At 39.8% G+C, this 72,089-nt stretch overlaps 1 protein-coding gene and 3 long non-coding RNA genes across 9 annotated transcripts; 2 read left to right on the top strand and 2 right to left on the bottom strand.

The window, feature by feature from the left end:
• Positions 1–1,525: 1,525 nt before the first annotated feature.
• LOC145422847 (uncharacterized) lies at positions 1,526–2,180 on the bottom strand. Its single transcript, XR_013904057.1, has 2 exons — positions 2,059–2,180; positions 1,526–1,731 (listed from the first exon to the last, which is right to left on the bottom strand). It is a non-coding gene; the product is annotated as an uncharacterized LOC145422847 (long non-coding RNA).
• A 32,425-nt stretch (positions 2,181–34,605) lies between these two features.
• On the bottom strand, positions 34,606–37,468 carry LOC145422693 (uncharacterized). The gene is made up of 2 exons (XR_013903984.1): positions 36,911–37,468; positions 34,606–36,783 (listed from the first exon to the last, which is right to left on the bottom strand). It is a non-coding gene; the product is annotated as an uncharacterized LOC145422693 (long non-coding RNA).
• A 1,245-nt stretch (positions 37,469–38,713) lies between these two features.
• On the top strand, positions 38,714–47,616 carry LOC113013720 (uncharacterized). Its single transcript, XR_003270855.2, has 3 exons — positions 38,714–38,858; positions 46,600–46,694; positions 47,212–47,616. It is a non-coding gene; the product is annotated as an uncharacterized LOC113013720 (long non-coding RNA).
• Positions 47,617–53,059: 5,443 nt separating this feature from the next.
• Positions 53,060–68,427, top strand: gata5 (GATA binding protein 5). Of its 6 annotated transcripts, none has more exons than XM_080294335.1 (7): positions 53,060–54,019; positions 54,500–55,160; positions 57,934–58,103; positions 60,312–60,437; positions 60,653–60,737; positions 60,975–61,131; positions 61,871–62,036. In XM_080294335.1, exons 2-7 carry the CDS (start codon positions 54,641–54,643, stop codon positions 62,022–62,024), a joined length of 1,212 nt encoding a protein of 403 aa, XP_080150461.1. In that variant the 5' UTR covers positions 53,060–54,019; positions 54,500–54,640; the 3' UTR covers positions 62,025–62,036. The 6 variants fall into 6 exon arrangements, with proteins under 6 accessions (XP_080150461.1, XP_080150459.1, XP_080150462.1 ...); XM_080294333.1 differs by having other exon boundaries at positions 53,068–54,019; positions 60,309–60,437; XM_080294336.1 differs by lacking the exon at positions 61,871–62,036 and adding an exon at positions 66,912–68,427 and having other exon boundaries at positions 53,077–54,019; positions 60,309–60,437.
• Positions 68,428–72,089: the final 3,662 nt, after the last annotated feature.

Raw genomic sequence — 72,089 nt, 5'->3', positions numbered from 1 at the left:
GAGTATGGACAATGAAGGACAATGAAGGAGTCATAAATATCCCCCTCACAGGACGAAGGCCTGAAGTGAGGTAATGGGAGGCCATAAAACTAGAGTGCTGAGAGGTCTGCAGCTTTGGAAATAGCTGAGACCCATGTTGACGAACCACAAAACCAACTGGTATGTTTGAATGTTTATTCTACATACATTTGGACTCTGGTCCTATGGACAACGATGGAAACAACTAGAAGAGACATTCATGACGCCCTGCAGAACTCAAACCACTCTGCAGAGAGACATGTGATTTGCACACCTGGAGGAAGCATTACCAAGCTGAGATGTTTTTGAAAATGTTACTTTTTTATTTTCACTTTTAAATTAACAATTTCTTTGTTTGCTCGTAAGATGCAGTTTGCCATGAGATGAGCTCAATGAATGGGATAACTGCTAATACATTTGTTAAACTGTGTATCTTTACAGTACTTTAGGGTGATTTGACATATGCTGAATATAACAATGTTTGCATTAAAACTGTCAGACATGAGGTATTCATAATTGGGAACTTTTCTAGCATAAAGGCCAAAAAATGGGGGAATGTTAGAGTTTGTATTGTTGATTGTCATTTATGCTTAGAAACATTTACTCACATATGCTTAGAAGTATATAATCATTTGTAGATTGAAAGAATGTCTCATCCTAAGAGGTCTGTAACAACTCTGTGTAGCATGAAGAGAGGAGAGATCGTATCTTCCCTTGCTGATTTATGGTGGGATTAACGTAGCTATGTCTGTTCTAGTCTGAGTGCTTTTCTGTTTAGATGACCTGCTGGACTTCCTTACCGGGGGGGGTCTAGTCTACCTTCTTCCTGACCAAGGATGTTTGACCCTTTGATCAGCAGTCCACACACACACACGCACACACACACGGTACTCTTTGTGTATGTAGACGTTATATGTTAATGAACCTATGCATATTCATGTAACCTCAATAAAAGGACAGTGTATGGGAGGACGGACGAGACCAACTGGAGTCAAGCGGTTGTCCGGTTCTCTCCCGTGCACGAGTACCATGAAGAAGTTTGCCTACTTGCGTCTTGCTTGCAGTGTAATTATATTGTCTTAACGTTCCAGCGAATAGGTTTATGCTACAAACCTAACAACATTAGCCAGCCCAGCTTTCATCTGGTCATGCGACTGCTGGAACAGGAACCTTTCACGTTGTATATCTTCTAATTCTGCTCTCAGTGGTGTGACATGACCGTGTGAGCGGTCATCAGAGGGGTCAGACGGAGGATGGTGGGAAGAACGGGTGTCGCCTCCTGTCTCACTTTCCTCCTGGTAACCTGCACCAAGCCCGGGAAAGTCAGTCTCATAAGCTTCATAGCGGAGGGGACGCCGTACATTACGCCGTGGGCGCGCACCGAGAGCTGAGAAGTTCTGAATATCATCCATCTTGTTAGGGTAGAAGCAGCTTACATCCGGCTCGAAGGACCATTAATGTTGGGTAGATAGCTTGTACTGGAAGGACTGTAAGGTGCTAGTTCAGGTTTGCAGCTACCACTCCCCGGAGTGTCGGCCAGAACACTGCTCAAGGCCCGGATGAATGTTCAGAAGGGAGACAATGAAGACACCGAGGATAGTGCAGACTCTTGTATTGACTTCACACAGTTGAAGGTAACAGAGGTTGTCAGAGGAGCAGGTATTGCATACAGGTTTAGGTGCGTGGGCATGGATGTGTGTGTGTGTGTGGTCTCTGAACGGAACAGAAAGAAAATGCTACATTACTAAAGTGTTCACAACAATATCTCCAGAGTACATCAACATAAACACAGGCAGGAAATAAACCAACATCCCCTTTAATACCATAGGCCATATATTACCCACGACTCACACGTAGACCCCCTGAGAGAGCTAACCAGGTACACAGCTATACCCAACCACACGGCAGGAAAGTTAGCTTAGCTTAGCTTAGCTTAGCACCCGCTAGCGGCACAGACAGAAACATAATCATTTCCCCCCTAACCTTGGTTACAGTCCCAAACACATCTTATTATCACATCCTCACACATCACCAACTTACGTTGCTCATTAACGCACACTTCTCACGGGATAACCAATTCTCTGCCAGTAATCTGGAGCAGAAAAGCTCAGGTGCTTTGCCCACGTCTCTCCCTGGACATAGTCTCTCATACAAAGCGGTGGGGTGACCTCTACTGGCCACTCTAAAAACTACAGGTGAACTAACAACTGAACAGAATAAACCCATAACTACGGGGCCTTTTGTACAACCACATCATCCGCGAAAAGCAGAGATGAGATTCTGAGGCCACCGAAGAGAAAGCCCTCCACCACTTGGCTGCGCCTAGAAATCCTGTCCATAAAAATTATGAACAGAATCGGTGACAAAGGGCAGCCCTGGCGGAGCCAATCACCCACCCGTAACGAGTCTGATCGAATGGCCCGTAGCCATACTCCCGTAGCATCTCCCACGGGACACCCCGAGGGACATGGTCGAATGCCTTCTCCAAGTCCACAAAACACATGTAGTCTGGCTGGGCAAACTCCCATGTGCCCTCAAGTATCTTTGAGAGGATAAAGAGCTGGTCCAGTGTTCCGTGACCAGGACGAAAACCGCATTGTTCCTCCTGTATCTGAGGATCAACTAGCAGATGAACTCTCCTTTCCAGCACCCTGGGAGGCTGAGGAGTGTAATCCCCCTGTAGTTGGAACACACCTTCCGGTCCCCCTTCTTAAAGATGGTGACCACCACCCCAGTCTGCCAGTCCAGGGGTACTGCCCCTGATCTCCACGCAACATTGTAGAGGCGTGTCAACCAGGACAGCCCTACAATGTCCAGAGCCTTCAGGAACATGGGGCGGGCCTCATCCACACCAGGGGCTCTGCCACCAAGGAGTTGTTTAACTGCCTCAGTGACCTCGCCCCCGGAAATTGGTGGGTCCTCAAGTCCTCGAAACCAAACCACTGTACCAGGCACAGACAAGGACAGCTGTAGCAGAGGAGATTGATGAGATCATGGAGGAGTATGGTATTAAAGACAAGGTTGTGGCAGCCACTGTTGATAATGTGGCCAACATGGATATAGCTGTCAAAAAGCTACAAATTCTCAAGTTTCAATGCTTTGTGTGGTGAACACCAAATGTGCTACCACATTCTGGTAAATTTTATTATTTTTAAGAAGAAGAAGAAGAAAGTGTGTACATTATTGTACTTTATTGAGCCCCGTGGGGAAATTGCTCTCTGCATTTAACCCATTCACTCAGTGAAGAAGTGGGCAGCCATTGGGCGCCCAGGGAGCAGTGTGTAGGGACGGTACCTTGCTCAGGGGTACCTCAGGGTAGCTGTTAAGGGGAATCGAACCCCCGACCTTCCGATCATGGGGCATTATTTTACATTCATTACGTGTAGTCCATAACAATTGAGGAGAGTAAAAGTGAGAAATAATAAGCGGAACTGTTGACACTGTAGTCGTTCGCCCGCGGTTGCCTAGAGTGGACCAACTTCCTGTCCTCTCAGATGCAATTCGGGAAAAGACACGAGTGCTCCTGTGATTCTTTCTCTGAGACTCTACCTTTATTTTTACAGGTCAGTATCGTCTTAAAAATACAGTGTATGAGGGTTTTGTGCCTTGTTCTACTTCGGTGTTTACTGAGAGTTATGTTGACACCGCCGATGTAACCTTAAGTGGGGTTTAGTTGAAAAGTACTGAAGCGCGGCACCGCAGCGGTGATAAAGCCGAGCCGCGCAGCCCCAGGTCTCGCGAGAGTTACCGCGAGTTATCGCGAGAGTTACCGCGAGAGTTCGCCAGCCCGCGGGATGTATTTAAACTTGGTAAACTCCATTTAACAATCAAATATGTGTGTGTGGTGCTCCAATTTAACTGTAAAGGCCCTGACATCAGATTATTCGAGATTAAAATACCTTATATATACTTTAAGTGTCAAGTGATGTGGAAATGTTAAGAATAAGCTAAGAATGAATGTACATTTATGTTGTTACATTGCAAAGTAATACATTCAGGTGTGTTTTGTCTAATCTAGTAAGATTTATGCACTTATATCAGATTTGTGGATAAGCTATTTTGAGTTTGCCCTATATGTGAGAAAGAGCAATAAGACGTTTAAGGCATTATATGCTATCTGCACTGCTGATGTAAATGAGTGAAGGAATAGTGTGATTAACAGTGTAAACTGGAGAAATGTAATGACCATAGATGCATATATTTGCCAAATGCCTTTTATTTACCTTTTACAGTTATTGAGCATATCTGACAAGAGAAAGCACTGGATGTAATAATCCTTTCTGTCATCGTTGTATTTTTACTCAGTTGTATATAGTATTTGTATTTGTATTCTATTTTTATCTTATTGTATATTTATTTTATTTTATTCTACTGTATATAGTATTTTATTTTATTCTATTCTGTACAGTTGTGTACTGTATTTATTCTTATTGTATTCTAATTTTTGCCTCATAACTTTTGCACTGTCCACTTCCTGCTGTGACAAAACAAATTTCCCACGTGTGGGACTAATAAAGGTTATCTTATCTTATCTTATCTTATCTTATCTTATCTTATCTTATGTAAATTATATTTGTTGATCTGAAATAAGAGATGCAATTCGGGAAAAGACACGAGTGCTCCTGTGATTCTTTCTCTGAGACTCTACCTTTATTTTTACAGATTTGTATTATTTTTGTTATTGTGGTCTTCACATCTGGGACTCGTAACATTTGCACACACCTAAGCTAAAGCAACACTACACTGTACAAGAAGACAGTTATAAATAGTTAAGGATGGTCATGATGTCACGTTTTCCTCCCTTTTAAAAAATTTAAGGACACTGATATCCTGAGATTCCTAGAGGAGGCCAACATCTTCGACCCCCAATTTAAATCCAAAGTGGATAAGGATGAAGTCTGGGACAGGATCAGGGAAGCAGCAATTGCAGCAGACACAGAGGCAGGTGAAGATGAGGTATTTCAATATGACAGTGTCTTTCATTGTGAGAGTGAGACCTTTCATCTGTGAATTTGTGGTACTTAGTTTGATTTGTTTGTTTGTCAGCGCCCTGACCCACTGGTGTCAAGACAACCATCTCACCCTCAACGTCGCAAAGACAAAGGAGTTGATAGTGGACTTCCGGAGGTGCAGAGAAGTACACACCCCCATCACCATCAACGGCGCTGCTGTGGAGAGAGTGAGCAGCTTCCGGTTCCTTGGAGTACATCTGGCTGAGGATCTTACGTGGTCAGTACACACAAACAAAACAGTGAAGAAGGCGCAGCAGCGCCTCTTCTTTCTCAGGAGACTGAAAAGATTCGGCATGAGCCCCCGCATCCTCAGGACCTTCTATCACTGTGCCATTGAGAGCATCCTCACTGGATGCATCACCACCTGGTATGGCAACAGCACCGCCTACAACTGCAAAGCTCTCCAGCGAGTAGTGCGGTGCTCTGAACGGATAATTGGAGGTGAGCTTCCCTCCCTCCAAGACATCTACAGGAAGCGCTGCCTGAGGAAAGCGGGGAGGATCATCAAGGACTCCAGTCACCCCAGCCATAAACTGTTCAGACTGCTTCCATCAGGAAGGAGGTTCTGCAGCATCCGGTCCCGTACCAGCAGACTGAGAGACAGCTTTTTCCATCAGGCCATCAGACTGCTGAACACGTCATAGACACCTCAGCTTCACTACTGGAACTTCAACATTATGCACTCCACACTGTATATAAATGCCACTTGTTTTGCACATATTCAACTCTGTATATTTTATATATTTTATTATTATTATTATTATTATTATTTATTTATTTTTTTTACTATTTAATTTGTAAAAATGTGTATACACACACACACACACACACACACACACACACACGTAGGAAAATATTTAGTATACACATCCAGAAATGCATACACTATTATATATTGTACATATATTTATTAGTTTCAGGTTGGCCATTCTTGTATTTTGCTCGTTTGTGTTGTTGTATTTGCACATCTCTGTTGCTTGTGGGGCTCACACACAAGAATTTCACTCGCATGTGCTGTGCCAGTGTGCCTGCACATGTGATGTGACAATAAAAGTGATTTGATTTGATTTGATTTGATTTGTTTGTCACTTTCTACTCAAGCACCTGGAGCAAGGAGACACAGAAGGAGACTTGTTTGAAGATGAAGTTGAGGATGAAGAAGACTATGTAAATTTCGTTCATTGTGATGATAATTTAGATGTCACGGATTGTTCATTTTATGCTTAATTTTTTATTATGTCCATTTAATTTCAGGCGCCACCAGTAAAGAACAAAATGGTGGTGAACAATGACGGACAATGAGCTGCAGTCATTCCAACAACAGCAGCCCGTTCTTTCCCTCGATGCCCCACACCTGGGTCCTGGAATGCCTAGAACTGTACAAGATCAACAGGACACTAAGAGCTTTCATCGGGAACTCAGTGTGGATCTAGCATACAACAGTAGAGGCCAACTTCAAGCCAATAGCACAAATCATGGTCAAGTGCAGGATCTACCAAGGAAATGCTCTGTCCCCACTCCTGTTTTGCATGGGCCTGAACCCCCTTAGCGAGATCATTGGCAAGACTAGCTACGGATACCAACTACTGGTGCAGTCATCAGCCACCTCCTCTACATGGATGACATCAAGCTGTATGCCCAGAGTGAATGGGAAATCAATTCCCTGATCCACACCACAAGTATATACAGCAACGACATCAGAAAGTCATTCTGACTAGAGAAGTGTAGTCAGATGGTAACAAAGAGAGAGAAGGTAGTCAGAACCAGTATCACTCTACCAGAAGGCAACATTGCAGGTACCACAAGTACCTGGGAATCCCACAGGCAAATGGGAACCACAAAAAGGCAGATAGGAAAGCTGCAACTACCAAGTACCTGCAAAGGGTCAGGCGAGTCCCGATGAGTCAGCTGAATGGTAAGATCAAGATCCGGGCTAACAACACGTACCCTGCCCATGATCAGGTACCCTGCTAGTGAGTGACAGAACCACAGTCCAGGATGAGACAGCAAACATCAACGAGTACTTCAGGAAGATGGCCACGATCAACGACATGCTCAGTGAATACCTTAGTGAAAACCTCAGGCAGCAGAAACCTAAGAAATACGAGCAAAAGGAGGAACCATCATGGAAGGACAGCCCTGTGCACGATATGTACCACCAGCAGATAGATGAAGTGGCTGACATCCAGAAATCCTACCAGTGGCTGGAAAACCCTAGACTAAAAGATAGCACATAGGCACTAATCATGGCAGCATAGAACAAACTCTGAGCACAAAATCCATAGAGGCAGGGGTTTACCACACCAGGCAAGACCCCAGGTGCAGGCTGTGTAAAGATGCCCCTGAGACAGTCCAGCACATAACAGCAGGGTACAAGGTGCTAGCAGGCAGGGCATACATGGAATGCCATAACCAAGTACCAGGCATAGTATACAGAAACATAGGTGCTGAGTATGACCTGGAAGTCCCGAGGTCAAAATGGGAGACGCCTCCTAGGGTGGTCAAGAATGACAATGCTAAAATCCTGTGGAATGTCCAGATGCAGATGGACAAACTGGTGATCACTAACCAACTAAACATAGTAGTGGTGGAAAAGCAGAGGAAGATGGCAGCCGTGATAGGTGTAGCAATACCGAATGACAGCAACATCAGGAAGAAGGAACACGAGAAACTGGAGAATTACCAAGGGCTCAAAGAAGACCTCGAGAAGATATGGAGAGTGAAGGTAACAGTGATCCCAGTGGTAATTGGAGCACTCGGTGCAGTGACCACCAAGCTAGACGAGTAGCTTCAGCAGATCCCAGGAACAACATCCAAGATACCTCTGTCCAGAAGAGCGCGATCCTAGGAACACCAAAGATATTGCACAGGACCCTCAAGCTCCCAGGCCTCTTTTAGAGGACTCGAGCTTGAAGTATAAAGACTACCCAAATGGCTGACAGAGGATTTTTATGCTGCTATAATAAGGGGTTCTTTTTGTAGTTTACCTGCAATGAGTACGAGAGCATTACTGTCCAAAAAGCTGGTCTTAGGAGTTAACAGTTGAAAACAGCAAGAAACGCCAGAGGAGCAACAACAACCCAAACAAACACTGTGGACCCACAAATTGGATTTAGAATTTTTAGCATATATCTAATTCACATAGACAAGTACAGTGTGGCCAAGGCATGGCCATTCTCTTCTCCAACGACTTTCCTCTGAAGATCAGCAATAGAAATCAGTATTAGGTCAGAGTAAGTTAATTAGATGAGTATTCTATTGTATTGAGATCTGGTGACTGCGGAGGCCACACTATATGATTCACATCATTTTCACCTAGATCAGAGTAGTCAGTGAACCCTTATGTACTTTGGATCAGAGCATTGTCATTATTGAGGTAACCAGTTCCCAAGAAATAGAACTAGTAGAAATGTTTCCATGTGATCTCTCTGAACAATTTTGTATTGATTTGCTGTGACGATATAAGGGTTCAATTGTTTCAACAGCCATATTGTTATGGGTCATGTTTAAAACCATTAGAACATGTCTCTTCTGCCCTCAGCTGAATGTCCGGCTTATGCAGAGAGCTAAACATTAAATGGCTTCAGTAAACACTCAGGAGACCATGTGGCATTCTTCAGAGTTTTACTGATCCTTATTTTTCTTTTTGTAAAACTGTAATAACAGAAACAGAATACAGTGTATTCACTCTCCATACAAATACACAAAGATTACATTAAATATTGTTGACTTATGTAAACAGTCACTACACAATCTCAATATCAACACTACACCCGCGTAGCATTTCAAGAGATACAGCTAACACCACATGCTGGTATGTTTCATGCTAGCAGGCTAAACAAAGGGCTAACAGCTAGCTTGTGCTAGTAATGTAACAAACTCGCTAAACACCAGTGTTGGGACTAACGCGTTATTAAGTAACGCGTTACAGTAACTACGTTATTATTGTGGTAACGAGCACGGTAACTAGTTATTATTCCAAAATCAGGAACGCGTTACTCGTTACTGGGATTTAGATAGGCTCGTTACTCGTTACTTCGTGTGGTGGCATCGCGGAGCTTCCAGAGATTCAGTAACATTAGCAAGTGGTGGAGGCCAGCAGGTGGAGGAGGGAAAGGGGACGCAGAAGGAAAAGAGACCCGAGGCGGCCGCCGGTCCAAGTGTGAACTGAACTTCAGGTAAGAAGTTATGACCTGCAGTCCATCCGGGTCAGATATGAACCAAGTTTAGGTGGAGTTTATTTTCGTTATTCTGACTTTTTTCGTACTGCGTGCTAGCTAGCATGACGGAGTTTCTATACAGCTGGGTGGAAGCTATGATGTTAATGATCTTGAACTATATTTTGTTCATAAGTTATTAGAATTGCCAACCGTCCCGTCTGGTATTCAGAGAAAATATTACGCGTTTCTTATTGAGGTGAAAAGGAACAGTTTGTCCCGTAATTCAGCTACAATGAACAAGGCACAAAGCTGGAGTTATTCTGTGTCTTTGCTGCACAGCTGCCTCTTCTTCTCTCATCCTCTCACCCTCCCTCTCCTGTTTCTACTTCAATCATGAAACTGATCAATGATCAGCTGATCGGCTCTCTTGTTTGTTTATCGCCCACTCTGCGCCAGAAAGAGGAAACCAGCGGATGTCGCGCTAAACAACAGCAGCACGTTTGATCAGCTGTTGTTAGAATTTATTTAATATTAATTTCTAGTATCAGCTGATGTTTGCTGGAGCCACAGCTGTAAAAAAGCTGCTGGTCATGATATCGTTTGGATATGTGGTGAGAGGGAAACATGAAGATGAAACCAGGAGATGTCCGTACTGAATCATCAGAGCTGTGATGGAGACACAGGTTTACCTTTTAGGTGACACGAATGAGTTGAAGGGAAGTTATGAACTGTTTCTGAGAGACAAATAACACCAGGATCCTTTTTTAGGTAGCTGACAGCTGGTAACTGTGCAGGGGCGGAAGGAAAGGAAATACTTTTCTTTCTTATTCTCATTTAAAATGTCTCACTTTTAAAAAATAATTATCTGAATCTTACAACAAACGATTGATAGATTGATGCATATATACCATCAGAACAGTGAACATCACTGTCACAACAGCGTTTAATGTGAGGCTTTATGATATTTGCTATAATGGTGGGCCGGTCGCTAGTCAAAATGCCCGGGCCAATTTTTTGTCCCAGTCCAGCCCTGTATGCAGCTCATCTGCAGTCTGGTGTTACCTACATCTTCCTATTCAGAAGGCAGAATTTCAGAGTTCTGAGTACAATCGAAAGCACCACGACTGCGGTTTTTGTGTTGGATGTAAAAGGCGCACATGACGCTGTGACGTAGGCTAGAATCATGGCAGCAGTAAATGACAGTCCAGGCGTGGGATTTCTCTCGTGGAAATATGCACATTATCTTTTCCTTTCTATTGGTAGGTGGCACAGTGCACTTGTGGCAAGTAAGCAAGCTAGAAGACTGGCAAAGTTATGGAAGCAACACATTAACAAGAGAATTCTGAGTAAAACCAAAGTTACTTTCCCTAGTAACTAGTTACTTTGAAAGTAACGAGTAACTTGAAGTAACTGAGTTACTTTTGATAGAAGTAACTAGTAATGTAACTAAGTTACAAATTGAAAGTAACTTACCCAACACTGTTAAACACACAAGAAACACATTACTTTGCTGAACAAGGTACTAATAAGTGAGAACAATCAACCGTTTTGCCACACTTACAGATTATGCCATTTCAAGAGCGCCAGATGCAAGAATTTGCAGAGACACAGCGCTCGACCTTCCCTGTCGAGCGCTGGGAGAAAAACATTGCTTGAGCTACCTGGCGCTACCCTGTCAACCCACTAGATGGCAGGTTTTGCCCAGACAAGATCAGGAATAAACATATTTTCTGACACGTTGCAACAGTTAATTACAGAACGAATGATTATGACCTGCCATGTAACAAACTTATAAAAAACATACCTTAGAAATAACCCGAGGGACAGAATATTGTCAGTCAATTCCATGTTGATTGGTTTTGAATCTACAGGGTGGGCCATTTATATCGATACACCATAATAAAATGGGAATGGTTGGTGATATTAAAGTCCTGTTTGTGGCACATTAGTATATATGAGGGGGAAAACTCCTCAAGATGGGTGGTGACCAGAGATGGGCAGCAACGCGTTACACATTACTGTAATCTGATTACTTTTTTCAAGTAACGAGTAAAGTAAGGGATTACTATTGCAAAAACGGTAATTAGATTACCATTACTTTCCCGTAGGAACGCTGCGTTACTGCGTTACTAAAACCGTGATTTTCTTGCGAGAATGTCTCATGACAGTGACGTAAGCGAGTGCGACGTTCGTGACAACAGCTGTGTGCAGATCAACAGTGGATCATATATCGAGTACGGGAGAGAGTATGAGCATGCAGCGTTTAAAGCGTGGGAGTACTGACCTTACTTTAAATTTGATTCCATAAAAAGTGACAAAAACATTAGTGTCCATTGTGCGTGGGACGAAAACTTCTTTTTACAGCGAAAAAAAGCCCCTAAACTTCCAAGCAAGCACCGAGTACGCTATGACGTAATGGGAAATTCACAGAGAAACTCGCGGATTCTTCCACTGACCGCTGCGGCACACCTGCACCAGGGTAAACCTCTGCCTACCCTGCTCCTGCTTTACAGGTGAAAATAGAGCAAAAGGACTGCTAGTCTTTGACTTTATTTATTTTCTGCTGTGTTTTACTTGCATCTATTTGAAAGACTGAGTGTAAACACACACACAAAAAAAAATATTTTATGTGCTGGAATGTGCAGAAAATAGGTTTAAATATTAAACAAATTTCTTCCAGTCAGAGAATGTTGCATATAATTACATTTTTGCTTGATGCATAAAGTTAAAAGATTAAAACTAATATAACAAGTTTTAAAAAGGGACTTTTCCATTTGATTACATTTTGTATGATGGATTATGCAGAAAAAGTAGAATTGGGCTGAAAGATATTTCTTTATCACCTATTCAGGTTATAAATCGTGTTTTTAAAAAGTAACTAAGTAACTAAGTAATTAATTACTTTTGAAAATAAGTAATCAGTAAAGTAAAGGGATTACTTTTTTGGGGAAGTAATCAGTAATTAGTTACTGATTACTTTTTTCAAGTAACTTGACCAACACTGGTGGTGACCATGGTGGCCATTTAGAAGTCGGCAATCTTGGATACAACTTTTGTTTTTTCAATAGGAAGAGGGCCATGTGACACATCAAACATATTGGTAATGTCACAAGAAAAACAATGGTGTGCTTGGTTTCAACGTAACTTTATGCTTTCATGAGTTATTTACCAGTTTCTGACCACTTATAAAATGTGTTCAATGTGCTGCCCATTGTGTTGGATTGTCAATGCAACCTTCTTCTCCCACTCTTCACACACTGATAGCAACACCGCAGGAGAAATGCCAGCACAGGCATCCAGTATCCGTAGTTTCAGGTGCTGCATATCTCGTATCTTCACACCATAGACAATTGCCTTCAGATGACCCCAAAGATAAAAGTCTAAAGTCTAAAGACCAATCCACTTTCCAGGAAACTGTTCATCTAGGAATGTTCAGACCTGGCACCCATAATGTGGTGGTGCACCATCTTGCTGGAAAAACTCAGAGAACGTGCCAGCTTCAGTGCATAAAGAGGGGAAACACATCATCATGTAGCAATTTCAAATATCCGGTGGCCTTGAGGTTTCCATTGATGAAGAATGGACTTACTATCGTTGTACCCCATATACCACACCAAACCATCACTTTTGTTGTTCCAACAGTCTTGGAGGGATCCATCCAGTCTGGGTTAGTGTCAGACCAATAGTGGTGGTTTTGTTTGTTAACTTCACCATTCACATAAAAGTTTGCCTCATCACTGAACAAAATCTTCTGCGTGAACTGAGGGTCCTGTTCCAATTTTTGTTTTGCCCATTCTGCAAATTCTGTGCGCCGATCTGGGCCATCCTCATTGAGATGCTGCAGTAGCTGGAGTTTGTAAGGGAGCCATTTGTGAGTAGCTAATATCCGCCCAAGGGATGTTCGACTAATGCGACTCTCCAGTGACATGCGGCGAGTGCTACGCTATGGGCTCTTGCTGAATGAAGCTAGGACAGCCACTGATGTTTCTTCATTAGTGACAGCTTTCTTGCATCCACATTTTGGCAAATCCAACACTGAACCAGTTTCACAAAACTTAGCAAGCAGTTTGCTAACTGTAGCATGGGAGATGGGTGGTCTTGTAGGGTGTCTTGCATTGAAATCTGCTGCAATGACCCGGTTACTGCGTTCACCAGATATCAACACAATTTCGATCCGCTCCTCATGTGTTAACCTCTTCGACATGTCAATGGCTGTGAACAAAGAGAAACTCGTAAATAACTCATGAAAGAATAAAATTATGTTGAAACCAAGCACACCGTTGTCTTTCTTGTGACATTACCAATAAGTTTGATGTGTCACATGGCCCTCTTCCTATTAAAAAAACAAAAGTTGTATCCAAGATTGCCGACTTCTAAATGGCCACCATGGTCACCACCCATCTTGAGGAGTTTTCCCCCTCACATATACTAATGTGCCACAAACAGGACTTTAATATCACCAACCATTCCCATTTTATTACGATGTATCCATATAAATGGCCCACCCTGTACTTCTGTTTCCTATACCCCTTCTGATTTTTATTGCTTCTTGCTCCTTCTAAATTTTAAAAAATATGTGTATAATTCTATAAAATTAGTGGTTTGTGCACTCCAGCTGTGCTGTAATAACCCTCTGGACTAGTGTAGTCAATATAGAGACGGATTGCTGCATGTGGATTAGTGTGTATAAGGAAATTAAATATGTCCTATCCAATACAATTTCCATTGTTTTCTGTCTAAATGCAGATATCACTTTAGTCACAAAGACACTACATGGCACTAGTAAGTTGAACAGTTATGTGAAGATAGCTTCTGCAATCTTTTACCACAACAATTAACTCTCTTTCAAAGTCACTTTTCCTGTTACTATTTACTGTAAGAGCTCAGAATGTTACACGATGTCAGTTCAAGACTGCGGAGCCATACTGCCACAGTAAAAACAATTTAGCATACCTCTTAAAGAGGTTTTCATTTAGGAAACAGCAACCCATGGCAATGCAGCCATCCTCTCAGCAGATAAACACCAGTATAACTCAAAGACCCTAAGTATTTTTACTGAAAACACACAAATCTGTCTGCTGACTGACTGATTTGATGTTACAGTGCATGTGTATTTACATGAACAACATGTCTGTGTGTGTTGCTGGGGGCGTGCAAATGTGTGTGCTTAGGTCTTTGTGCCATACCGCACTAAGTGCCTGTACTCACACACAACACTTTCTTTCAGTGTTTCCATTTTCTCCTCCTTTTATGCTTCTTAAAAAATAAATGCTAATGTAATACTCTAGGATAAGACGAGACTATTGATTCTCAGATGGCTCTCAAATGCACAAAAGCTAACTTTAACTTTACAAGCTGCAAAACTGATGCACACATGAGAGCATCAATAATTATAACCCAATGATATAAAATGCATTATTCTGAAAGGAAACATTCAGCATGACAGGCACTTTTACTAACTGCATATAAAGTTTTGTGCTTGTGCACCGTAAGAGATTTGAGGTTTAGTAAATTGCTGGTGCATTACTTTTACAGCAGATTATAAGGTGTATTAACATGTTTTACATTTCGTATACATATTTCGTTAATAATTTCTTCCCTGCCAAGGATACTAGTATAAGTTTGCATGATTTTTTAATTTTTCCAGACTTTGTGGGTTCGAAATTTTTTGTCCATCATTTTGTGGTTGGTTTGAAATGCTCTGCTGCTGTATTACATCTTTTGTTGTTGTTTTTGTGGTTATTTTGTTTTCTTGAGATCAATTTACACCTTTTTTTAGGCAGATTTCACTGTCTTTGTAGTCCTTTAAATGTAGGGTTGCCAACTTTTTAACTATCAAATAAGGGACTCTGCCATGCCAGAAGTACTATGCACAGCCAGCTGGGCATAGTGTAAATATGCACTGTGTATTCATATTCTTACAATAAAAATACAATTAAAATGACAGAAATCACATGTGCTATTCCTTATAATAGGTAAAAAATAAAAAAAATAAAAAAAATATTGTAAATATAGGCCTTAATTACCCAGGTTATTATGCTGTCCAGTCCAAACGGTACTGCATTTTTACGTATTACTCCTCATATCTGGTGTGCTTGACGGGGCTGTCACTGACAGCTGTGTTGTCTTGGCAGAGGCACTCGTCTGATATAATTGCTCAGATAATGTTAAAATGAGCAGTTGTTTGTGTCTGATAAATCCATGTGTTTGTTTTAGAGTTTTGTTTTTGAGGTTTTTTTGTTTTTTCAGTCTAAAGGCCTTTATACCTACACAATCCTATTCTATTCTAAATGCAGCCATTTACAAAGACCATGTTATTACACTCGGTGAATAAGCGACATTCATTTTTTCGGACCAAGCTTGATTTTTCAGATGAAAAAAAAAGGTTGGGCCAATCAAATCACTGCATTTGGCTAAGAGTGTGCTCATAGCTCAAAATGCACATCAGTACACTGAATATGCATTGATATGGAAAAAACACTGTTTGACCTCAGACACACAACTGCATGCTACACTGGGTCAATTGGCTCTCTGAAATGTTTTCTCTGCCTCCTCAGATGTAGTTCCAAAACTGCCAATGACAACTCAAACTGCAAACTGCCTCATTGACATCCTGCTTCAACTTCAACTCCTGGATTTAGTTCTGAGCTCAGATAAAATAATTATTGTGGGTGATTTTAACATCCATGTAGATGCTAAAAATGACAGCCTCAACATGGCATTTAATCTGTTATTAGACTCAATTGGTTTCTCTCAAAATGTAAAAGAACCCACCCACCACTTTAATCACACTCTAGATCTTGTTTTAACATATGGCATCGAACCTGAACATTTAACAGTGTTTCCTGAAAACCCTCTCCTGTCTGATCATTTCCTGATAACATTTACTTTTACAATAATTGATTACACAGCGGTGAAGAGTAGACTTTATCAAAGTAGATGTCTTTCTGAAAGCACTGTAACTAAGTTTAAGAATATAATCCACCCACTGTTATCATCTCCAATGCCCTGTACCAACACAGAGCAAAGCAGCTATCTGAACGCTACCCCAACAGAGGTCGATTATCTTGTTAATAATTTCACCTCCTCACTACGTACGACTCTGGATACTGTAGCTCCTGTGAAAACTAAGGCCTCAAATCAGAAGTACCTGACTCCGTGGTATAATTCTGAAACACGTACCCTAAAGCAGATGACTCGTAATCTGGAGAGGAAATGGCGTGTCACAAATCTAGAGGATCATCATTTAGCCTGGAGAAATAGTTTGCTGCTTTATAAGAAAGCCCTCCGCAAAGCCAGAACATCTTACTATTCATCACTGATTGAAGAAAATAAGAACAACCCTAGGTTTCTCTTCAGCACTGTAGCCAGGCTGACAAAAAGTCAGAGCTCTTTTGAGCCAACCATCCCTTTAACGTTAACTAGTAATGACTTCATGAACTTCTTCACAAATAAAATTTTTATCATTAGAGAAAAAATTACCAATAATCATCCCACAGATGTAATATTATCTACAGCTACTCTTAGTACCATTGATATTAAGTTAGACTCTTTTTCTCCAATTGATCTTTCTGAGTTAACTTCAATAATTACTTCCTCCAAACCATCAACGTGTCTTTTAGACCCCATTCCTACAAAACTGCTCAAAGAAGTCCTGCCATTAATTAATTCTTCGATCTTAAATATGATCAACCTATCTCTAATAATCGGCTATGTACCACAGGCCTTCAAGCTGGCTGTAGTTAAACCTTTACTCAAAAAGCCATCTCTAGACCCAGCAGTCTTAGCTAATTATAGGCCAATCTCCAACCTTCCTTTCATATCAAAAATCCTTGAAAGAGTAGTTGTCAAACAGCTAACAGATCATCTGCAGAGGAATGGTTTATTTGAAGAGTTTCAGTCAGGTTTCAGAGCTCAGCACAGCACAGAAACAGCTTTAGTGAAGGTTACAAATGATCTTCTTATGGCCTCTGACAGTGGACTCATCTCTGTGCTTGTCCTGCTAGACCTCAGTGCAGCGTTCGATACTGTTGATCATAATATCCTATTAGAGCGATTAGAACATGCTGTAGGTATTACAAGTACTGCGCTGCAGTGGTTTGTATCATATCTATCTAATAGACTCCAATTCGTGCATGTAAATGGAGAGTCCTCTTCACACACTGAGGTTAATTATGGAGTTCCACAGGGTTCAGTGCTAGGACCAATTCTGTTTACATTATACATGCTTCCCTTAGGCAGTATCATTAGAAGACATAGCATACATTTTCACTGCTATGCAGATGACACCCAGCTCTATCTGTCCATGAAGCCAGATAACACACACCAATTAGTTAAACTGCAGGAATGTCTTAAAGACATAAAGACCTGGATGGCCGCTAACTTTCTGCTTCTTAATTCAGATAAAACTGAGGTTATTGTACTCGGCCCTGAAAATCTTAGAAATATGGTATCTAATCAGATTCTTACTCTGGATGGCATTACCTTGGCCTCCAGTAACGCGGTGAGGAACCTTGGAGTCATTTTTGACCAGGACATGTCCTTCAACGCACATATTAAACAAATATGTAAGACTGCTTTCTTCCATTTGCGCAACATCTCTAAAATTAGAAATATCCTGTCTCAGAGTGACGCGGAAAAACTAGTTCATGCATTTATTACTTCCAGGCTGGACTACTGTAATTCATTATTATCAGGATGTCCAAAAAACTCACTGAAAAGCCTTCAGCTAATCCAAAATGCTGCAGCAAGAGTCCTGACAGGGACTAGAAAGAGAGAGCATATTTCTCCTGTTTTGGCTTCCCTTCATTGGCTTCCTGTTAAATCCAGAATTGAATTCAAAATCCTGCTCCTCACATACAAGGTCTTAAATAATCAGGCCCCATCTTATCTTAATGACCTTGTAGTACCATATCACCCTATTAGAGCGCTCCGCTCTCGCTCTGCAGGCCTACTTGTTGTTCCTAGAGTATTTAAAAGTAGAATGGGAGGGAGGGCCTTCAGTTTTCAGGCCCCTCTTCTGTGGAACCAGCTTCCAGTTTGGATTCGGGAGACAGACACTATCTCTACTTTTAAGATTAGGCTTAAAACTTTCCTTTTTTCTAAAGCATATAGTTAGGGCTGGACCAGGTGACCCTGAATCCTCCCTTTGTTATGCTGCAATAGATGTAGGCTGCCGGGGGATTCCCATGATGCATTGAGTTTTTCCTTTCCAGTCACCTTTCTCACTCACTATGTATTAATAGACCTCTCTGCATTGAATCATATCTGTTATTAACCTCTGTCTCTCTTCCACAGCATGTCTTTATCCTGTCTTCCTTCTCTCACCCCAACCGGTCGCAGCAGATGGCCGCCCCTCCCTGAGCCTGGTTCTGCCGGAGGTTTCTTCCTGTTAAAAGGGAGTTTTTCCTTCCCACTGTCGCCAAAGTGCTTGCTCATAGGGGGTCATATGATTGTTGGGTTTTTCTCTGTATCTATGAAGCGCCTTGAGGCGACTTTTGTTGTGATTTGGTGCTATATAAATAAAATTGAATTGAATTGAATTGAATTGGATCAAACTATGAAACTCTCCTTGCTGCTTCTTTTTAGAACTGGATGAACCCAGAAGTTCAGTTACTTACTATTCTTGTTTAGAAACATCAAGACCAGCACATCATCACTTAATATCAAATTTTTTACAGTGCATTTTTTAGGACTAATTTTCCCAAGAAACTGGATGCTTTTGGTGTCTTACATGACAAAGTCTGGAATTTCGTGTTGCTTTTCTGAACGTACTCAGTGTGTAATGGACTTAAGATGTGTTTTATAGCTAAATCTTGTATTTTATAAATTGGAGATTGGCTTTATTTGTCATTGAGAATACATTTATATGGAGATGTCTTTCTCCCATTTTGAAAAAGTGAAATTTGCATACTTTGGAATTGTATTTGCTACCTTGAGCTCAGTACTTGCTTTTGCTAAAATAGATATTTCAAGATTACCTTCTTTTATGCTGACCTTGTATAATAATAGTCTAAACCATGCTGATAAAACAATTCTTCAACAGGCTTGATAACTGTTCTTTGGATTATGTGTTGGGAGCTGGATGACTGGCTGTACATGTAGTGGCATGGTTTCTAATTCCTAAAGGAAATCTTTATTATTCCATATTGTTTTGTATATGCAAGGAGAGTGGCAGGAGGAGGCAAACATGGAATAATTTCTATGTCTATGTCAGGTGGAAAGAACCCTGAGCACGAGGAGGTAACCCATACAAGAACAAGGAAATGCCACACAAAGGGCTTCAGCTGATTTGTGGGCCACACTGGGAAATCTGAATATTCTGTATGTTGTTGTCATGATTTCAAAATGAACATGGAGATGAACATGAACATGCTGCTTTCTGGCAGGAAGTACCATGCCCTCCTGTGTTTTAAATGCACTTTAGAACAGCACACAGCAACACTGCATATGAGCAGGCGGAGGGAGGTTTGGGGTCTTCACTCACCCCCGTTGTGTTAATCGTCTGGGCTAGGGGGCTGGAAGGAGGTGCTGGCCGTCGGATTGGGGTCTGAGATGCAGGGCCTCCCTGCTACTGCAGATAAGGAGGTGGTCTGCTTTCCTCCACCCCAGAGAAAAGGATTACATCTCCTGGGTCCGGGTACGGTTTGCCCCTCTGGGGGCAGGGGTACCCGGACCTGGGACATAGACTATGTTTGGGGAGTGTGAATGTGTGTACAGTGTCTATTTGTGTCTGCCTCCACGTCGGGTGAGTGCCGAGTGTTTCTTTGTTTATATGGGGGTGGGAATGCCCCTTTGTGTCTGCGTGCGCCTGTTCGTCTGTATCTATATGTCAGCTTGGGTCTTAGACTCCACCTCTCTGGGAACATCTCAGGCTCTCTGAGGTATGGAGGCCTGTCTCCCCTCACCACACTCACTGCCAGTGGCTGATGCCCTGAGACGTTGGTGTGTTGGTGGGTCTTGGTGTCTGGGGCTGGGCGCTCGTGTACGTACCGACTCACTCCTGGTGGCCGATTGGCAGGGCCTGGCGCCTGTGGCCCGGCTGGGCCCCTTTCGGGGGGTGGGGTGCCTCTCTGGCACAGCTGGCTGCCGGCAGAACCCATGGGCACGTCACTGCAACCCCCTCTGGCCTCTGCTACATGGCTGCTGGGTGACCTCTCATTTCGGGCTCTCCCCAGCTCTTCCCAGGAGGGTGGCACGGTTGCCCCCTTGGTGGTCCTCCTTGGGTCCTCGTACTCTGGGGCCTCTGGATGTCTGGGGCCTGGATCTCCTCCATACCTGCTTCATGCCCTGGGGGACGCAGCTATGGCTCCCCACACTCCCTAGCAGATCGTTACATGGAGAAACCTTTTGAATACAAGCGTGCTGATGCACACAGGTGTACACACGGGTGTTCACAGATACAAACTACACCTTTCTTGGCTGCTACCTCAAAGCACATTGTGTGCTGTCAATCTTGCGTATTTGTGTGTGTGTGTGTCTGTGTGTGTGTGTGAGGTGGGGTGGGGTAAGTTGTTGGTATTGTTGCTGTACATGGCTGCTCAATTAAAAAAACCACAAAAAAACCCCCAGTTTTTTGGAATTTTTAAAAAACTTTTTATGAAATCAGTCTCTATCAAATATTGGCTATTACTAGAAACTCAATGTGACGAGCACCACCACAGGTGGTAAAAAATCTTAGTTTTTTACTTGTCCCGATGTAGTGTGTTCTCAGTTGCTCAACTACAACTAAAAAAAGCTACCATAAATTACCCTACTGATAAAACAATGCTGTTTTTAATAGAACTAGAGAGAGGATTTCTCAAAAAATGATCTTGTAGCCCTTGTTATAGTAATCCACAACAGTAATCAAGCCATTGGGGTCTCCCAAGAATTCCCAATGGACTTCTTGATAATGTTTGGACTGATCTATATACTACACTTGATTTATCCCAAGAGATTGAATCAATACATTATTGACCAGACTATAGTAAAAACTGTTGCCCAGTGTATCACCATATAAGAGGACAATATATTTTTTCACAGTGTCATTTAATCAGCATTATTCAGATATTCCCAAGTAGATATTGTCCTTGTACATGATTTGTCTTACTTATTTTTAATTTTAAAGATTTATAAATGAAGTGAAGTGGAAATGTGAACAATAAATACTAAGTGTTGCTAACCTAAAAGAAGTGGCTTTCTTGTAATTATTCCTTTGAAATGGTATCAATGTAAACTGATTTTTTTAAATTTAATTATTACAATTTTAGTTTACATGTTTTGCATGTCAAATAAAATTAAATTAGTGACATTTTAAGCTTTCAGTTTTAAGTTCATGAACTTTAAAAAGTTAAGTTGCTCTAATTTTTTTAAGTTCTGCAATCTTTTTGGGGTTTAACGTGGAAGAATCCATAAAAAATATACAACTGCAAAAAGTGGAGTTTGCAATTGCTGGTTGGGTCTCAGGTCTGTAAAGGTCTTGTTGTTGATGATGTGCTGACCTTAGTGCTGTTCAAGAATAGCTACCTGGTCAGGACCCCTAGAGCCACATTCTAATAAACAGCACGGGGATCTCTAGGACAGTATGTATGCAAACCTCCCGCCTGTCTGCTCTATCTCTCTCTCTCTTTCTCTCTCTCTTTATAACAAGCTCAAATTTCCCTCATGCAGAAATTCCCTGTAGTCAAAAACAGCTTTGGACAGCAAACCTGCAAGTCCCAGGGCTGCAAGGACATGCTGCTCAAAACTCGATGAAGGATTTATTAATAGACAGGGAGTTTGTCTGTGTGTGTCTATGTGTCTACATACCATGTCAGCACATAAATTGCTCACAATTCTTAGAGGATTGTAGATTAAATGCAAAGACAGAATTACACAAAGAAATAAATTGCATTTTGCTTTGTGTGGTAAATTGCCATGTTCTGTTAAGATATGCATTTCTTACTCCCTACATCTGTCTTTCCATCAGACACATACACAGGCAGTCACACACACACACCTGACAGGGGTGCCGTAGTGTCTCAGAGGCCCACTTAGTGGATGTGTGGATTTGATGAGAAGGGCTGTTTTGCTTTATTTAGTGAAGTGCTGCCTAATATGATTATGTATGGGCTCAAAATGTGGTCATAAATATTTTGTACTTGTAAAAAAGATTTGTATGTGTAAAAAAGATTTGTGTGTGCGTAAAAAAGATTTGTATGTGTAAAAAAGATTTGTGTGTGCGTAAAAAAGATTTGTGTGTGGACTTAGAAAAAAAAACCCCTGCAAGTTACAAGTACGGATTTTTGACCCTATTTTTCTTCCCTTCATCTGATTGGTCAATGTCATGTCAATCACAAATGTAACAATCCAATCAGAGAACAGATGGGTTTGGCTGCCGAGGGGCGCTTTTTTTGAACTGCAGGTCTTTGAAGGGAATAAATGCCCTTTTACATGCCAACCCAGCGTTTTCTTTCATCACCACGAAGGAAAACAGTCTGTGGTCGTCCGAGTTTGGTGATTTTTATGTCACAGGTCTACGTGTTTAATACAGGGACTTCCACAGCCTTTTCAACAGCGCTGCGGACCGCGGGGTGGGGGCGGGCAGTGTTTTGGAAATGACAGTCTTCATTACAAAGCTTTCTTCGTTATGAATTAGCATACATGTTTTTATTGAACATTTGAAGAACTAGCAAAAAAAACAAACTCTTGTAGAGGACATAAAGTCAGAGATAGAAAAGACAAGGAGCAGGTGCATCTAGTACAGGTAGAGCTGCTGCAAAAACCCATAGAGCCCAGCAGCCAGCGTAACAAATTCTGGATCCTTTGCTTTTAGTTAGCAGTTAGCATTAGCAGCGTATCCTGCATCCGATGTGAAAGGACTTTTATGCTGCGCACTGTGACTCACAGCAATGGTCCTGGGTCAGCCCTGACTTTGTGTTAAACTAATCCTAAAGTAATAATGTTATTTCTAACCACTGATATACCACAACTTTTTCCTTTCAACAGCTACTGAAAGTTAGGGGACCTAGCTGCTATCGGATATTTATATAGCGATCCTCCAGCTTCAAATGGTATCACCCTTCAAGGACCTGCAGTTCAAAAAAGCGCCAAACCCATCTGTTCTCTGATTGGATTGTTACATTTGTGATTGACATGACATTGACCAATCAGATGAAGGGAAGAAAAATAGGGTCAAAAATCCGTACTTGTAACTTGCAGGGGTTTTTTTTCTAAGTCCACACACAAATCTTTTTTGCGCACACACAAATCTTTTTTACACATACAAATCTTTTTTACGCACACACAAATCTTTTTTACACATACAAATCTTTTTTACAAGTACAAAATATTTATGACCACATTTTGAGCCCATAATTATGGTCAGCATGCCTCCTGTTCTGTCTCACATTGGAGCACACACACTGGGAACTATTACCCAAGTCCCCGCTGACCGACCCCTTTCCTGGAGAGACAAAAAGGTAAGTCAGATATCTGCAGGACAGCTTTCAGAAGAAGCCAATAGGCTTCACCTCATCAAGAATAAACAAACATTCAAGTCTGCACTGGGCCATAACTGATTATCTGTCATTGTCACACAGAGGTCACATTTAATGGGATATTGGCATGCAGCAGCCCTGATGTCTATGCCCAATAAGGAGAGAGCATTATGCATTATAAAAATGCTACAGAGCTGGGAGGTATGGCATGTCACAGTATAGACTATTGCTCCTATTACAGTGTGTAGTGACAAATGATTCAGTATTGTTTTACAAGTGTGCCAGTGTCATGCAACTGGCCAACATCCAAGTATAGTGCCAAGTATGCATTCACAACTCCAATTATAATCATCATTTGAAGAGACCACACATGTTACTGCACATGTTACTACTTTTCATATTGTTGAATGGATACACTTTTATTACTGCAGATTTATATATCTGAATTCCACTGCCTGTGTATATAGATAAATATACTGAATATGTGTTGTCCATGGTGTGTGTACACATCCAGTTGTAGAAATTGCAGAGGCCAATGACATCCACCAACCTTTCTGCCATTGTTATGAGACCAATTATGAGACCCATTCCCTTAGATTTCTATTTTTGCCTCTGTGCTCAGCACAGTTGTTGCTGTAGTCTTTCCTGATAGAGAATTAAAGCTCTTGGTAATGTTGTATGGGACAGTTGAATTCCTTTCAGAATAGTAAATGTGTCTTTATAGGTCTAATTGCTTCACATGATAACCAGGTGTCATGTGATCAAGCTGAACACATGAGACACATTCATTTTCAACTCATTCGGTGTAAAATTAAGCTTTACATTCAAGCAGTCATGGGCACTCCTCTCTATTTTCAGTGTTTGCATATTAAGTTTATGCATATACGTATACTTTATGTATTTTAAAGAAAAACTGCAACATTTTTAGCATTTCCATACATCAGATGGTTATTTGATCCAACTCTATGTATATTGTAAATTATGATGATTTTCTCCCTCTGCAGCTATCTGTAGGAAAACTGAGAGGCAGCAGCACTTCAGCAGGCTTTGTTTAAATGAACTGTTGGCCTATTGCAAGAGTAAATATGCAGTAATGTTGAATCAGAACACTGAGTCCAGAGAAGCTACTATAACTTGACTGCAGTTTCTCCACTGGTAGACGCAGTGCAGGGACCTGCCACAGACACTCATGAGAACGTCCATACTGCCCCCTCCTGGTGACTCTTTATATAGCACCACCAACAAAATTCTTGCAGTAAGATAATTCTAATGAATTTGTTGAAGATTTTTCTGTCATTGAATTCAATATTTTTAATGTGGCGCTGTCTTAGACCAGGGATAACCTCTGACTGCAGCAGATCTTAACTAACCATAGATTTTAGATTAACTGGCATTGCTTTTATCAACTTATAATAGATTTTGGGATCATATCGGAGACTGAATTTCAAACAAAATCCTTGACATGGTAACACATCATGAATCATCTCACCAAGATGATTCATGAAGTCTGACACTGCTCAAACACCTTTGGAAAGCAGATTCTCCATATATAGATGTTCTATTAAGAAGAATATACCTATTATTCCAGACTGGTGTATTATATGTTGTGAAATTATGTTTCTAAGTCAATTTTCAGTAGAGAAGAACCTGTTGATGAACGTTTAATGGACAACCTATTACAGTCACAGCATCATAAAAAGTCCATTCATAACAGCTTTAATAAAATCAGGTGACATGGGCAAGAAAAATGTTAGATAAATAATCCTAGACAAACTGTCAATTTTAAATATTCAAAATATTTTTCACCCCAGTCACCGCTTTATCCCTAAAAATAATAATACTGAAATATTTAACTTCCTTTTTAACTTTTATGTTATATAATGGCTGCAGCGGAAACTCATGTTGTCATGGTTTTGGGTCTTTGACCCAGCATTTTGAGTTTTTATGCCACAGCCCACTCCTGAGTGCCCTCAAAGCACCAGCTTTCTATGCCATGAGTTGAGTTGTCAAACTTGCCGATCTGCTAAACTGCTAACTCACATCAGAGGTTTCCAGAGTGGTCATGTGGAGACTCTCCACGACAGTCCTGACCCCAGTATCAATCAGATATCTGCAGGTTCAAGATGCTTGTGGGAATATATTGCAGAGATTCAGGAGTTGACTAATACCCAGGCCTGGCTTTATGTGGAGACATCAGAGAACCCAGCAGATGAGCTCACAGAGAAAAGCACTGTTGGATATTACCAGATAGCTATTGGTTCCAGGGACCTGCATTCCTGAAGCTGCCACTGGATGAATGGCCAGTGTACTCTATTATATCGCAGAGCGATGATGTCAACATTTTACCTTGTTATAGCAGTAACTAGTCCTGTACCTATATTACCTGATGGGTAGCAGTTTAGCAGCTTCAGTGAACTAGTGAAAAACAGTTCCAAGTGCCTTCATCTGGTTGCCCCCTTGTGGGCAGGCTGGCAACAAATTGGGGTTCAATAGATTAGGAACTGCCAAATCAGATGAAACATAGCTCAAGGGCTTTGAGCTAAGAATGCCTTCAATCTCAACCAGCACTTCTTTGATGACTTGCAAACACAGGGCTGCAGTCAGGGCAGCTTTGACAGACCTGTTTTCATATTTCTGGGAGCCTCCAAAATGAGGAACGCTAGGTGAGTTACAGTGGAATTTTATTTGATCTTCTGCTAGCTGGGTATTTAGGGTAAGATGGAGGGCTTTGAAAGCTTCTTGTAACTCCTGGTCCCCAGCTCTGAAACTGGTGCCCTGGTCGTATAGTAACTTCGATGACTTTCCAGGGCGGGACAAAAATCTCCTCGGGGCTAGGAAACAATGTGGTAAATTAAGGAAGAAAAAGCAGATGAACACATACTAGGAATTAAAAATGAAACACAATTTAACTAAGAAAAAAACCCCCAAGGGGTTACAATTCAATTTGAATAAATTCACTTTCCTTTATATAGCACCAAATTACAACAACAGTTGTCTCAAGGTGCTTTATATTATAAGGTAAATACAGAGCAAAAATACAAAGCAACAACAATCAAATGACCTCTTATGAGCAAGCACTTGGTGACAGTGGGAAGGACAAACTCCCTTTTAACAGGAAGAAACCTGTTTCTCAGGCTCAGGGGCAGCCATCTGCCATTACTAGCAGGGGTTGAGGGGAGGAAGGCAGGACAAAAGACACACTGTGGAAGAGAGATTAACAATGACTAATGACTAAATGCAAAATGGTGTATGAACACAAAGAAAGTGAAAAAAGGTGAGTGAAGAAGAAACACTCAGTGCAGGGAGCCAATAAAAAGAAGCTAGCATGGGAGAAACTTCTCACATTTTTCCTTTTCTCCTATAGGTTCAAATAGTGACGCTGCTTTTGAATTGAATTCTCTCTATCTGTGTTTATGTTTGAATGTGCTGCTGATAAGAGAAGCCAACGGTCAGCATAATTACCCAGGTAACACTGATCCAGGTAATAGCTCTTGCATAACTTCAGCTAATGATTAGAGAGTGCCTCCACAAACAAAATTCTCAACACTCAGTCTTTAACCATTTGTGAATGGTGTACTTTTATAACGGTGTAATTTATCATTTTAACTGAGTTCATTTTTTGCGTCCTTTTTTCCAAATTGATTTTTTTTTCTGGGGTGGGGGGGTGGGGGGGGGGGATTGCTAGAGACATATCAGTTTCCAAAGTCAGCACATTCTCAATCCCAACTCTTGATATACTGATGAATGGTCAGGATGTAGAGTAACAACCAACAAAAGGTGGGATTGTCACAGCCACAAGATTTTCACCTGGAGATCCTTGTTTTGGGCTTTTGTTTAAATTTTAACTTTGATTTTATTTTTTTACCAGTTAGGTAGTTTCAGGATCCAAAACTGGATTTTGGTTCAAATAAACTCCTTCATAACATTTATTGCATTAGAAGGGATTCTTTATCTGTCTCCCTAAGATCTCATTATGTCTATCAGACAGCCCTTCATAGTGAAAAATAAATGACCCAACTCACAGTCTTTTCCTAAACGTAATAATAAAGTGAAAAAACCTCCAGTATCCTGGCTGATAAACTAATGCCACCACTATGCACAGCTACTTTATAAAAAGAGGCCATTAGCTCTTAGTGACCAATAATGTTGTGTCTGGTCCATTAAGCACTGCCAAAAAGAGCACCTTATTCACTTAGAATTAGGCAGTAATTGAGAAAACAGCATCATGTACTAAGTCTGCACTGCAGAACAAGTTGGGAGTAAGACTGCCCTCTGGCTGAGGCTGTTGCAATAAGCTGCTAACTTAATGTTTTTGATCAAAGATATATTAAAATAAAATCTATCAGTTTGAACTCTGTCCTAAATTCTTTTAATTATGACAGCCAAGTAAAATAGACTATTTCTATACAAATAAAAATAAAATTAAGCAATTAAGTGTTTATTTAGAAAAAGTTGTGACTTTTTGAAAGTATCCCACTCTAGTGTATTTGCCCTTACCATTCATTCAAAACCACAGAAATATTTTGATTACAGTATTGTTGGTGGGAACTATGTTTAAATGTCCAGTTACATCCATGGCAGTTAGAAATGAAGGATGACAATGCCACTTACAAAGGTCTGCAAAAAATGTTTTTTCAGAATTATACTGAAGTATGACAGACATTCAAACCCTTTCTGTGATAAACAGCAAAGAGGAGATACAAAGTATGAAAGGAAAAGTAGTAGTGGAAGCTAGGAAAAGAGAGTGTAACATTAGGAATAAGTAGTCCCAGAAAAGAGAAGTGAGCAGGAGGTAAACTGTAAGGTGAGCCAGGTGAAGTGCTTACTGGAGCATTCCAACAGCTCTCCAGCAGGCAGGGATACAGACAAATGTGTGGAGTAGCATTTACTCAAGATAAGATACTGATAGCTGGAACATGAAGCCCTGCCTCTCTGTTTGCCTGGTACGCACTTAAGTCCACGCAGGTGAGGAATATTCACCTATGCTCCTTTAAAGTGTCTGAAGAGCATCTTGCTTTGGCTCCACAGGCATAACTAAATCATATGTAAAATTCTATTAAACAGGATCACTTGGTTCATTTCACTTGATTTTAAAAGGCATACATTTTAAAATGCCTGTCCTGCCCAGCACTTAGAATTATTGTCTGAAGGCCAAGAGAAATGTTCAGCAGATTTATTTTCTCAAGTGGACCATTACGGCTTTCACCATACTGGTCCACTTACTCAGCAGCACACAAGACCAACAATGCAAAATATGTTTAGAGGCAGCAGCCAACCAAAATAGCGTGTGTCTGTGAGTACCCATACAAACAGGTACTCAGGTATGAACACTTGTGTGAGCACCTGTGTGCACACCTGTGGGTGTAAGCTCGCTTGTATTCGCAAGGTTTCTTCATGTAACTGTCTAATAGTAGGTAGGTGTGGGGAGCCATAGCCCTGCCCCCCAGGACATGAAGCAGGCATGGAGGAGATCCAGGCCCCAGACATCTAGAGGCCCTGAAGAGCACAAGAGCCCAAGCAGGACCACTGGAGGGGCAGTTGTGCCACCTACAAAAAAGCTGAGGAGAGCCAAGGATGGGGGGTCACCTAGCAGCCACTGTGCAGAAGCCACAGGGGACTGCAGCATTGAGTCTGCAGGCTCCACCGGCAGCCAGTTAGAGCAGACTGAGCCCCAGGACCAGAAACCTGAGCCCTCCACAATCGAGAAGGGGCGCGACCGACCCATGGGGGTCTGACCATGCCAAGCAGCCGCTGGGAGTGAGCTAGTACATACCTGAGCACAGAAGCAAACATGCATTCCCACCCTCAGGCACACATATACAAATACTCAGCACTCGCCCAACATAGAGACACACAGAAATTGGACTGGTTCTTATATAGTGCTTTTCTACTCTCCTGGAGTACTCAAAGCGCTCTATACAACACGCCACATTCACCCCATTCACACAAGCACTACCATCTACACGGTGAGTGCTTTCTAACTATCATTCATACTCATTCATACTCCAATGGATGCATTGGAGAGTGAGTCAGGGTTAGTATCTTGCACAAGGATATTTGGCATGCAAACTGGGGAGCCAGGGATCAAACCACCAACCTTCCGATCAGCAGCTGACCTGTCAGCTGAAGAGGCCCCCAGTTCCATCGATGCACCAGAGGCCTCCCCCGCCAGGGCTGGGCCCCCGTGCATGCACCCACCCAGGAGCAGTGCAGCTACCAGCCCATGGGTTGAGCCCCCTGAGAAACCTGTCCCTAGGGAATCCCCAGACACCCCAAGCCTTTACCCACCCCCCACATCAACTACGATAATGAAGATGGGACAAAACGCCCCAACCCCACTGGGTGATGGAGCCAATCAAAGGAGCCCAGAGAGATTGGAGAGATGGCACAGAGGCTGTATCAAAACTAATTTAATCTATCAGATGGTCTCTATATTGGATGGAATAAAGATGTTTTTTTCCAGTTCATGAAGACAGTTGGCAATGCATAGGGAGGTGAGAACCATGTGGATTGTATACATCTCTGTAGTGACGTCATCCAAGTCGCCCAACAAGCAATCTAAACGGGAGGCTGGAATGTTACATTTCAGAAACTTTGTCAAAAGGTCTTCACATATCAGGCGCCAAAACCACTGAACAGGTGGACAGGACCAAAGAGATATAATTGTCAGGTGTGTTGCCTTGTCAGTGTGAGCAGTTGTTAGAAGACGTAAAACACATCCTGAACATCAATTGATCAGTGCACTCTGTGTAGTATTTTGTATTGTATTAATTACAGACTGGGATTTCTAATCAATTTAAAGGTTTTAAGCATATCTGAGACCAGAAGTTTTGGTCTAAGATAGACAGTGTTGGGCAAGTTACTTTGAAAACGTAATTAATTATAGTTACTAATTACTTCTTCAAAAAAGTAACTGAGTTAGTAACTGTGTTACAAGATTCTAAAAGTAATTAATTACTTGAGAAGTAACTATTGCGTTACTTTAAAAAAATATGTTTAACCCTCTGGGGTCCAGGGTATAATTGGCTTATTTTAATGTTTCCTCTACATTTCACCTTTAAAAACTATTTACTTTGCCTTGTTTGGTATCATTGTTTTCAGCACAATCTCACGTGTCTGAATTCAAAGTAATGTTTTCAGTTTGTTTGACATACTGTATTAACACAATTGATCTAAACTAAAAAAAAAAAAAAGACAAAAAAACATAAAATTCGAGTAGAAAAAAGTTCTATTTTTTACTCTAACAACCATAAACATGAAAATAAACATTTTATAACTTTAAATGCAAATATAAATTGTCAATTTTAAAATCATATGCATAAGTTTTGCAAACAAAGTTATTTGCAGCCATTTTCCTTTTACCCTTTTTTTAATAACCATTTCAAACTATTTACATAACAATCAGCTGTTCTGCATTCAATAGGATGCTACCTAAATTATTTGTGCCACTCCCAAAAACTAATTTCTGTCCTCTATAAAGGAGAACATCACAACCTGATACCTGCAGGTCTGACAGCAGTTGTATCATTGCTCCTGTTTCTACCTGGAGACAGCAGTCGCCTCATTGTTCTGACAAACAACACAAAACTATCCACAACATTACACACTAACTACACAAGACAACACATTAACTACACACTCCAAACACGCTAAACGTCACAAATCTCTCACATCTCAAAACTCGCTCTCTCTTTTTTTGCTTTCTCTCTCTCTCTCTCTCTCTCTCTCTCTCTCTCTCTCTCTCTCCCGTCACTCCTAAAACTTCCCCCTCTTCCAAAACAACCAAATGTTATGTTGCCATATTATTTTTTGATTGGTCGACATGGTGCATTTTTCCACCAACACAAAAGGGCATTTTTTTGTTTTTTTGTTTTTTATTTTTACTCATAAAGCTGGGCTTACACTGTATGGTTTTCGGCCCATTTTGAGACGATTTTTCAGTCGTGCGACTGTTTTGGTGATCGGACGAGTTTGGCCTTCATCGTGCATCGTGTAGTATACGTGGGGGTAACGAGAAGCGATTAACACCTCACAACCAGCTCCTGATCATCAATCACTTGGTCTTGAGGATGGTTGAAATCCTCACGACCGTTGTGAGGGTGTCACCGCAGCTTCTCACACTGAGCACGCGCAAACACATAAATGTCGGTGAAAAAGACTGAGCAGCACGGCAGTGCAGCTCGTGATCTGGACACAAGCGATGGAGGCACAACTTGTAGAACTTTGGCAAGCTCATCCGAGCCTTTTCGATGTGGCCTCACAAAATTATCACGACCACAACAACCATGAAAATAGTTGGATTTACATTGCTGCTCAATCACAGCTGCCTGATCAGTGTTTTTCATTAGAAATTTAGCAAAGTTGATGGTGGTGGTGTGTCTGTGTGAGTGAAAGACAGAGAGAACGAGCGACAGAATTTCTGTTATAACCTTCATTTTATGGACGCACAGTGTGAGCACTCAGGTCGCATCAGAGCATCGGGCCGTATAGTGTGAGACCCTGCATCGTGACCTACGAACTTATAACCCCTGCGAGTCAATCGTGCAGTTTGAGCAGAAGCTGAATGCAGAGAGTGCTTGGTAGTGCTGTCCTTAGACACTAAACGTGACGAAACTATTGAGGAAAAAACGCCGCAAATATATTGTTTATCATGACTCTGGTTTTACTTGGCCTATCAACACAATTTAAAAACTGGTATACATCACCTTGTTGCTTTGTCATCTTGAAGGGGTCATGTGATTGGCTTACCACGACTACTTTATTCTTCCTCAGTCAATCAGCAGCACTCATGCAATTGTTTTGCCCCTGAGCTCCAGGTGTTGTGCAAAAAAGTGATCGTCTACCAGACAGTGATTGCCACCCGCGGGAGCGCACGCAGCTGCTGAAAGCTGTAGCGCCCAGATTAGACAGCTACTTCCGTGCAACTGATATAAGATGCGGTAAGTTGAAGACAGCTTCATCCGACTGTTTGTTGAAAAATAGTAACGCGACCGCACCGCATTTTCTTGTTAGTAATGGTAACGCCGTTGTAACAATAGAAATAGTAATTAGTTAGATTACTCATTACTGAAAAAGTAACGCCATTAGTAACCCCGTTACTTGTAACGCCGTTATTCCCATCACGAAGCCAGAGTAAAATCTGTTGGAGCCCCATTGTGTTCCTGATATATAAACAGGCCACCTGATCAGGGCCAAAAGACTAATTAAACCATCTAATAGCAGTTTCACTGGCAGCTGGCACTCAATTCTTACAGTTTTATCTGGTAACAGGTGAAAGGATCTCAGCCTATTGTGAACTTTTAAATGGATAAAAGGTTTGCTGGCCTGGAACTGGGCATGGATGTCAATGTGTCCAGCTGGCTACTTGTGGGAAACAGAACTGGCATTGCTGTATGAACTAAATACTGGAAATAAGGAGCCTGATGACAACAGTCGTCAGAAACAGTTGCTGGTTGATTTAGACAGCATGACAGTGGTCAAAGAAGTTCTGCTATGGAGAAATGATCAACCCACCTACTAATTCAGCTAGCCCTGAAAACCGATGAAGCATTGGGCTCCTATCTAGCCATCACCAGCAAGAAGAGCCAAAATGGCTATGCCAGGAAAAGGAGTGCTGCTGCAATGAAAACAGAAGTCTAGTGTCTGAGCCCAGATGGAGTTGCCACAGGTATAAAAACACAAACTAATCCTTTACTGCTTCCATAAGGAAAGCAGTAAATCTTGGCTGAAATTGCATTATGCAACAGGACAATGATCACAAGCACACCAAATCTTTAAGTGAATGGCTGAAAAAGAAAAGATTAAAAGTGTTGCAATCGCCCAAAGTCCAGAAAACCTGACTAATCTGCTTTGGTGGGACCTTTGGAGAGCTGTGCATAAACAAATACCTGAAAACCTCAATGAACTGAAGCAATATTGTAAAGAATAGTGCGCCAAAATATCTATACAAAGATGTCCGAGGTTGTCAAAGTCATACAGAAAATGATTACTTGAAGTTAGTGCTGCTGTGGGTGGTTCGACAGGCTGTTGAATCAAGAGGTGTAATTAGTTTTTCACACACAGGTTCTGAAGTGAGTGGTTTGATTCACAGTAGTGTTTATTAAGTAAATAATGACACTGTGTTATGTGTCTGAGAGTATATTGTGCTTGTTTAGTTGTGCATGTCTATACGGCGGTAGCTTAGGAGGTAGAGCTGCTGATCGGAAGATTGTTGGTTTGATCCCTGGCTCCCCCAGTCTGCATGCTAAATATCCTTCAGCAGGATACTAACCCCAAGTTGCTCTCTGATGCATCTGTCAGAGTGTGAATGTCAGTATAATATATCTATGTTCACAGCGGTTGTCTTTAGGAAATGTACAACGTACAGAGTGTTTATGGTTTATATAACTACTGTAGTCAGCTACCAAGTCTTGCTGTTGCTGGAAGAAACTAAACATTGAAGTGTGTACCACTTAACTTTTATGTAAGGTCCATCAAACAGGACTTTCCTGTTTCCTATAGGTGGCAAGTCATCACTATTGGTTCACACCCTCAGTGGTTACATGTTGTTAAGTACATCAGTGTAAGCTGTAAAAGATAGCAAAACACATTCTTGACACTTTTATTATGATCTCTTTCTACAGTATTACAGTACAATATCCCTACTGTCATGTTTATGTAAGCACACTGGAGCTTAGAGGGGTAGCAGACGGATACAGAAAATGGGCATCGTATCTCAGTCCCACTTGGGTAAATTGTCCCACCTATGCAAGTCTTAGGCCACAACAAATCTGTGACTGATTTTTGGTATATGAATTTATTACATTAATACAAACCCAATTCTATACAACTGGCATCCCATTTTTTGCCAATTGTAGATAAAAATAGAATTCACAATAAAGTATAAAACAGATCCAAATTTTAAACTGGTAAAAGTTAGGACGAGCCCTTTTTAGTTATCTCTTTTAGCACCCATTCATAAACAACTGGGAACTAAGGAGAGCAGCTGCTGGACTTTTTGGAGAGGGATGTTGTCCCATTCTTGTGTGATATAGGACTTTAACTGCTGTGTTTTTTATTTTATGGTGGACTCAGTGTTTTTAATTGGTGGAAGGAAGGAATTGCTGGTAGGCTGGACTCTTTTACTATGATGTTGTTGTAACAGATGCAATATGTGATATAGTATTTTCTTTCTGAAATATGAAATATGGAAATGTATCACTGCCAGAAAAAGACATCTGAATGAAGCATATGTTGTTCTTAAAACTTGTATATATATTTTTACCGTATGTACAATTTTTTCATGTGCTACAGATTTGTAGCCCAGTTTATAGTGGATGATTTAGAATTGAGATTCCAAACATTACTACAAAGTGACTGACTCGTTCTATAGACAACTAAAGTTTTCATATTCACTATCCTGTAAGTTGCTGTCCTGTTAACCACAACATCAACATCAAAGAAATATTCATTAGTGACCTTTAGATTCTGCCCACACTGACTGTATAAGAGCTAAAGATTAAACTTCCATTAGTACATGATACAGAAATTCTCTTTTAGCACATACACTCAGAATGGTAATAAATATTTAGTCTTTAAATAGATTTAGAAATTTGATAAACCTGAGAACTAAAATCCACAAAACCTTGAAAGGGGTGTTCGCATTTGTGCAAACTGCAGTAGCTGTTAATGGACAGATGCAAGGATGTGTCCTAGAAGGTATGTTTTATAATAAGACGCAAACTGTTTGATCCTGAAGTTGTGGAGCTGTTTTGCGTATTCTCTTAAAGAATCATGCCATGCCACTCAGAAGCCATCTTAGCAATGCCCCCAGGCACTTGATTCATCTGTTACTTTTGCTTTGTATGATGCATTACCATCACTCGATTATTGGGTTTAATTCCTGTACAGGAGGAAATAATTTGAAAATTTCACTTAATTCTCAACATTCCCACGTTTGTCTCAAAATGCATAATTAAAAAAACATCCTATTATTAGAATTTCTAAATGTAATTCTTATATTATTTTTTTACCTGGGAATGTAAGCAGCTAGAAAAAAAGGGTTTATTTCATTGTCATCTTCCATAGTATTACAGTTTTTCTCGATTGCTAAAACACATTTCCTGAAACTACGCCTCATATCCTCACAACAGTAAACACAAATCCATAACATCTCACTCAATTTCCCAAACATCCTATTTCCAGGTCAAAATGAAGCTCTACACCCAAAACTATTCACTCTTGCTGAAAAACCAAACTTTGCCCACAGACATCAAACACAAGCCCTCAAAAACACACACACTACAACAGAGTTTTGCACACTGGTACAATTAATTCAAAACAATAGTTCCAAAACAAATAGGTTGCTTATGGTTCTCCCCTTCAAAACCCTTGTCACATGATAAACACAAAAGACGCAACCAATGTATGTACAGTGGCACATTGTCATTCATGTACTATACAGTACAACACACACCAGAAACATTATCCCACCTCAGCATCTTGTCTTTGGTCTGGGTCAGGCCAGAGAATCTCATCCACATCACAGGCTATATTGGCCCCAGCCAGGCAGCGGGGGTAAAATCCTCTTGCATGCCTGATCCACCCCTGGCATGCATCTACTGATATGTCTAGGCAGGCCTCTTCCATGGCCTGAAGGAGGTGAACATGGACATAAGGTTCTCGGTCATACACTTCCCACCGCCATGCCGAAAATAACTCCTCTATCGGGTTTAGAAAGGGAGAGTATGCAGGCAGAAAGATATTAGAAAACCTTGGGTTATTGGTAAACCAGTCACGAACCAGAGCAGCGCGATGGAAGCTGACGTTATCCCACACAACAACGTAGTGAGGCTGCTCTGGCTGTGCTGGTTCCCTGTAGTCCAGCTGGAACATATGTTGTCTTAAACCATCAAGAAAAGCAAGGAGAAGCATAGTGTTATAGGGTCCTAGTACGCCATGGCGGTGGAGTACCCCTCGTTGGCTGATGGCTGCGCACATAGTGACATTCCCCCCACGCTGACCAGGGACATTTACAATAGCCCGATGGCCAATTATGTTCCTCCCCCTTTTCCTTCTTTTGGTCAGGTTAAAACCTGCCTCATCCACAAAGATTATTTCATGGCGCACAGGCCGTCCTTCAATCTCAAAGATTCTCTGCAAAACACATAACACAGTAGAGTCAATCGGTACCCTGAACCACAGTTCAAGAGTGCTGAAATGGCAGCATAAACTGCCATGCTGTGATGGTACACAATACTTTATACAGTATCAAAACTCATACCTGAACATATTCCACACGTTGGTTTTTCACTCTGTCAGAGTTTCGTTCGAAAGGGACTCGGTATGCCTGTTTCATCCGGAATTGATTCTTTCGGAGGATGCGGTCAATTGTGGAGAGGCTGATGGCATTTATGCCTCGAAAAAGATGATCATCCTCAATCACTCTCCTTTGCATCTCTTTGGATCCATTGTTTCAAACCTGAATGAGCTGACTTTGGCCCTTTTATCTATCTATCGCAGGTTCTGATTGGTGTGTGCTAAATTTTGACTCCTAGTGTTTCCACCTGGTTAATTGTGTGCTAATTGAGCTCAAGCTATGCTGACTTAAGTTAACATTATTGCATGCTAGTGCTTTCTAAATGACTACATGGTGTAAGCACTGTAAAATGTAGGGATTTGTGTGTAGAGTTTTGCAGTAGCAGTTCATCAAATTTGAGTCATGTGTCAAAGCAGGGAATAGTGTTTATAGTTCAGGGAAATGGGTGAGCTTTTTGAACAATAGCGTTACGGTTTTGAAATTTTAGTTTAGAGGCCTGGTTATAGTGTTTAAGCAATCGAGAAAAACTGTAATTAACTGTTCTCAGCATTTTAACTTTTGTTGTTTCTTTAAAGCAAGTTTTATTCACTCCACTATTTATGAGTAAACAAATTTTATGAGAGCACTGTCTGCTGAGTACTCACAGGCTCATCTGTACATAGACATAAATCAATAACTGTGTTCTCCAACATACGCACTAGCACACATAATCACCATTCAATGCTTGTTTAGCTCATCTCATGTGGCCTGTGTTTGTGCTGTTTGACCTTTGAGATGGGAAAGACAGCCCATGTGGATCAATTCCTCCATTCTGGAGACTACGAGAGCTAATTGTGGGCATAGAAATCCTCACAAATACACGAGCAGAACTGCATTAGCAGCAAAACACCAACACATATCCACACACAAGCCCTGAAAAGCATGTTTTCATTGGATATATGTTTGCCTGCAGCCTGGGTGACAGCTGGCTGGGAGACTCCGTGTTATGCGATTGAACCACAAGTAAATGGTCTGTGTAAATTGGCCTTTTATGGGACTGTAGAGGAAGATGTTTCACACCCTATTTAACTCTTCATCATTGTTTGGACAAAAAAGATTCAATCTGCAGGAGATTAAGTAGAGTAATGGCAAGTAACAGCAATTTGTTCAGCATTACAAGGTACCACAGTACTCAGCACAGAGCAGGCAAGCAGCTCTGGAGTTGCGTGAAGTTGAGCAAGCCTTCTAATAGTACAATGAAATTTAACTTCCTTAACATAAATAAATCTTCTTCTTCCAGTTTATTGAAAACCTTAAAACTGCACATTTACCTGAGAAGGCTTTTTAGTCCACACAACATAGTGAACACTATTGTTGGATGTCAGATAAGGGGAAAGTCAAAGTCCACAATGTTGGAAGAAAAAAAAAAGAGGAATACAATATGACAGACACATGCAATACAGGTCACACTAATATATAAATTTCTCATAGGAGGAAAAAAAAATCTTAGCAATAACCAGGACTTCATGATGAAGAGAAGAGGGACTACCAGCTAGGTAGAAAACATTAGAATTATGCTATAAACAAAAGCTAAGAAAGGGATATCCAAGGAAATAATAGCATCCAAAAGAAAACAGAAACCATTTAAAATGGAATAATCCAGCAAGGGAAAACTATACAAGCAAAGATTCAGAACAGCACAAAAATTCTGTCATGGCTATGTGCAGGCAGGCAGGATGAAGGACCCAAGTGCAGGACTCATGGAGGCAAAAGTAAACTTAAAGAACTCAGCTTTATTGCTGGCAACTCAAAACAGACAACTAACTGGTAAGACTAGGAACAGAACTTGAAACAGAAGACATAGGCAATTTTGAGGGTCCAACATGACAACGAGCAGGGGAAGACGAAGAACATAGGAGACATTTGAAAAAGGGTAAGACAAATTCAAATTCAAATTCAAATTCAAATTTTATTTGTCACGTACACAGTCATACACAGTACGATATGCAGTGAAATGCTTAGACAACTGCTCGTGACCTAAAGAAAACAAAAAAGGAAAAGGCTATGAATAAGATAGGAAATAAATATGAAAAATTAAAAAGGGTAAATTTAACTAGGAAGGAATAAAATATAAATTAAGGTTAAAAATGAAATAACTGTACAACACAAATTAGAATGAAGGGTAAATTTAACTGGGAAAGAATAAGATAAAATATATAAATTAAAGTTGAAAATAAAATAACTGTACAACAAAATACACAATACACAGTATAGAACTATATAAGAATGTATGAAGAAATATAAATAAATATATACACAATAACAGCAGCTGTACAAGTATTAACTGGAAATTAAGAATATAATGTCCAGTGTTGTGCAATCCACATTATGTCTTCTGCAGTGCAAATATGCTTAAAGTGATTTAAGTGATGAAGTGAAAACAATGTCCAGAATGTCCAGTGTGTGTGTAAGAACTGTATGTGTGGGTCAGTACTGTGTGGTGGTGTGATTGAGAGACCGTATCGCCTGCGGGAAGAAGCTCCTCCTCAGTCTCTCTGTGTTGGTCTTCAGGGAGCGGAATCACTTTCCTGACCTCAACAGAGAGAACAGTCTGTTGTTGGGATGGGATGGCAAGGATGATAATAAAAATCAATATTTAAAAGATAAAAAGAAAGAAAACTAAGCATTCTAATCACAGATAATGAACAAAGTGACAAAGTTTTATCTTAACCATTTTACATGTCATTAAAATCAGCAGGCGCTTTGTATATAAGTGATGTTTCTTTGTTGTTCATTACAATTCCCAAGCAAATATTTACTGTAAAACTAAAACCATTAACATGATTTAATTAAATAGCATTGCAATGACAGATTATAATATACCATTACAAGTACTGTCCAGTCTTACTTCTGAGCTTGTTTATTCTACCCCACTGTCCCTGGGCCTGAACCCAGAAGTAGCAGAGTTAGGGTTAGCCAGATAGGGCCTGACAGGCTGTAATGCAACACACAGATAAAGAAGTGGCAGACAGGCAGATAGAAGCCAGTCTCTCATAAGCGCTGGAGATTAGGCTGACTCCTGCTTTACATTCCCCAGTGAGCAGAGCACCAGGAACATGGGCCATCCAGCCCACTAAATCCTTTCTTCCCACTCTGTCTGTGCTCTGGTGGAAATGTTCTGAATCTGAATTGGTAAGAGAAGAGAGCTCACATATTTGTGATGATCTGACCACTGCATAGAACAGATGGAAAGAGAGGAAGTGGCCTGCTGCCAGCAGTCATGCAGAAGGTCTGGCAAATTTTTGTGCCTTGAAACAATGATTAATTTGAAAAGAAAACAACCACGGTGGGAATACACGATTACATACAAATTCAGCTTCTGTGTGACTTATCTGCCATGACACCCTGGCGATCAGAGAATTAATTTCTTGACAGTGAGCATACATTATGCACATATCACATTATAACACCAGGAAAAGTCTTGCTTGTGATCATAGTATCTGTTTTAAAGCTGACTGAATAAGAATTTTCAGCAACATTCGTTCTTGCCAAGACTTCAAAATTATGCATTTTGGAGTAGGAATCTCATTATCAAGCAACATCGTCAAGAGATGTAGCACTGAAAGAACTATATTAACAAAGTTACCTTAAGCCTGGTTTAATTATTTTTACTGTCATTAGAAGAAACAATCCCAAGATGAAGGTTGCAAAGTGGCTTGCAGCTAGTCAATTATGTAGAAGGGTATCAGCAAAGCTATCAGTTGCTGGGATTAAGATCAATTTATTTCTGTGTGGGCTGCCTGAACTAATGCTATGGTTAATTAATGAAATGGTGAAGGGGTAATTAGGAGGTTTCAGCCTTTTATTACCCATGTGGTTGCCACTTGCATACATTAGACATTCAATCATTAAATATGAATTAATCATTGGATTTTAGCAGATCATTTGCATTCACTGACCTTAGATTTTCATTCAGTATATATGTGTTTTTATATAAATAGACAGTAGATGCAGTATCAGAACTGGGCAACTTCAATACACTTCGGCATGCATTTATGCATCAGCATCAAAGTTTCTACAACTCTACCAAAGAGGAAGAGTACCTACATCTATTAAAGGATTTACTAAAGTATATTTCCTCATTTGGTGTCTTCATGATTGTGGTGGAGAGTACAGTCTAAGATACTGTATCTGTTCAAATTCTCCTAGATGTACGACACATACGCAACTGTCCACTTACTGAGAATGTGGTCAGTGATGACTCATCTGACATATCACTTCATGATGATCAATGCTGCATCATTAACTCTCAAATGTGCATTCACATTTGTAATGAGTGGTTTATGCGGTGCAGTTGCTACTATAATATAAAATGCATCAATATGAAATTGACAAAGAACTATTTCTTCTTGATAGATGGACTCCATTCCTACAAGAAGTACTTCTCTAAACTATACGTTTAAGGAGATAATTCTTCTACACTTATCTCCTTCACTGCAATTCAGAGACACTTGACTTGCAGGTATAATTCACAAATGCACACCTTGTGAACTGGAGAGGAACTGACATTTCACTAATTCAGAAGACCTTTAATTGGCCAGTTATTCTATTTACAAAAAAAAAAAAAAAAACACTATGTAAAGATAACTTAATATGTATCACTGATAGAGGAAAACAGAAACAACCCCAGGTCTCATGTCAGCTCTCTAACCAGACTGACAGAGAATCAGATCTCAGTTGAAACAAGTATTCCATTAACTCGTAATGACTTTTTTCTGTATTAATGTTTATGTTTACTTCCTCCAAATGATCAGTATGTTGATTAGAGGCTATTTCTACAACACTGTTCAAAGAAGTCTTACCAATAAATAATGATTCATTTTTAAGTATGATCAATCTATCTTTATTATTGCCTGTGGATTAAACACCACAGGTTTTTATGATAGTGGTAATTAAACCACTACTTTAAAATTCTAACTTAATACTTGATCCAAGCGTCTTAGCTAGTTATAAGCCAGTTTCTAACCAGTCATTATAAAACACCGGAGTGACCATCTGCAGAACAATGGCTTATTTGAAGAGCTTCAGCATTAGTAATAGCATTAGTAAAGGTTACAAATGACCTTCTCACACCTATTAGACCTCAGTGCATCATTCAATACAATATTATTATACAGAATATTACAATATTACACAATATTGTACTACAGAAATCGGAACATACAGTAGATATTAAAGGAACTCTGATGGTTTGAATCATATGAAGCTGGTAGACCTGAGTTCCACAGGCCTTTGACCAATGCTTTTTATGTTATGCACTTCCTTTCCTCATACAACACTTTCAGAGGTTTAAACAAGCGTTAGTAATAATTCAAATTTGGCTGTCTCCCATAGTGTGCCTTTTGTCCTCTCTACCTCTGCTCTCTTTTCGTTCCCCTCACCCCCAGCCGGTCACAACAGTTGTCTGTCCCTCCCGGAACCTCATGGAGGTTTCATCTTCCCACTGGTCTCAAGTGCTTGCATATACGGATTTGATTGCTAACTACCAGAGGTGTGGACTCGAGTCACATGACTTGGACTCGAGTCAGACTCGAGTCATTAATTTTATGACTTTAGACTTGACTTGAAAAAATGTTCTAAGACTTGTGACTTGACTTGGACTTTTACACCAATGACTTGGGACTTGAATTGGACTTGAACCGGTTTACTTGAAAAGACTTGATATTTTACCCCAAATATAAAATTTAACATGCATATTATATAGAGATTGAAAATGTGACGTCATTCACGGGTAGAACCGCAAAGGATTCTGGGAACTCGTGGCAAGCGGTCAAGCGGTACTAGCGCACGCAGGCTTTCAATTAAAATCAGTTATACAGCGATAAAAAGAAACACAAAAATGTCAAGAAGCCGTTGTATTATTAACTGCAATAGCCGGTCGCATGACAGCCACGGGAAGCCGACGGGTAAAGAGATCGGTTGTTATCGGATTACGTCGTTGAAGAGAAATTGTTCGAGCCATGTTTCCGAAGTAACAAAGAGGCGACGGATGGCCTGGATTGCAGCCATTCAAAGACCAATTATAACGTCCCAGAACCCTCCAGCTCACAGGTTAGTCTGCTCCAAGCATTTACACGAAGGTCAGTGTTTTTTAGTAGTTAATGCGTCATTTTTCTTAACATAATTGGTGATATAGGTTACAAGCAAGTCTGGCGCTGAACAGAAATTCTCGCGCTATGCTCCTTTGTTTATTGTGCATAAATAGTGAATTGTCCTGACACAATATTGTGTTTCGCTTCTGTTATTATGGTACATTGACAAAAACATATACTTTTATTCACAGGATAAAACAGGTTTTTTGTATCACTAATTGTCCAGTACGATTACAGCATATATTATTGTCACTGCTACATTTCTGTGATGCTACCAGAAATTATTTCCACTGCTAATTAATTACCGTTGAGCTCAAAGGTTATATTAATAAACGGTTAATGAATGTGTATTTATGACGACGATTTGTGAGACTGGTAAACTTATGATAGGTACAATGGTCTTTCGTTCTACACGGTGCGTTTCAAGGTCCTGCACCCATCCGTCGGTAAACTGTACCTGGGCTTGTTGCAGTGACCTGAAGTTACTAAACTTCATGAGTGTGTGCACTCACTCCAAGAACCGTATGATTATAAATATGCATATAAATATGCTACGATGAGATAGCTGACTTCATCTAACTAGCAAATGTTGTCCAGGCTACGTTGGTGATACAGTTTTTTTTAATGTGTATGATATTTTTGTCATGCGATTTTAAAGCTGGTCCTACAACCGCATCCAAGAATAACATGCAGCGTATCTCAGAACTGTCGGTGAAAATTATTCTTGGAGCTAGGTTTAATTGAGCTGCATTTTAAAGAGGTGCAATTTCACAATTTGTGTATATTTTCTAAGTTCACTATTTTGTCATGTGTTGAGAAAAACACAGATTTAAAAATTACATGGTCTAATATTTACATTTAGCATAACTGCAACATTATTTTTTCATTTTTTTTTTTTAAAGACTCGAAAAGACTTGAAATTCAAAGTTTCAGACTTGTGACTTGACTCGGACTTTTACACCAGTGACTTGAGACTCGACTCTGACTTGCCTGACATTACTTGAGACTTGACTTGAGACTTGAGGATAAAGACTTGAGACTTACTTGAGACTTGCAAAACAATGACTTGGTCCCACCTCTGCTAACTACTATAAATGCCTTGCAGCAACTGTTATTGGGAAATGGCACTACATGAATCAAATTTAATTAGTGCTGTCAGCATTAATCTCGTTAAAATAACGTTAACGTCATAACCACATTAACACAGCAAATCTCTGTTAGCGAGTTAGCGCGGATCGCCCCGAGCATGGGGCTGCACAGCGTCAACACATTAGCGCGGTTAGCTGTTAACGCGTTAGTGCTGTATGGCATTAATGTCATTTTAACGAGATTAACGTTGAGAGCACTAAATTTAATTTAATTATTCTTGCTGATAGTTTGATCACATCATGTTTTGGCATTCTCCTCCACCAAAAGGAATGTTACCTGGATGTTCTTTGTTGCAGACTATTGCATGAGTATTCCACTCATCAAAGGTGTGCTGTCAGCCATAATTTCTGACCTTATTTTCTAAAGTTTGTCCCTTACCTTAAAGATGAGACTTTAATCAGCAGTGTTGGGACTAACGCGTTATTAAGTAACGCGTTACAGTAACTACGTTATTATTGTGATAACGAGCACGGTAACTAGTTATTATGCCAAAACCGGGAACGCGTTACTCCTTACTGGGATTTAGATAGGCTCGTTATTCGTTACTTGGTGTGGTGGCTATCGCGGAGCTTCCACAGATTCAATAACATTAGCAAGTGGTGGAAGCCAGCAGGTGGATGAAGGAAAAGGGAGGCCACTGGTCCGAGAGTGTCAGGTGAACTGAACTTCAGGTAAGAAGTTATAACCTGCAGTCCATCTGGGTCAGATATGAACCAAGTTTAGCTGGAGTTTATTTTCGTTATGCTGACTTTTTCGTACTGCGTGCTAGCTAGCATGACGGAGTTTCTATACAGCTGGGTGGGTGCTATGTTACTGATGTTGAACTTTATTTTGTTCATAAGGTTAATTATTAGAGTTGCCAACCGTCCTGTAAAAAACAGAATCGTCTCGTATTCAGAGAAAATATTACGCGTTTCGTATTGAGGTGAAAAGGAACACAGTTTGTCCCGGACTTCAGCTAGAATGGAAAAAGACACAAAGCTGGAGTTTTTCTGCGTCTTTACGCTGCACAGCTGCCTCTTCTTCTCTCATTCTCTCACCCTCCCTCTCCTGTTTCTACTTCAATCATGAAACTGATCAATGATCAGCTGATTGGCTTTTCTCTCTCGTTTATTTATCGCCCACTTTGCGCCAGAAAGAGGAAACCAACGGATGTCGCGGTAAAAAACAGCAGCACTTTTAAGCTTGATCAGCTGTTGTTAGAATTTATTTAATATTACTTTCTAGTATCAGCTGATGTTGGCTGGAGCCACAGCTGTAAACCTGCTGGTCATGATATCGGTTTGGTTATGTGGTGAGAGGGAAACATGAAGATGAAACCAGGAGATGTCCTTACTGAATCATCAGAGCTGTGATGGAGAAACAGGTTTACCTTTTAGGTCACATGAATGAGTTGAAGGGAAGTTATGAACTGTTTCTGAGAGACAAATAACACCAGGATCCTTTTCTATGTAGCTGACAGCTGGTAACTGTGCAGGGGCAGATCTAGCAAAGTGTTGCCAGGGGTCCATGCAGAGCATTAAAAGGGAAAGGGGGGCACAAGGAAATACTTTCTTATTCTCATTTAAAATGTCTCACTTTTAAAAAAAAAAAATTATCTGAGTCTTACAACAAACAATTGATAGATTGATACATATATACCATCAGAACAGTGTACATCACTGTCACAACAGCGTTTATTTTCATTCAAAGGCTTTATGATTTTTCCTATAATGGTGGGCCGGTCAGTCAAAATGCCCGGGACGATTTTTTTGTCCCAGTCCAGCCCTGTATGCAGCTCATCTGCAGTCTGGTATTACCTACATCTTCCTGTTCAGAAGGCAGAATTTCTGAGTTCTGAGTACAATCAAAAGCACCACGACTGCAGTTTTTGTGTTGGATGTAAAAAGCAGGCTAGGATAGAATCAGGTGTGGGATTTCTCTCGTGGAAATGTGCACATTATTTTTTCCTTTGGTAGGTGGCACAGTGCACTTGTGGCACGTAAGCAAGCTAGAAGACTGGCAATCTTGCTGGGGATTACGGGGAGTTACGGAAGCAACACATTAACAAGAGAATTCTGAGTAAAACCAAAGTTACTTTCCCTAGTAACTAGTTACTCTGAAAGTAACGAGTAACTTGAAGTAACTGAGTTACTTTTAACTAAGTTACTAATTTAAAGTAACTTACCCAACACTGTTAATCAGTGATATGGAAACAGCAGCTAGTTAAGTGGTAGTTGTGACAGAAGCTCCTAACTTCTTTGCCCCATCAATGAACTCTTTTTCAAAGCCACTCAGATCTCTTTTCATCTTGCCATCTTCATATAAAATCAACAGAGCCTGCCTGGAATTTTTATACATAATACAGATGTGGTTCTCTACCTATTTATTCAGGTTTACGTGGCTCACAGATGTCAAAGAGGGAGGATGAGATACGTGAAGAGGCCGATTATTAATTTATATATAAGAGGAGAACAAATAAATATGAGGTATGTAGAGTCAAAGGTACCAATAATGAAATATATGTATATGAAATATATGTATATGAAATATATGTATATGGAGTCAATAGAAAGCAAAGCCAATGAAAACCATGAGGTCTGGATCCTTGGACTCACAGACAGAATAATTACACCATCTTACTAATGCTTTGAGTATGGACCTGTGCCCACAGACTCTCTCTGCTGCTATCTTCGGAAAACCCAGGTATAGCAGAAAGAGGAAGGGCTATATCTGTGTTTCTGTGTGTAGCGACTATGTGTATATAGAAACTACAAGAGTGCAGACCTGCTGGGTACTGGTCTTCCTCCTACAGCCATAACACATTCTTGTTACTCATTAGTGATTCTCAACTGGCCGTAAGTGTGAATGTGTGTGGTTGACTAGAGTGTACATTTATTCTCCAGATCCACAACACAAGCACACAGAGCAGAATGATTATAACTATACTTCACAATCTGCTGTATCTTCAGACCAGAGCTAAATATCTAAATATCTCAATTCCAGAAGACAAACAAGATGTGAACCTTGGGACTCTTCATCTGCCATCAAGAGGAGAAATGCATCTCTGACCTCCTGCTGAGCTGGAGTCAGCTGTGGCGATAGCACCTATCTGAGCCTCAATCCTGTCTGAGCACCGGCTCCTCTGTCAGCCTTCTTTTACACCATTACCAGCAATATCAGAGCTGTTTTAGCATGCCTCTGTCAATTGTTCATTATAGTTTTAGGGTAGGTCTGAGTCGGTAATGCTTAGTCTATGATGAATGAAGAATTTATCTGAAGTGATCATGCCATTAATTTGCAACACTGACAAGAAATTACTGTCTAAAAACAGACAGACAGCTCACACAAACACACTGTAGCCTGCTTGCTACATAGACAATAAATACCACTGGTAAAATTCTTCACTTATCTTACAGCCATGTGTATGCAAAATGAAGACAGAGGCTAAAACTCCATTCCAGTCCATGGAATGCAGCTGTAAAGGACAGTGGCGTCACATTATAGGGTGATCAAAGTTAAAAGGCATTTCTATGTACACACAAAGCCTCCCCGGTGGATCACCCTATCAGCCAGCCTGTAGAAACATGACCAAAAACTGACAGCAGATATGCAGCCTGTGGTGGGAATGTGGCATATTTGTGAATTCTGTTTTTTGTGGACATAACCATGGACTGACTGGGGGGAGCAGAAAGAAGCTGTGATGGAGCAGGCCCCTCACCAATCACCTCATTCATAAGGCCACTATCTCACTCCTATACTGAGAGATGAGAATTACTCCATGTGTTAAACCGTCTCATTGCCTTCTTTTCATCAAGGGAGAGAGAGTGGTCTTACAGCAGGCAGTGACATATACTTTTACTGTTGGGGAAATCAGATAAATTAATTCTATAGTTTTGTTCAAGATGATGGAAGTCCAATATTTATTTTATTTATAATTCTATTTTGAATTATTTATGTGGAAAAATAGATCAATTTTAAAAAACTACACATTTTAAAATTCTACCTGTCAAAAAACAAAACAAAAATGTAAAAGTCATAAATTTATAAGATTACATTTTTTATTTAATTCAGTTTCATTTTATAGCACTAGTTCATCCAGTTCCCAACAACTTGTAGCTTTTATTGTGAGTTTAAAACTGTTCAAAATTAGAAATGATGATAAGAAAGCTTTTAGCTTTCTGTGGTCACACCCCAGTGTACCTATTTGAATAATTAATAATTTATTCATTAATGATTTTATCATTGCTATTACTAGTTGTAGTGGTAATAATCATAATCATAATCATTTCCACACAATAAAATAAAACTTCACAAAAATCTTTTCTATTAGTTGAAGATGGAGCCAGAGGAAAGATTTCCAGGAACATCAATCGTGTTTTTAAAGCTCCCACAGAGGCTGGGAGATTCTTTTATTAATTATAAAATTACATATTCAAGTTCTAATTTTCCAGTGATTTCACATGATCTATTTAGCTCTGATTTACTTAATGATAAATGTGATCACTCCATACGGTGGAGGTCCTAGAAGTCTGATCCCCAGCTACTGAGGCTAGCTGCAGGAACACTGAATGCCACCTCCCTGGTGGGGAAGGAGCCTTAGTAAGTGAGTAAGTGAGAGATACCAGGTAGAATGAATGAAAGCTGACAAACATGCCCCTCTATTGAGGTATAGCCTTCTAATTTAACCAACAGGTTGTCCACACAGGAAGCGATTCACTTGTCATGCATCACTCTCTGGCAGTTGGTAGCTAGTGGATATTCAAGGCTCCAGTTGATGGGGTAACACTGTAATGGATTTACCACCCTGTTATTTCTCAATCAACCATATCTTTTACTGCCATTGATAGTCATTCCAATCACTGGCCTCAAAATTAAAGAAAGCTTAACTCGAATGTCGGAGCCCAAAAGCATTTAGAGTAATACACTGATATGCAATTAATGTTTTAATTTTATCATTTTGTTTCCAGTCTTGTTTTTTTAATGTGTTTGCCACATTTACTTTCCTAGCCTTTTGCCACATTGCACAGAATTTCAACTGAAATAATATTTTAAAACAAATTAACTGGAGATTAATGGTTAAACCTTTGCTTATTCAAAAAAAAAATCACAGTGACAATTAGTTGTTATCAGTACCATGAAATGGCCATATATTTTATTTTATTTTATATTTGACATTATGTAATAAATGCCATCTAGCTTGTTAATCTATTAACATTACCATTAAAGCGTTTAGTATGACAGTGTTAAACTGGCATTAATACTTATCTAGAGAAATTCTCAGCTTCTGCAACTATTTAAACATCTCATATATTTTCTAACATAACTTCTGAAGTACGATCATGTTAAACGTATAGTTGTGTTAACATAAATGCTGCTGTTATTATAATAGAGCAAACCAATACAAGTCTCTTCTCTATGACACCAGTCTTGCTGCTTGTTTCTCTCTTATTGTTAAATATAACATTTTTCCTCTACAAATCCTGCTTTAAAATTATTTCTACTCATATGCACTACCTGGTGGTGAAATCCATGCAGCACAGCCCCACATATTTATAATGCCTATATAATTTATACTACTTCAGGGGAGGTGCAGGAGGAGCAGCAGTGGTATCCTGCAAAGTTGTAATGACAGTAGAAGACACTTAACCCACCCAACAGGGAGCCACCTGACTCCACTATCTACCACTGAGTTAGTGGAAAGAAGTGTTCATGATGAATTAAAACAAATAACTAAGGAACAAAAATGAATGCTTCAATAACTAAATCACGCTATTTTTATCTTAGCTGTGGGGGAAATGAACCTGTCACCTCCACTAGCAGCTTAGCTAACAAAGCAGCCTGGTCGGTCCACGTCTGCTGCCAGTGGTGACTAATTCGAGTGTGTGCAGCCAAAAGTCAGAGCTGGGACATCGGCAGTTTACTTGTTACTGTGTGCAAAAGCTAGTAATTACAGTAATAACACTTCATGATCAGTCAACTTGGTCCTGGGTTTTGTTGTAAAAATAAATATAGAGGAATTTTGCAGTACACCAGTAAAGCTGTGTCTGACAAAATGACTGTCAAGTTATGAATGCTAAGTTATGAAATTTAGACTAAAAGAAATTTAGTCAAGCACTAAGGGGTACTGGTGTAAATGATTAATTATTGTGTTATTGTGTATTTTATTGTATTTTTCCTATAGGCTGGTTTTATTGTTCTTCGTGTTTGTTTTTAAAATGAAGGGTTTTTTTATGTTTTTTTAATCTTAAAAATACTCATTTTGATTTTATATATATATATATATATATATATATATATATATATATATATATATATATATATAGATAGATAGATAGATAGATAGATAGATAGATAGATAGATAGATAGATAGATAGATAGATAGATAGATAGATAGATAGATAGATAGATAGATAGATATCATATTTTTATTTTTATGTCAAATTATTTATAACATAATGTTAACAAATAGCAGTTGAAGTTGTTCCCTGTGAGTTTTTTCCTAGGGCCCCAACAGACCTTTTGAAAAAGGATGTCTTTCAAAGAAAGCATGTGCTGCATGTAGAAGGACGACACATTTTTGTTCTATTAACATACTTATATTACACAATGCTACAAATCCTGAAGCCTACATCTCTGCAGCATTCATTTCTTTACAGGATACATGCTTGATATATTTAAGACATTGATTAGTTTTTTTTTTTTCTTTGGTAGTGACATTCACTTTTTCTATTCATGCAAGTTGGTTGACATTTCTGTGATAATGCCTCATTTGCATTTTAACTATATATACTGAAATATATTGAAAAATATTCTTAATTTAAGGTGTTCAGGTTTTGTTGTGATACGTGTTGGCTAAATTGTTTACAACTAAATACTAGAATAGTATTTTACAATACTTATTGGTGAGCGAAATGCAGTTGGGGTAATCCTGGAAGCAACATAACATAAACAAATCATGTCTGAGTGAAAGTAATCAACTATGGACATATTCTGTATAATACTTTCATCTGTTGGTTAAAGGTTTTCCTCTTTTAACCTGAAGTGAATGAATTTTTGACCCTGAAATGTCATGACCATAGATTCTCGATCAGAATAAGCAGCCTAAAATGTTAAACTGACTATCTTTAAGCCACTTTTCACTTTTGCCTTGTGATGCAGTCACCATCATGCTGGAAAATGAAGAGAATTTCACATAATTGTCCCTAGATGACTGGAAGATGTTAGTCTTTGAGGAAACATCTGTATGATCAAGAAGCAGCCAGATAAGCCAAGGCCCACAGAATGTTTTGAACACCGATAAGGAAAAGGAGAGGGACCAGATGCTGATAACCTCATCATTATATTGCTGACTCTTTACATGAATGCAATTTATTTGCCAAGACGTTTTTGAAAGTTGTGAAATAATTACTAAATTGGATAAAGATGATAACAGATAATTTTTATCACTAATGAAATAATATCTTAGATGAGGTAAATGAAAATTACATATACAACAAATTTACCTAAAAGTGGTGGAGAATATATTTGGAGGAGGAGCTGTTCTAAGAAGAAGCAGGAGAGAGGAGGGCCCTGTCTTGATCAGACATATTTTGCTGGATTGAGGTATTACCTGCAATTACCTGAATGCTGTTTGACTGAAAGTGTGAGTTCCTTAGCTTTTAGCGCATTTATTTGATAATCTCACGGTACTTAATAAATTTCACTTCACTTCACTTGGGTTGTTTATGTTATTTTACAATCATTAAAGTGAATGTATGCTGTGATATAAGAAGTCGTTTAGCGAAAAAAAAGCAGCATCAACTCTATCCTACCACAGCTGAAGAGGACTCTCCCACAGTGTTGATCACAGTGTCTATATCACCCTCTTCTTAAACAGTAAACATGAACCGAATAATGATGTAATGGTGATGGGTTATATTTGATAAGACGTGACCAGCTTATAAATGTGATCTGAGGCCGAGCTTAGACTTGTGCAGAACTCACTCTATTTAAAGCGAGCGCTGTTTGGCTGCTGCTCAAGGAACCCATTCTTTTCTTTTTCTTCTGTTTTCTTCTTAAAGGAAATTAGCTTTTGAAACTACCGATAAAGTGAAAACATTATCTTAGTCCTGCATTATTCATTCAATATAAAACACTGAATGAATGATCTTTCTTTGTCCTGCGCTTCTAAAATGGTCCCATTATCCTTTATTTCGTTGAATATTTAAAATGAGAAAATATGCTCTCAGCAGGCGACAGACATTGAGTTTGAGGATGAGATGTCGACACCAAATGCTCTGTCATTAGAAGACGAAAGGAAGGAGACCACTCCACTCCACTGCTGCTCTGCGCAGATCGACGGATGTAGAAGACCAGAGGAAGGATTAATTAATAGACACCAGACAGAAGTCTGTTACGGTCTCAGATGCTGATCAAATTAAAGCATATCCATACAGGAGACGGAGAAAAGACGCCCTTTGAAAATATTTACTTTTGATTTTGATGTAACAAGCTTTGGTTTCTAAATTGAAAACATAGTTGTTAATTACAAGCTGTCAAATACAATATATTTTTCTCTTTATTTGCTGTATGTTACATTTTCATTATGAGTTTAACTGAATTAGCCCCGTGTTATTCCCAACCTGTTGTTGATTTTGCATTGTTTTGTTTTAATTTGATATATATTATTTACCAGTTTACCCCGCCTACCTGTTCTAAAAATGAAACGTTCATGCATGTTTTTATTATTATTATTATTATTATTATTATTATTATTATTATTATTATTATTATTATTGCAGTGAAATGTAAATTATACAAATAACGGAATTAACTTCCGTATATTTCTCTGTATATTTTGTATTTTTAACCTGCTATTTTTTTTTAGTCAAAGGTTAATTGACGCTTAAATCACCAATAATTCCCATTGGTTTCTGTGAGCTACCAGCTACGCCTAAAGTGATTGTTTTATATACAGTAGGTTATTGTTCTAGTTCTATTTCTTTCTCTTTTTCCAATGGACAGGTAAACGTAATAGTTTTAATCTAAAAAAGTATCTTTCAGTTTCATTCTGCACTTTTATACCTTGAGGAGCTGATTTAATTGTTATGAAAATGGAAACCTTGGGAGCAGTAAGACGGGTATTTTTTTTATTTGTTTCAAATGTGGAAAACCTTAAAACATGATTTTCCAGGTGAATTTTAAAAAAAAGTCGTGCATTAAATTCCCCTGTAGAATGAAGCGTAAAGGCAATGATCGTGAATACTGCTGTGTATAAAGCGCCAATGGAGCCTCCATATCCTTCGTCCTATCAAACAGAACAGGGTTTTATTAGTTTACACTTTAGAAGTCCTCAATTCTCAGGTTTGAGCTCTCCTGCCCTGTCATACCCAGGGGTCCTCCCTCCTTAGCGCCTTCCTTCCCTCCCCTCCGCCGTTCCCACCCAGGTCTACATCAGATCGCCGATCTGTGTCACGTGTTTTACTCCCGTACAAATTTTCCAGTAGGAGAGCGAATAGACGCACACTCATAACAGCAATTATCAGCGACAGTACCTATCTCCAGATATACGCAGAGGAAGAAGAGCGCTCCAGTGATCCCGGACTCCCCCTCCCCCTGGAAAAAAATCATTTTACTTTTGCTTACATTTATCTTCCACCACTTGTGAGCAACTTTAACGCACTAAAACCGAGCTATTTGGAGAGGCTCGGCTGAGCTCCATCGTCTGTCTGCGTGGGTACGGAGGGAGAAAGTTTGCCTACTGCGCTTGTCTGCTGAAAATTTTGACTGGTAAAAGACCAGACTGCTTTATCACCCGACCGTCCTTATCTGGTGAGATAATGCACTGAGAGCCCTTGGAAAGAAACTGCGTTCCTCTTGTACACGGCGCAGAACCATTATCAACGTTTTATGTGTTTTGATTTACTATTGATAGAAAGTATATGCATCACAGATATGGAAGGGGAGCTCGCTATCTTTTGTGGTGTTTGATTGAGTTTCCGTTTCTGATTTAATGAGCCAACTGCGGAGGCGCAGGATGTGTGGGGTTGCTGATAGTCGCCTCCGAGTGTGCAGATATCCTTGATCATTAATGTCATTCTAATCCATTCCATGTCTCAAGGTGATATAGGTGAAATATGTCTGACGCGGATTGTCGAACTTTCCTTTTGGCATGGCTCATTGATTGGGGAAAAATAGGTTTTATTTTTGCGCAATAAAGCTTAAGGCTGGGTGGGTGGATCAGTTGCCCATGAAACCTTTCCAGTGTTTTTTTCAGCTATCTTCTTTCTCTGTACATTTATAACAATGCAGGATTCACATCAAGGCACAAAAGTTCCTCAGGAGAGTGTGGATGAGATTTGTGGACATCTCAGCAGTCCTGCGACTGGCTGAGGAAGCCCTCCCCGTGTTTTTCCAGTTTTCCGCCAGGAAGTAGATTTTAAAGAGAGAAAAATGTATCAAAGCCTGGCCTTTTCTTCCAATCAGTCCCATTACACGCATGACACCGGGAATTACATCCATCCCTCGGCCAGCTCTCCCGTCTACGTCCCTTCCACCAGAGTTCCTGCCATGCTGCCCACCCTGCCCTACCTGCAAACCTGCGACTCGCCCCATCAGTCTCACGGCCTCAGTGGTCATCACGGCTGGCCCCAGGCCGGCACAGACGGCTCTTCCTTCACGCCCAGCAGCCCCCATCCCTCACATGGATTCTCCTACTCGCACAGCCCGCCCGTGAGCACCAACACCGGGCGAGATGCAACCTACCAGAGCCCGCTGGTTCTCGGAAACGGAGCTCGCTCTGACCAGTACGGAGGCGCTCTGGTGCGCTCAGTCGGAGGTTCCTACTCCAACCCGTACGCCTACATGAGCCCCGAGATGGCGACATCCTCCTGGACGCCGGGACATTTCGAAAGCGGGGTGATAAGCCTGCAGGGCCGACAAGGTGGTCTGTCGGGGAGAAGATCCAGTCTGGGTAAGCACATAAATCAAGTTTCTAAAACTACTGCGAAATCCCGGTTCCCTCTGATTTACTGGAATTTTTAAAATTATTTTTTTAACGAAGTATGAAAGACTGACAGTAAATATATTTTTATTCATAAAATAATTTTTCATAATTTGATCATTTTTAATATGTTTTCAACGGGGGGGTTGATGTTTTCTGTTTTTTTGTAGCCACAAGATCATATTACCGCTTGAAAACACTCGTAAGCTAAATTGTTGCATTTTCCTTCCAAATATTAAGAACATAATAACAATCACGTCAGTCTATGCTTGCTTTATGTCTTCTAATTATTGGTTGCTTAATGTCCAAATGTCAGCATCAATAAGACGAATTGAATATTCTGAACATTTTGTTCGTGAAAACGGTGTTGTTGTTGCTCCACAATCATTGTTATTGTTTTTAACATGGCAGAGGTTCTTTTTAAACCTCATTTACCGGTTGTAAAGGCCAGGCAGTTATTTATTACAGCGGCTGACAGAGAGGCCTGTAAACATAATGCTTGTGTCATGCGGTCGGTGATTGAATCAAAGTCCCCTAACAATCCCACATTAGATTTAAACAATACACATTCATCAAGAAGAGAGTGACGCTAAAGAGGGATCAATTAAAATGTTAATTTAATTCCCTGGTTTAATCACGACCTTCACACGGGGAGAGAAAAGCCCAGTGAAAAGGGCCACTGCCGTGACAATAAGAGCGGTTATCACCTTGATCAGACAGTCGAAACGTCTCTAAGTGTAGCCGTCAGCATTTATTTGGAGGCCACGTGTTGGATCGGGGAGACAGGAGTGTTTGAAGTTCATGATTTAGAAGAGTTTGATGGTTTGACACCACTTAAAAATGTTAACAGATAAATGAAACCCAATTTAACTCTTTAGTGTATTGTTGGTTTAATTAAAGAGTCCATTATTATAGAAAGGATCAACAGTGAGTTCAAATGGGTTTATCTTTTCATTAGGTAAACATGATAATTGAACATAAATGTTCATACAAGGATCTCTTGCAGTATTCTTAGTGGTAAAGTATTAATATCTTTATAAACGAATGGGGGATCTCTGGCCCACATTTGTTAGTGGGCCCTTTTTTTAGGTCCCAAGATTGACATGGATATTTTACATATCAGGCATTTAAATTTGTGCACAAAGGAAAACAAAACTAGTCGGTCTTTATGGCCTTAAATACTTGGGCAGAGTTTATGGTCAGAACAGTCTTGATAGTTAAAATGTGTTAACAATAAAGTTTCCATCGCCCCTATAAAGAAATAAAAAAAACATTTATTGGTGCAGTTTTGCTTCTTTCCTGCTTTCTTTTAATTTGATTGACGGGGACGAAACAAGCTTTGATGTTTTGTGATTCTGCATTCAAATATTTCAAAAACGATTAAATAATCACTGGGTAGAGCTAAAGTTTAATGCCATAGCAATGAAGCGCAGAGCCGATTACTTATTATAAGTGCATTAACCGAATGAACATTTGGGGACTTGAACGCATAAATTATTTTAATTTGAACAAAAAAGAAACGTTTTCAGCCAAGGGGATAAGTCTAACCATGAGGCTATTCAACTTATGGGACGTTAACTTTTTTTTACAGAGTTCATTTATCTCATCATGGCTAGTTTTATCATTTTACTACTCATAGATCACTATAAACGCTGCTAACTCACTTTCTAAGCGCATGTATTTTTTATGTAACATATGTGTTTAGTTTAAGGGTTTTCATGTTCTAAAGCAATCTAATGTTTTGTGTTTTGATCTCAAATCCAAATTTTCATGTCATTATTTCCAACCCTAAGCATTGGAGATGATGATTATCTTTAGGCTGACTGTGAAGATTAATTTGGACCGTTTACGGAAACATAAACCCATTAATTATTCTCAGTCATCTTAAATATGAATAACTAGTATTTCAGAAAATCTTTCGGTTAATATTATTCATGTAAAGTGTTTGGTAATTAAAACGCAATGACCCTTTTCAGTTTTACTCGCCCTTTATTTTGTGATGAATTCTTTTCTTCCGAAACGATGAGAAATACAATCACAAGTTCAAAGGGTGAGTCCGGGACAGCTTTGTCCCGACGGACGTGGTCTACTTCAGGTCTGGCTCGCTCTTTCTGTCTCTCTTTCTCTGGTTTATCGATGGAGGGATTAGGTATTTGAGCAATTAATGCCAGGAGTCCGTAGTGTGTCAGAGAGTGATGAATGTGGAGGTTGAGGTGATGGCGGAGGGGGTGGCGGGGTGGGGGGTGGCCGCTGAAAATGCTACCCCCCAAACAGATTCCTCTATTTGATTCATTCGCATGCGTTTGAGCGCCCTTCATCATACGGACTGGGATGGGGGGTGGGGGTTGCGTGGTGGCGGGTTACATTCCTCCCTGGCTATTCATCAGGCACTGGACCGTAGCCACGACAGCGCCACGCACGCCCGCGTACGCTGTAAAAGTTCAGAAGAAGGTGTTGTAATAAGGCATGTAGTCTTTTGAATGTATTCATCTAAGGGTACCAGAGAGACCAAAACGTCGTGAAACCACGGAGATAAGAAGTGTTAGAGATTGTCAGAGATTGGTCACGTTGGACAAACTGGAAGTGAACACGAGTACCATGTAAACGTTTAGGCCTAAATAATCTCCTAAACTCAAATGAAATAAACTGGCCAACAGCCATGAAATAATCATGTAATGTGCAGAGTTATGGTATATGTGTACATGCATTCAGTCTAATGTGCGTTTTCCCTGTCTGTGTTCAGACCTGATAGACGACATGCCCACGGAGGGCAGGGAGTGCGTCAACTGTGGCTCCGTGTCGACCCCGCTGTGGCGCAGAGACGGGACCGGGCACTACTTGTGTAACGCCTGCGGCCTCTATCACAAGATGAACGGCATCAACAGGCCCCTCATCAAGCCGCAGAAACGGCTGGTAAGACTCGCCGATAGATCGAAAAAACATAGTATAACTATGTAGCCTATATTACACTTGGGCGATACCGAGTCAGCCTACCTCATGATTTGCATTTTTCAAACCACTCTGCCATTCAACAGACTCCAAATAGTTTATTTATCGATTCCTTTTAGCTGAATTTATCGTCTGGTGTAATTTAAACTATAAAATCATTTGGAAATCATCAGTAAATGTAATCCTCATTAATATTCAAATATTCAATAATTTAAAAAATACATAAACTATTACTATGAGGGGGCCTTTCCGATTTTTTTTTCAATGGATTGTACACACACATGGATTGTGTGTTGCACTTTAATGTTGCAAAAGGAGAGCAGAGTCAGCAAAAGAATCAAAGCAACGGTCTTGAAAATAAAAGACTATTATTCATTCTAACAAGAAATAAAAAAAAAATATAGACTTTTTCAACTACCTTAATTTACCAGCAGATAATCAAAAAGCATAAAGATGCAAATTCATATTTCATCTCTGACACACTTATATTTTTACCACAAAGTTAAACAACTATACATTTTTCTAGTACTGTAAGCTGTTGTGTTCCATTTTTTTTCTCCAGAGGCTCATTTCTAGACATCTTTTTGAAATTATTTTGTCCTTAAAATCTTCGAACAGGCATAACATCTCCTCCATCAAACTGGGGTAACTGCATGCAACAATTATTATTTAAGTGCCTGCAACCATATTTGACTGTAATATAATGAGAATAAACACTCTGTTGTGAAACTTTCTCTCATGGCTTACTCATCAAATGGAAATTACATTGCACATTATTGCTTTTATAGCTTTTGACAAGCTGGTTACAAACTGAACCTGCAGTTATGTTAAGACTGTTTTTCTTCAGTCTACAGTTTAAAACCAACCATGTTCTATTTATACTGATACAGCAAATCATCACTCTGGGGGAAGCTGGGATAAAGAAAAAGAAAATTTTTGCTTTAAAATTGTTCAGTTTGTTTTTGTAATCTGATATTATATTTTTTTAAAAACAGTTATTCCAGTGACACTTCATTAATAAAAATGAAAGTATCTTAATGCACAATTATGAAAAGAAATCCAAAATAAGCAAAGACTTGATAACAATGAGGAGAAAACAGGGGACGACTGAAGCAGCTAAGCAGGGATTCAGATAACACCCATGCTTTCCTTAAATGGCCAAGTTATATTGTTATTAGTGTATAAAGTTAAATGTTGAAATGAATTACTGGTAATCAGCAAGATAAGCAAAAATGCATCACTGTCAAAGTATTAAATCTCCAATAAGACACTTATTGAACACTTTACTTTTCTCATGTGACTTAGGTCTTTATGCCCAGATTCTTTGGTAGAGCTAATACATCTTGTTTCTTGTTTTAACCTCCTGAGACCCGAACTCTTCCACGGCATGCATTTTTAATTTCTCTTTGATATTTGGTCACATTGGGGCCTGATGAAAGTAAAAACAAAGAATTACCAGATTTTTTTAACCTTATTTTTGTTTTTAAGAAAAATGAGAGCCACATATTTGTTTACAATTTTGACAGAACAGTAGCAGTATAATGTTCTCGTAAGTGGATATCAGGCCCATGTAGACCAAAACTGAGTATTTTGGTCTAAATAACCCAAAATGTGATGTCCACATATGTGGACGCTAGGTCCTGGGAAGTTAAAGGAGATATTAATTAGTAATAATTCAGAAAATGTGAACGGCAATGTTAGTGCATGGAGGCTTCAAAGGCTCTGTATTTCCCAGGAACTTCCAGCTCCAAAGCAACTGTGACTGTCAGCTACTCAACAAACTATTTCCACAACAAGGCTTTTTTTTTACTGTTTTTTATTTGTCCTGTGCTGACCTTGCCCTTGATTCGAGCTGTTTTTAGACAAGTTTCTGCTTAGCAACGGGATTTTCTGCTGCTGCTTTTGTTTTGCCCCAAACCAAACAGATATTCACACATGAAAGAATTATTTATGTTGCCTTTACATGTTGCCCAGCTAATGAGTTATTATTTTCTCTTTTGCATGGGCCTGGGGGCATTCATCATTGTTATACCAAACATACCAGCATCCTGCAATTCATTGGAAAAGTTGAGGGAACAGCTTAACGCCAATTTCTCAAACCTTACTTCAAGATGTGATCTGTGATTTCAGACAGTTGATAATTTACCATTCAAATATGTCCTCCTGCAGCAGACCACATCACGCCGGGCCGGCTTGTGCTGCACTAACTGCCATACCAGCACCACCACACTGTGGAGACGCAACGCTGAGGGAGAACCTGTCTGTAATGCCTGTGGCCTCTACATGAAGCTACATGGGGTAGGCCATGCTAAAAGGCTCTTTCAGCAAGCTTCTTGCTCCAGCAGGGAGCAGCTCATTATTTGCACAGCGTAAAACCTCTCCAAGGGCACTGTGGTCACTGTTATCAGAGTGTGGGAGGAGAGGTTGTGTGGGTTGTCATGACACTGTAGCCTCTGTTGTATTAGGGCCTGGGAGGTAGACTGAACTTATTTGTGTTGCTGTATTCCTTCCAGGTGCCCAGACCTCTCGCAATGAAGAAAGAGAGCATTCAGACAAGGAAGCGGAAACCCAAGATGCCCAAGAATAAAACATCCACAGGTAGGTCAAACAGACACTAAAATATGTAGGATGTTGTGTAGAAGAAAAAGCTGGTTAATGAAAGCAGTGTCAGTCATGTGAGTAGCTACTAACAAGAAATGAAATAAGCAAGAAAAACAAAAAGATTATGCCAGAATTGTTTGAGAATCTGCCTTCTCTAACCCTTTCTGGGTTAAAACTTTTTCAGAATCTGCAAACCATTCTGAAAAGTATCTCAGTGTATTAACATAATAATAGCTCATATTATCATCCTGCTGATTCTTCAGGATCTATCACCTCTGACACCGGCTCCCCAACCTCCCTGTCAGTCTCAGAGCACGCTTCCACTATTAAGAGTGAACCCAACATGGCCCCGTCACCCTATGCTGGACAGACTGTCACATCTGCCACTCAGGTAAAAGGTTTTCCATGCAAATTCTATGTTTGACTGTGTAGAAACTAAATTGAGCAGCAATTATTTAAACAACTGCTCAACAGATTTTAGTTTTGGCTATTCTTTTGTGTTTTTTTAATGCATCTATTTTTTCTTTTTAAACTCTCCTTGCACATAAGATAAGATAAGATAAGATAACCTTTATTAGTCCCACACGTGGGAAATTTGTTTTGTCACAGCAGGAGTGGACAGTGTAAAAGTTATGAGGCAAAAATTAGAATACAATAAGAATAAATACAGTACACAACTGTACAGAATAGAATAAAATAAAATACTATATACAGTAGAATAAAATAAAATAAATATACAATAAGATAAAAATAGAATACAAATACGAATACTATATACAACTGAGTAAAAATACAACGATGACAGAAAGGATTATTGCACTTAGTATTATTGCATATGTATGGATGTGTGTGCTTGATCAGTTAGTCTTTATTATGGAGTCTGACAGCAGTGGGGAGGAAAGACCTGCGAAATCTCTCCGTCCCACACCGTGGGTGCCGCAGTCTCCCACTGAAGGAGCTGCTCAGTGCTGTCACAGTCTGCTGCATGGGGTGGGAGATGTTGTCCATCAGGGATGACAGCTTAGCCGCCGTTCTCTTGTCACTCACCACCTCCACTGGGTCCAGAGGGCATCCTAGAACAGAGCTGGCCCTTCGGATCACCCTGTTCAGTCTCTTCCTGTCCCCAGCAGAGATGCTGCCGCCCCAGCAGACCACGCCATAAAAGATAGCAGAAGCCACAACAGAGTCATAGAAGGTCTTCAGGAGTGGGCCCTCCACTCCAAACGACCTGAGTCTCCGCAGCAGGTACAGCCTGCTCTGCCCTTTCCTGTAGAGGGCGTCTGAGTTATGAGTCCAGTCCAGTCTATTGTTCAGATGAACACCAAGGTACCTGTAGATGTCCACAGCCTCAATGTCCATACCTTGGATGTTCAGTGGTTGCAGTGGAGAATGCTTGTGCCTGCGGAAGTCTACCACCAGTTCCTTGGTTTTACTGGCGTTGATCTGGAGGTAGTTCAGCTGGCACCAGTCCACAAAGTCTTGGGTTAGACCTCTGTACTCCTTGTCGGCTAGTAAGTGGCACATGAAATTTGCTGAAGCATCTGTGAAAAATATCTGTCTAGATGTCTCTCCCATATCCCTCTGGCAATGGCTTGTCAATATTTGGAATTTCTCAAGCTGTTAAAGATCCTTCAGAAATGTCTGACCTTTATGAAAATGCTCTTTTCAGCTTGATTCTAACATGCTAAAACCACATCAATAAGAGCAATGGTGCAAAAGTGATTGTAGGAAGTAACCATGTTTAAGACGTTAAGCTCTGTCATACTCACAAAAAGAGATGTGAAAGAAGAGGTGACTAAAAATTCCAGGTCATGAGCATATAAATGTTTTAAGTCTGAAGGATTTTGCTTGCTCTTCTACTCCCAAACCTTCACGGGTTTCTTTTTGGAGTTTAATCCACTGGATCCGAATTAACTTGTCAATGAAGGTGATGATATAGAGCCTAATGTGCTATAATCACATGCATTCATCGACATGACTCCATTCATTCAGTTACTTTAAGGAAATGTTCTGCCTAGATTGCTTAAAGCAGAGGTTCCCAAAGTGTGGGGCCCGCCATTGCAGGAGGGGCGCGTATGAAAAGGAAAAAAAAGAACGCTTCCGGGGAGCGGGGAGCACGCGCTGGGCTCTCCAAACCACGGACAGACAGTATCCCAGATTCTTGATTTTTAGTTCACAAACACTTCTTGTAATGACTAACTACTCCTGACATTTTGGAGATGTTTGCTCTTTATACAGTAAAGTTACAGTGGGATACAAATAACATCAGGCTGATCCTGCCACAGTTTGTTCCCCCTGTCTAAATCAGGACAAACAGTATCCCACAGCTGTTTATGTTTTTAAACCCATTTTGCACAGAGAGGCATTTTTTTGAAAAATGTATTGATAGCAATGTTGAACATTATTACACAGGAAAAAAACAACTACATGTAAAATAATCACACCATGACGCCCCTGCCTTTCTAAATGGAGGGACAGTAACTGCGTGTGTATATGTAAGCGTGTAAAAACTGCAGGTAGATTAACAGTATTTTGTCTCTATCTGCCATTGTAGAAATTCATCTCATGTAAACAATAACGTGACGCACAGCGTAACGTGAAAAAAGGCACATACCTTGCGTGACGAACTCTGTATTCCTCGTCCACACGTAAACGCAAATACGGAGTTAAAAAAAATTTGCATTTTTCGGTGATTTCAAAAGCCGTTTATGTGTGGACGAAAGGCCCAAACGCATAGAAAAACAGCATTTTCAAAAATACCCGTGTAGGTGTGGGCGTAGTGTAAAAGAGTTAGTAGGCTAATTTATTTCATTGCTACCTGTAATTTATTGCAGTTTACTTTTATTCATGTAATTGTTTACTAAATGTTTGTGGTGTGAAATAACCCGCAATGGAGTTTGAAAACAAAATATGGGTGTGTGTGGCTGGAGGATGTGTTTGTGCTGGGGGGGCAGGTGGGTGGGATTAGGTGTTGTGGGGTCACGAAGATTTTTCTTGTAAAACAAAGGGGGGCCTAACGAAAAAAGTTTGGGAACCACTGGCTTAAAGAAACATTAGATTTCAATCAATAAATTTAAAGGGGTGGAAAGAGCATGTCTGCAATTGACTAACATCGTTACTTCCGGGGATACTAGCACTACCCAGTCCAATCAGTCAGCTAGCCAGTTACATCCATAGAATTTACTAGTATTTTTCTTTAATAAAATAATGTTGTGTTGATTATGGTGGTTTGTTTAGTAGTAATTTAAACATGTAAGGTTTATTATATATTCCACATTCATTTTATATGAAGTATAATAAATGAATCCTTTTTGTTTTGATGAATATCGCTTACAACTCATAAAAAGAGTGACATGCCGAAGAACTGATGGTGTTTAAAGTGCAGTGTGACGTTTTCAGTCTTTCTTGATTTGTTGGTTGATGTTGGTGGTTGTTAGTTGAAATTGGACACAGCCACAATATTTTAGACACTTGCTTTAGAACATGTCCCATCTGCAGACACTGTAGAAGCTTTATCCCAACTTTCTTTTCCACAAGGAATCAGCACCTGCCCACAGTGCCAAAACTATTTCCCAATGGTTTGTTTGCCTATGCTCAATTGGCCAACCAACTCCCCTGACCTTAACCACAAATCACTGGTATTGTCAAGAGGAAGATGAATACCAAAAGTAAAATTCAAAAGTAAAGATGGCTGCTCCCAAGGCAGTCTGGGCTTAATTAATATCCAAGCAATTCCACAAGTTGATTGCCTCTTTTCCACATTGCTCTGATAGAAAGCATAGGAAAGGAGCCTTCAACAGAGGTTGAATATTTCTGTAATTTTTGGTGTAAATCCTTTTTTTGATTCATCTTCTGAAATATTCTGGTAATTTGAGATACTGTGTTTCTGATTTTTGAATAGTTTTAATCATCAAAATTCAAAACAAAAGGCTGAAATATATAAATATATGAAACTTTGCCTTTTTTAATGAAGTTCTAAATACAGGAACTTTGACAATGTTGACATTTTTTGACATGCAGTAGCATATAAAGATAGGTGAAATTTCTGGGTATGAAAAGTGAACACAATGCCTTCAACCTACAATTCAATTCAATTCAATTTTATTTATATAGCGCCAAATCACAACAAAAGTCGCCTCAAGGCGCTTCATAGATACAGAGAAAAACCCAACAATCATATGACCCCCTATGAGCAAGCACTTTGACGACAGTGGGAAGGAAAAACTCCCTTTTAACAGGAAGAAACCTCCGGCAGAACCAGGCTCAGGGAGGGGCGGTCATCTGCTGTGACCGGTTGGGGTGAGAGAAGGAAGACAGGATAAAAGACATGCTGTGGAAGAGAGACAGAGGTTAATAACAGATATGATTCAATGCAGAGAGGTCTATTAATACATAGTGAGTGAGAAAGGTGACTGGAAAGGAAAAACTCAATGCATCATGGGAATCCCCCGGCAGCCTACGTCTATTGCAGCATAACTAAGGGAGGATTCAGGATCACCTGGTCCAGCCCTAACTATATGCTTTAGCAAAAAGGAAAGTTTTAAGCCTAATCTTGAAAGTAGAGATAGTGTCTGTCTCCCGAATCCAAACTGGAAGCTGGTTCCACAGAAGAGGGGCCTGAAAACTGAAGGCTCTCCCCCTCCCATTCTACTTTTAAATACTCTAGGAACAACAAGTAGGCCTGCAGAGCCAGAGCGAAGTGCTCTAATAGGGTGATATGGTACTACAAGGTCATTAAGATAAGATGGGGCCTGATTATTTAAGACCTTGTATGTGAGGAGCAGGATTTTGAATTCAATTCTGGATTTAACAGGAAGCCAATGAAGGGAAGCCAAAACAGGAGAAATATGCTCTCTCTTTCTAGTCCCTGTCAGTACTCTTGCTGCAGCATTTTGGATTAGCTGAAGGCTTTTCAGTGAGTTTTTTGGACATCCTGATAATAATGAATTACAGTAGTCCAGCCTGGAAGTAATAAATGCATGAACTAGTTTTTCAGCGTCACTCTGAGACAGGATATTTCTAATTTTAGAGATGTTGCACAAATGGAAGAAAGCAGTCTTACATATTTGTTTAATATGTGCTTTGAAGGACATGTCCTGGTCAAAAATGACTCCAAGGTTCCTCACAGCGTTACTGGAGGCCAAGGTAATGCCATCCAGAGTAAGAATCTGGTTAGATACCATATTTCTAAGCTTTTCAGGGCCAAGTACAATAACCTCAGTTTTATCTGAATTAAGAAGCAAAAAGTTAGCGGCCATCCAGGTCTTTATGTCTTTAAGACATTCCTGCAGTTTAACTAATTGGTGTGTGTTATCTGGCTTCATGGACAGATAGAGCTGGGTGTCATCTGCATAGCAGTGAAAATGTATGCTATGTCTTCTAATGATGCTGCCTAAGGGAAGCATGTATAATGTAAACAGAATTGGTCCTAGCACTGAACCCTGTGGAACTCCATAATTAACCTCAATGTGTGAAGAGGACTCTCCATTTACATGCACAAAGTGGAGTCTATTAGATAGATATGATACAAACCACTGCAGCACAGTACCTGTAATACCTACAAGCATGTTCTAATCGCTCTAATAGGATATTATGGTCAACATCGAACGCTGCACTAAGGTCTAGCAGGACAAGCACAGAGATGAGTCCACTGTCAGAGGCCATAAGAAGATCATTTGTAACCTTCACTAAAGCTGTTTCTGTGCTGTGATGAACTGAAACCTGACTGAAACTCTTCAAATAAGCCATTCCTCTGCAGATGATCTGTTAGCTGTTTGACAACTATTCTTTCAAGGATTTTTGATATGAAAGGAAGGTTGGAGATTGGCCTATAATTAGCTAAGACTGCTGGGTCTAGAGATGGCTTTTTGAGTAAAGGTTTAACTAGAGCCAGCTTGAAGGCCTGTGGTACATAGCCACAGGCCTTCAAGCTCTCTGCTGACCATTCCAATGGTCAGCAGAGAGCGACTTCTCTGGTTGCAAATACACATCTGGTTGTATAGAAATCTATGGGAAAACTGACTGCCCTTATTAGACCTCACCAAACACTTTGTTGATAGGTTTGTGTGTGAAATGACTAGTTTCCGGTAATTTTGAGCAAAATATGATGCTCATTTTGTAAAAAACAAAAAAAAGGTTTAGTAATTTTTTGAATGTCTTTTATTCCTGTAGACTGCTTCTCAGTTGGACAGCACAGCCTCAGGACACGTGGACATTAAATATGAGGATTTTCCATTTACTCCGACCTCCTTGGCTCCACAGAATTCCTGGTGTGCGCTGTCTCAAGCATGAACAAGCTCTGCCACAAGGGCAATACTGACCCGACTTGACTGATCAGTAAGGTTATCCCACCATCCTGAAACTTCTCCTTAACAACTCTGAAGCTGTGGAGGGCCAACATAGTGGGTCATAACCAGACAGTTATGACCCACTGTTATCAAGAGGGACTGTACAATTTCATTCTAAGGACATCTAATGTATTTTCTATATTATATATTGTAACACACTGGCTATGTAATGGAAGCATAAACGGCTCTCCTGGACTGCATTTCTGAAGGATGCATGTGAGCTTTCCAAAGACTCTGGACTGGCCCTGGCTTTTCTAAGCTCATATCTAGCAACTTCATTTCCTCAGAGGGACAACAACTACTACCTATTGCTAAAAGATATTGCTGTTTTTGGTAATAATCTACACAGCAAACCAATGCAAGGATGATTGAGTTTGATTTTATGAGCTTTAACTCCTTTAGCCCCCTTTTTTATGACTTCCATCCAACTTCGTGTGGGTCATTCGTTGCTTCAGTCTGAAATTGTCAGAGGGGAAAGCAAAGTTTGTTGTTAATGGTTATGCACAAAACAACTTGGTTAGTTTTGGTCAAGATCATATTTTTTATTGCTTAAAAAATGCTCCAGACTTTGTTTCTCGGGTGCCAAGTTCCACCTCTTCTATAGGTAAGAAACACCTGGCACATTTTATATGCAGTTATTCATATAGCTATTAATGCTACTAAAGTTTAAAACCTAAGGGTCATAGCAACTTGCAAAGACTACTCATAACAGTTTCATTCATGTTCCTTACTGTCACTAATGTGATAAAATGTCATGGTTTTCTATAAGGTTTTCAAGAACATGTTTTCATGTTGTTGTCACTGCAAGAAAGAAATCCAGAAAATGCCTTTATGGCTGTTGAACATGTCTCATTCCCTTGTAGATAATTAACTTTTATAGGCACATTATTTGTGTTGAGATAAGGACTGTTAAAAGTCATTGTAGACACTAAAACCAGCCAGTTATGACCCACTGTTCTCCATGTAGAATGGCTTTTGTGCTCTATGTCTCTAAGTGGTGATGCTTAGATTATGGTAGATTTATTTTTACAAGAAACAGAAGAGATAAAATGCATCCTGCAAGAGTTATTTGAAAACCAGGAGCAGTCATTTTAATTCTGACATGATGACATATCAGAATTTTTACCATTTTACTGCTCTAAAATTTGATCTTAATGAAAGTGCAATTTTTTTTTTCTTCAAAAATCGAAGACAAAACAAAGTGTGAAATTGTTGTAAACATTATTATCTAAATTTATTATCTGTGTTTTGTTAATATGTAAGGAACTATCATTTTGTTAGGAGTTGTTTTGGGTCTTTGAATCTGTTAAATTTAATAAAACTGATTCAAATTTTGAAAATCTGATGAATGGAATGATTTTTGAATGAATCTTTATTGTACAAGCGAACTGCCTGCTCAGCATCACTCCAGTTTTATTCATGTAGGTGAATATTCTGAAAATGTTTTCAACACTTTTAACTATCAATCATATTGGCGAAACTGTTCACCAACTAAAACATTTAATTAAAATAATTGAACCTACTCTATTTTACCTACTTAATGAAAGTGTTACTACTTACAGATGTATTATTTTTAGTCGCAGTTCAGCCTGTTAGCCATTACTTTTATTTCTTACCATTATTATTTCCAGCTATTTCAACAGTCAATCTCAATACTTGTAGATATTTTTACTTTTTTATAAACATCAATTTTTGGGTCAGTATTTCAGGCTGTGGTCCATATTAATAAAGTAATGTGTGTAAAGTAAGTGTTAGTAAAACTGAAGCAGAAATTGGGAAGTTTAAGCTGTTTTAATCTGATTTGACTTTATTTTTTTCCTTTTATTGTTACAATGACCATCAAAAGAAAAGTTATTTTGAAACATTTTGCCCATTAACCATCCACTGAACTGCCAAGAGGTATTTTATGGCCAGGGATTTTATACCACATTGCAAGATTTAATTTTAGCAAAGAGCACTCCACACTTTAGGTATACATGTCAATTTTTTTACTGCCTTGCAATACTTGTTGTAGGCAGTTGTGTGTATTTGTGCAGGTATTAGTCTACAGTGGGCCTATGCAGACACACACATGCTCCTGTGCAGTCCTCTAAAAACCCAACATCGTGAAACTGTGTGTAAGCTGATTGGCTGAAAGTAGACTGGAACAGAGACGGAAACCAACCAACAATGGAAGAAAGAAAAAAAGAAAAACAAACAAACAAACACAAAAATACAGCATGAAAAGCACAGACAGTGGCTTCAGTGGACACTTCATTGTTTTTAAACACTGTTTCCCTTCAGCTCTTCTCCAGGCCTGCCTGAAGGGCCAACGGCAACCTGAGGAACAGCATCCCAAAGACTAATTGTACCACATACTTTAGACACTGCCTCCATCTGGCAAGAGATGTTCTCTGCAGGTAAAAGAGCCTGTCCATAGCTCCCTACTGTCTGCCAATGCAGTGCCAACAGAGAACCATATTCAACACATAAGCTGGATCACCAGTGCAGTGAATTGCTCATTATAAAAGGTGTCAGAAAACTGAGAGTTGGTTTACAGCTATATTGCTTTGATTATTTCTTATGATCTTTATAAATGCACACACAAATGTGGATTGCTCTAGTTTTAATAATCTATAACTTTATTTATTTCTGCCAGCTCATGTGAACTTCATTCATACGGACTTGCAACAGAAAGTCAGGTTAATGTTTATTTTAAATTTTTCCCATACTGGGATCACAACAGTCTTTCTTCCAAAGGGCAAAGGTGATAATTGTTAACCATATCATATGTTTTATGATTACTTTTTATTTATTTTTTTATTTAACTTTTTCAATTCAATTTTTTTTGACATTTCATGCCCCATGCTAACTTCTAAATACATGGACTTTAAAACTATCAGGTAACTTTCTCTTGATTCAGATCCCTGGTCCACTGTCATTGTGCATTTCTAATAATACTGCTTGCCTTGGTGATTAGGCTTTACTGTATACTTTCATGTATATGCTTGCATTAATACTTAATTTTGTGTATATAAGCAGGGTGTGTTCCCCTGTTAGTTGCTTAAGCCAGCACTGTCGACCAAAGGTTGCATTCCAACTCCACTTTATGATAGCTGGGTCAGAATTAGCTGCACAGTCTCGGAAATTACAGACATGTCAGCAACAAGGCTGCTGCTTTACTGCTGTCGTGGCGACATCCAGGCACCACCAGCAATGCCCAGCTTTATGACTGTTGGCCAAGATTTTGCTGTCTTATCTGTTGCCGGGAGAGGCCTGTTACAGTGTGATGCGAAGATGCAGACACATGAATTCTAAGTGTGGGAGGAAGAAGAATAAATTGGGTGCTTAAAATGAATTCCAGGAGATTTTGAGAACAGGAGGGCATTCTACCCACAGAAAGTGGCAATTTTGCTTGTTTTGAAGTGTTGTTACTTTATTCTCTTATATATAAAAATGTAATTTATTATTGTGTAATTTCACCTTAAAGGAGTGTTGAATAACATTTTAACTTCATGTTGTCCAAATACATTCTGAAACTGTAAACTAATTGATTTCTAGAGTTAGTTTAGCACAGTCGAGCTTCTGTACTAAAAGAGGATATTAATAGGTTTAAGAATTTTTATAGATTTTTTTAAAAAAAATCTAGGTGCTCTTCTAACAGCAGATGAACAGAACTGGATAGCAAATAAATATGAGTTGTGCAAGATGACTAATTTGTTAAACTGAGTCTTTTTGCATCTCAGTCAAAGTTGGTGTATAATTTAATGCATTAGAGTATAAAGTCACAATGGTCTGTTGTTTGATGAAAGTACCAGCACAGGAATATTACCTCAAGCCTCACATTTAAAGCTTCAGATATTGTGTGAACGATAGAGGGTTACTTGCCATTATTATGCCGAGTTCCTCTTGAAGTTGGAATTCATTATAATTTTCAACTGGAACCTGGGAAAGTCAGGACTGTCATGACATGGCAGTAAAACTGTAAACTCATACCCTGTACTAGGGCTGGGCGATATGACCCAAAATTCATATCTCGATATTTTTTAGCTGGTTGGCGATATAAGATATATATCTCGATATATTTTTTTAAAGCAATAAAGTAAGAACAAAAAGAGAGTTCTTAGTCAAAGCTGTGTCCCAGATGTCACACAGGCACTTTTATTAACATAGAGCAGATGTACATAAAATTTACTCAAAAATAAATTATGAGCATTTATTAAATAATAATGCTCCATAAATAAAAGAAAACAATGTTGTTTTTGTGCATAACAAAAAGCTCACAAATGTGCAGTCAAAATGTAAACTAAAAGACGCTGAGCACAATAACAAAGACAGATTTCACAGCTACTCTGTTCCCAACTTGTACTGCTTGACTTGACAGCCTGGAGTTTGTAATCCGCTTCGCAACCACGTCTCTTAACAGATGACATTTATGGTCCTTATACACAGTAGGGTAATATTACGTTGAAGCACAGTACTTATCACTCCGCGAGGCTCAGCCGTAATGCTCCGACAATCCATCAAGCGGTGCAGCTCCGTAGCGTACCAAAGTCGTACTAAAACATTTTTTGACAGATTGCTGAGCGCCGTGTTCCACATAAAATCGGTTCGCGGCCATCAAGCACAACCAGAATTCATACATAAGGCGCGCTGTCAACTTTTGAGAAAATGAAAGGGTTTTAGTCCGTGCAGCACCTCTGGGCTGCATGGCGTTAGCGTGGTTAGCTCGTTAGCGTGGTTAGCTAGCTAACACGTTGACGCCGTCCAGCCCCACGCACAGGGCGATGCGCAGTAACTCGTTAACGGAGATTTGCCGTGTCCATCTTGTCGCTTCCTGCAGGTGAAGCGATGGGGGAGGAGGGGGAGTTGTGTTCAGTGAAGGAGAGGCGAGGCCGAGTAACGTTGCGTAAAGACGAAAGTGGACGAAAGAGAGGCAAACTTGCGGCTCCGCAAGTATAATTATAACGTAACATAGACTATATCGATATAAAGGATATGGTCACATCTTATATCTCGTATA

This window comes from Astatotilapia calliptera, chromosome 20 (assembly GCF_964374335.1).
Source record: "Astatotilapia calliptera chromosome 20, fAstCal68.1, whole genome shotgun sequence".
Taxonomy (NCBI): domain Eukaryota; kingdom Metazoa; phylum Chordata; class Actinopteri; order Cichliformes; family Cichlidae; genus Astatotilapia; species Astatotilapia calliptera.
This window is presented reverse-complemented; position numbering and strand designations above follow the sequence as displayed.

Bases quoted from the DNA above. Each gene is read 5' to 3' on its own strand.
- gata5 (XM_080294333.1), top strand. From the start codon at position 54,641: ATGTATCAAAGCCTGGCCTTTTCTTCCAATCAGTCCCATTACACGCAT. The intron at 55,161-57,933 runs GTAAGCACATAA...GTCTGTGTTCAG, and splicing joins GGGGAGAAGATCCAGTCTGG to ACCTGATAGACGACATGCCC. The intron at 60,438-60,652 runs GTAGGCCATGCT...TATTCCTTCCAG, and splicing joins TCTACATGAAGCTACATGGG to GTGCCCAGACCTCTCGCAAT.